This window comes from Medicago truncatula, chromosome 1 (genome assembly GCF_003473485.1).
Source record: "Medicago truncatula cultivar Jemalong A17 chromosome 1, MtrunA17r5.0-ANR, whole genome shotgun sequence".
Classification (NCBI taxonomy): Eukaryota; Viridiplantae; Streptophyta; class Magnoliopsida; order Fabales; family Fabaceae; genus Medicago; species Medicago truncatula.
The window spans coordinates 28,694,892-28,766,980 of record NC_053042.1 but is presented as its reverse complement, the minus strand read 5'-3'; the positions used below and the strand labels follow the sequence as shown (position 1 = coordinate 28,766,980).

General features: G+C 34.0%; 6 protein-coding genes across 7 annotated transcripts in view; 3 read left to right on the top strand and 3 right to left on the bottom strand.

The window, feature by feature from the left end:
• LOC25483684 (protein virilizer homolog) overlaps positions 1–7,460 on the bottom strand; it is a 16,648-nt gene extending 9,188 nt beyond the window's left edge. The window contains exons 1-14 of one of the 2 annotated variants that reach the window (XM_013612387.3): positions 7,224–7,460; positions 7,037–7,125; positions 5,412–5,535; positions 4,131–4,796; positions 3,622–3,990; positions 3,429–3,533; positions 3,139–3,321; positions 2,747–2,888; positions 2,468–2,649; positions 2,241–2,326; positions 2,094–2,142; positions 1,365–1,431; positions 797–1,269; positions 618–717 (exon numbers count right to left, since the gene is read on the bottom strand). In XM_013612387.3, coding sequence (XP_013467841.1) covers positions 618–717; positions 797–1,269; positions 1,365–1,431; positions 2,094–2,142; positions 2,241–2,326; positions 2,468–2,649; positions 2,747–2,888; positions 3,139–3,321; positions 3,429–3,533; positions 3,622–3,990; positions 4,131–4,796; positions 5,412–5,535; positions 7,037–7,125; positions 7,224–7,298 — 2,710 coding nt within the window. In that variant the 5' untranslated portion in view covers positions 7,299–7,460. Of the gene's footprint in view, positions 1–617; positions 718–796; positions 1,270–1,364; positions 1,432–2,093; positions 2,143–2,240; positions 2,327–2,467; positions 2,650–2,746; positions 2,889–3,138; positions 3,322–3,428; positions 3,534–3,621; positions 3,991–4,130; positions 4,797–5,411; positions 5,536–7,036; positions 7,126–7,223 lie in introns of those variants that run through there. The other variant, XM_024777471.2, reaches the window with a different exon arrangement.
• Positions 7,461–32,358: 24,898 nt separating this feature from the next.
• Positions 32,359–35,957, bottom strand: LOC25480262 (WAT1-related protein At4g08290). The gene is made up of 7 exons (XM_013587292.1): positions 35,746–35,957; positions 35,559–35,621; positions 35,314–35,430; positions 34,562–34,799; positions 33,879–34,040; positions 32,650–32,801; positions 32,359–32,506 (listed from the first exon to the last, which is right to left on the bottom strand). The coding sequence occupies exons 1-7, from the start codon at positions 35,955–35,957 to the stop codon at positions 32,359–32,361; spliced, it is 1,092 nt and encodes a 363-aa protein (XP_013442746.1).
• Positions 35,958–45,868: 9,911 nt separating this feature from the next.
• On the top strand, positions 45,869–47,743 carry LOC120578243 (serine racemase). The gene is made up of 7 exons (XM_039830724.1): positions 45,869–45,885; positions 46,105–46,287; positions 46,410–46,496; positions 46,587–46,817; positions 47,030–47,103; positions 47,207–47,393; positions 47,497–47,743. Exons 1-7 carry the CDS (start codon positions 45,869–45,871, stop codon positions 47,741–47,743), a joined length of 1,026 nt encoding a protein of 341 aa, XP_039686658.1.
• Positions 47,744–52,510: 4,767 nt separating this feature from the next.
• Positions 52,511–58,107, bottom strand: LOC25483681 (uncharacterized). Its single transcript, XM_039835039.1, has 14 exons — positions 57,888–58,107; positions 57,675–57,748; positions 57,496–57,588; positions 57,264–57,378; positions 56,996–57,033; positions 55,915–56,012; positions 55,701–55,756; positions 55,222–55,498; positions 54,617–54,741; positions 54,410–54,466; positions 53,828–53,893; positions 53,445–53,519; positions 52,916–53,005; positions 52,511–52,683 (listed from the first exon to the last, which is right to left on the bottom strand). The coding sequence occupies exons 1-13, from the start codon at positions 57,903–57,905 to the stop codon at positions 52,943–52,945; spliced, it is 1,155 nt and encodes a 384-aa protein (XP_039690973.1). The 5' UTR covers positions 57,906–58,107; the 3' UTR covers positions 52,511–52,683; positions 52,916–52,942.
• Positions 58,108–58,679: 572 nt separating this feature from the next.
• LOC120580844 (F-box/kelch-repeat protein At3g23880) lies at positions 58,680–61,411 on the top strand. The gene has a single exon (XM_039835012.1). The coding sequence runs from the start codon at positions 58,781–58,783 to the stop codon at positions 59,948–59,950; it is 1,170 nt and encodes a 389-aa protein (XP_039690946.1). The 5' UTR covers positions 58,680–58,780; the 3' UTR covers positions 59,951–61,411.
• LOC120578242 (serine racemase) lies at positions 60,922–64,848 on the top strand. The gene is made up of 5 exons (XM_039830722.1): positions 60,922–60,960; positions 61,063–61,250; positions 64,138–64,211; positions 64,315–64,501; positions 64,602–64,848. The coding sequence occupies exons 1-5, from the start codon at positions 60,922–60,924 to the stop codon at positions 64,846–64,848; spliced, it is 735 nt and encodes a 244-aa protein (XP_039686656.1).
• Positions 64,849–72,089: the final 7,241 nt, after the last annotated feature.

Genomic DNA, 72,089 nt, shown 5'->3' with positions numbered 1-72,089 from the left:
TACTAATTGAAGTTATATGGGAATAACACATTTGCGTCTCATGTTCAATCAAATTTCCATTAACCAAATTTCATCAAACCTTGCTCAAAACTTCTAGGAATATATGTTACTTACAGCTATGTTTACCATCAACCAAATTTCATCTAAGGCGGAGGAAACTACACCACATGAGATATGAACAGGGTAAAAGCCAAATTTATCAATTAAGCTAAAATTATAAAAACACGAAGAGTAATCAAATCTTTCAAAACAGAACAAAAATCTATGACATGCAGTTATTCTCTTTTTATTCCATTCATGTACCCTTGTCCATTATCTTTCATGAGATTCAGAATTTTCAAATGGACGATATATATTGGGAATTATCTTATATTGATAACTATAGTTAACAAATACCTTTAGCAAACAAAACTCACATTTAAATTCATAAATACAGGAAAACAAATACAAAAAATACAATATGTATTGTCTATCATGCAACTATCCTGTTGAAAGGGAAAGTAATGCATACCATTACCACATTTGAAGCGAAAGGGAAAGTCTCCCTATATTTGATGTGATAATCTAACCATATATGTGACATATAACAAGTAATAACAAGTATAATAATGACTTACCATAACTGTTTGAGGACCTCTCGAGCATAAATCTGCAGTTGACCAAAATGGCATAAATAACTGTAACAGCACCTTCATCGTAGAGAGACGCAGCAACAGCCTGCATAGACTAAAACTGTGTCATAAGAGAGAGGATTTACAATTATCAATCAACCAATTCAAAATTGACTATAACATACCGGGTCCTCAGAGATAAAAGACAAAATCCTTAATGATGTTGTCAACTGTGATAGAGAAGAATCACGAAGAGTAACACCATCAAAAGACTTGTCAGATATGAACTTTCCAAGATTCTCCATGACATTAATATCAGAGCCAGATTCTCCAACAACATTTTCAACATCAGTCAAATCTGAAACTAGAACACTTGTTGAAGTTAATTGGGCATCTCCTCCAGAAGCCAATAGAGCCGCATAACGTAGGAGACCGATACCGCCATGTTTGTGGTATACTACGCCAGCATCTATCCATTCCAACAGCCGTGAGGGAGCATCTTTTCTATTAGAACCTGGAGAGGAGAAATGCAGAGCCCTGTGAAGTTCTATAGCATGTCCAATCCAAGAGCCCAAAGATGCTGATGTGGAATCAGTAACAATGGCTTCAATGATCTCAGCAACTGAATGAAATATTGTAAGGTTTACTGGTGAAGACCCTGAAATTAGCAGAATAAGAACCAGGAGGTTAGATCACTGAAAAAGAAATTGTGCCACTGCTACGCATAAGAAGATAACAGAATGACTTGACTACCGCTGTTTTTCCCAGCAGATTCAGATTCCTTCGTAGAACTTAATGCTTCAATCAAGACAGAAACAGCCTACATAAAATGGAAGAGTCATAGTACCTTAAATATAAAAAGCAGTATATTCCTCAACTAAAAAAAAAAACAATATATTATATACTAAACAGTCTCAGTAAATATGTAAAACTCCTTTTAATTAACTTGATCTATAAAATAAAATTCACGCGCACACTCATACCGCAAACAAGGACAAAATAACCCTGTTGAGCATAACATAAATGAAATTGTGTGACCTATTTTATTCACGTAAATAGTGCGTTATTCCAGGTAAAATACAAAATTCAGATTTTTTTTTACAAAAATTGACCAAACATCACACCATTAATATATTAATTTTGCAAATTATTTCCATCAAGTGACCTAAAAAGCATGTAAAACTCCTTTTAATTAACTTGATCTATAAAATAAAATTCACGTGCATGCGCGCGCGCACATACCGCAAACAAGGACAAAATAACCCTGTTAAGCATAACATAAATGAAATTGTATGACCTATTTTATTCACGTAAATAGTGCGTTATTCCGGGTAAAATACAAAATTCAGATTTTTTTTTTACAAAAATTGACCAAACATCACACCATTAATATATTCATTTTGCAAATTCTTTCCATTAAGTGACCTAAAAAGCTATCCCACTGCAGTATTACGGTTTGTCAAAGTATATATTTGTGAATACCTCTGGAAAATTTCCGAAAGCAAACAATGCTTGGCGCCCACAGTCAGACCTATAAATCACCACCAGGTTTAATTCACAACTTAAACATTGTTCAAATATTTAAGCTTCAATTCTGTAAAGAAAAATAAAAAATAAGGCAGCATCCACCTTGAGAGAGCAGACAATTCCCACACAACCCATAAGAACTCTTCCGATTGTGGATTTGATGAAAGCAAACAATCAATCACATTAACCTAGACCAAGTATGAAAATAGTCACAATCATGTATAAACAAACATTAGATTCAAAAAAAAATTAAAAAATACAGCAACAGAAAGAGGAGGGAAAGAGAAAACCACTGCTTTGAGGACACTATTTTTAGGGGCATCACTAACCATTTTTAGATGCATCCCAATTATTGTTCCTATCTCCACTGGACTACAAAAGAAACCCTTTGTTATCAAAATGGAAGCATATCGAAGAGGAATACTATCTTCCTTGTTGCCGTGATGACCACCCCTTAAGGCACGGATTAAAGTACTAGAAAGTTCGGGATCTTGTAATAGGAATATCAAGCCTACAATGATTGGAGAAAAGTGATTCAAATAGTTACATTTCTTTTGCTATTTTCTGGTAAAAGATCAAACATTGTGTGTATGTTAATTGTAGCCAACCTGAACGACAAAAAAGAAATGATAGAATCACAGCCTCAATAGATGATATAACATCCATGAATATCTCCATGACATGACCCCTTTCCGCACGCAGTATAGATGATGACAAAAGCGCGGTTGATAATGAAAGAAATCCCCTATCCTGCATCCAAGATCATGTGATCATGAGTAAATATACACATTGGCCCAATAAACATTTATAATCATAGAAATCAGCCCCCCTGTACTCCCATTAAAACACTATCTTCTTTTACTGATATATACAGACGAGAAGGCACAAAAGACTGCATTTAAGAGGTACACACATGATGCTTATAAAACGTTCTCTCCCCACCTTGAGCGGATAAATTTTTTAGCAATAACATGTGACAGTAAAATGGTTAATCGTATACCTTTAACAGTCCCAATAAATGTGAATCAATATCCCAATCTGAAAAGCAACAATTTGAAGAGCTGATCAAGTTGGAAGTTGTTGTATATGACAACAATCCATCTGTTTGACCAGTAATCAGTGATCTACTTGCACAAGCCACTGGAGAAGGATCTTCAATTGGACCACGTGAATTTATCAATCTCTGCATTAGTACTTGTCAGCAAACATTAACAAAAAAACTGATAAAACTTAGCTCACGGCTCGTTTTTAAGTACTACAAAAGTTACAATCTATTGAAATAAAACTGACCAGGAGCTTTCTGAGCAGAACTTCTGCAGAACTGAGCATGTTCAAAGTAACGTCTGTTACCCTACCAAAAGTATTGGTGTTTCCCACCACAGACAGAACTGCAGACTGGCAAAAATTCAATTACCACATATAAAGATGAAGTCCTTAAAAGAAAATAAACATTCAACTCAAGAGCTTTCATTGAAAGCAATACCTCATATCTCGAAGCAACTTCATAAAATCGTAAGCGATGAAGCAAATAGGTTGCAAGAGAGGCAACATCATGCCGAGGTTTTGACAGTATCAACTTCAATAAATGGCTATAACCTTCACTGACACCAGAGGGGATGCTTTCATCTTCCCGAGGCCACCAACCTAAAAAGCCTTCACATCCAACAGCATACCTAGTAGCCCGCTCTACAACACCAAGAAGCAGAAGCGTAATAGTAGTAGAATTCTGGACATCCTTAGCAAAAAACATTTCAATCTGCTGCATTCCCCCACTATTAACAAACTGAAAACAGCTCTCCCTACCAGAACACAGTAAATAAGCCATGCTCAATCCTAATAGAGCATGCTCACTCTGCAGTAAGACATATGAAACATAAGCAGGCAAAAAAGACGAGTATAAGGAGAGGGGGGGGGGGGGATTAATTTGATTCTAACTTTCTCGACAAATAGGAAGATGCTGGTACAACGAGCACAAAGAAAACAATAGATTACCCGAGAAAGAAAGTGATCTCCTATAGATGAAGAGTGCCTTCTGAAATGATTAATCTGGTTAAACATATCCACCAGTGTTTTGGAATCTAATATTTCAGTCTCCAGATCAGAATAATCTGATGAACGTTCAGAGGATTCACTCCCAATCTTTTTACGAAAAACCCTGTAGACATCGGTGAGCTCTTTCCTTGCCCCGTTAACAACATTGTGCAACTCTTCAAACTTCTCAGTTCTCTTCCCTGTCTGATATCTCCCACTGATTGATTCACAGATGTCACCAGAAATATAGGAAGATATTGCCGATACTACAGTACTTACAACTTTATGTCCATCATCGCCAATATGTCCCTTACCCCCAGTCTCTGATAATTCTAAAATCTTTAACATCAACTGTAAAAAAAGTTTGACTTCAAGAGAAATATCTGCTACAGGAACTGGAATAGACAAGACATTCAAAGAACGTGAATCTTCAAAAGAAAAATTAGTAGAATGCAATGCAAGTGGCAAGTCTTCAAGCTTCCCCTCAGTAGAATCAACAAGATCAGTCAACGCATTGTCATCAAATTCAATGTTGAATTGACCCAAATCCTCAGCTGTGTTCCCATATACAAGCAAACTCAAACTGCGATAACTGCCCCTCACAACTACATGACTAGTGACAACGGCCTGAGAAAGAGAAGCAAGAATCGAAAAGTAAGTCACAACTACAGTAAATATTTTAAAAAGAAAAGTTATAACAGTTTAAGTTTGAGAGCAAGGGCAAATAACTATCAAGTCACAGGACAAGTCATCCACTGCGAATCTTTATCACATCAATCAATAATATTAATAAGTACATACATATATCATAAGCAAAAGAAGATATCATTGGGTACACGAAACTTTGATCATTTTTTCATTAATTTTAATCACCAAACTTATTAAATTTGTGTAATTCAGGTCAAAAAAATCATCAAAGCACCAATGTCTGCGTAGCAGAAATGTTAAGGACATACTAAGCAAGGATGCTAATGAAGAACATTGAGTAGTCGTCAAGATTTATCAAATGACAAAAATTTAAACTTAGAAATTTGTCATGCACATAAAATTTACTTTTGTGATATATATTTTTCACATCTGTGAAAAAAATCAAAAACTGAAAAACTGCATCATACATATAGCAGACCAAGTCCAACAGAAATAAAAACAAGATCAAAAATCCGCACAGTTAGAGGAACAAGGAACCAAAAATTGACAATAGCATGCACATTATTATTACAGCGCCATAAATGTCATATATACCTCCACTTCTAATACATTGGATGTAGATTGTGAATAGAGAAAAGGCTGACAAAGTCTTCTAAACCTCGTCTCTCCCTCACAATGAACAAACACCTCTATGGCAAAGGATGGAGGTGAAGTCGCCCTGAAAAGTTTGCCAACAACAAAATAATTGATTTCAAAATATTCAACAGGCACCAGACCAAATCATAAACACAGCAATCCCTTGGATGAAATAAAGTGTGAGAAACACCAAGCCAGTATATAAAGTGGTCTTATGCGTTACATGATATAATATGGTCATCTAAAACCAGCACAAGCTATTAACCACAAATTACACTAAACCAGTTTAATTAAATTACTCGATAAACAAACGTGGAAATAAAAAATCTTGTGATAACTATGAGATTTTTGAAAAATTGCTTCCTGTCAGTTGAAATTAGCTTCATTGCAAATTTTGCACATATTATGTCATTAACTTATGCTTAAAAAACAACCCACTTGGGTTGGCCTGGTGGTGTTGGCTAGGGACCTTGGAGTGGGCTTCTCTCAAGCTCTCAGGTTTGATTCTACCTGGTGCGAATTCGGTGGGCTAGTTTGGTTTCTTCAAAAAAACTTTTCATAAACACCGTTTCAAAAGAAAATTGCATAAACATGTATATATGCTTAAAAGACTTTTGTTTATATATTAAGGCCTTGTTTGGATGCACAGCTTAATTAAGTGCTTGTATCATAAGCACTAATCATATAAGTGTTTATGTATAAACTATTTCTATAACATACTAGCGTCAAAAGACAGGCATGTAAGTGCCTGTCTTTCCACTTTTCCATTGTGCTTAATTGTATATTTATTTTATCGCATATGGTTATAACTTTTTAGGAATATACCACAGTCAAATAAAGATTTACCTAATATTGTTCCTACTGTAGTTGAATAATTCATATTATAATGGACTTTAACTGATTTCTTTTAGTTGCAGACTTAAAATAATATTATAAAAATAAATAAAACTGTAATTACAATAGTTTAAATGATGAATATAACTGAAAGAATGAAAAAGGCAACCCAAAATCCCTTGACCCCTTTATATATTGTTATTTGTTATAGATAAAGTAAGTCTAATTCTTTTAATATAAACTACAAACTATTTTCATAAACTATCTACCCTAAAGAACTTGTTGAAATAAGTGAACTTGGTGGTGTCAGCTTGGGACCTAAGAGTGTGCTCCTCTCTAAGTCTCAGGTTTGAATTCTCCAGGTACCAACAATTCATGTGTTGGGCCAGTCCATATCAGGACTTGCTCGGCCTTCTAATGGCCCCCCGCTAGTGGCTAGTGAGATTGGTTCCTGATTAGTCAGTCCTTGGACCGGATAACGAGTTTCCGAAAAACTAATACTATCATATAAGTAGATAAGCTCATATAAGCAAGTCCTAACAGAGGCCCTAAAAACCTTAAAATTGTGAATTTAATTTAGTGGATAAGCTTTAGTAAGCTCTGTAGCAGCAGCGACACATCTGATTAAAGGCGGGTCGACATCTACTCAGTGTTGGTGTCGTGTAAGGTGTCAGTGCAATTTAATCCAAACTAACCTACATTACCAAACAATGCAACAACCAAGACAAAAAAAATTTAAAAAAAAATACCCAACAAGTGGTACTGCTTGTGCAACCGATGTTGTACTTTGTTCCAAAACCTCACAAGCGCTAACTACAACCGGTTCCGAGAAAACAACCTGCATAAAACAACATTGGAGAATTGATTTATTCAAATTTTTCAGAGACATTGAAAACGAGAGAATTGAATCGAAATCCGTGAGAATTGAATGAATACCTCGTCGACGTACTCATCGAGATGAGAATGAACGAAGGTGTGAGAGAAGAGAACACAAGGTTCTGGTCTACCCATTGAAGAAGATTGAAAATTAGGTTAGGTTTGAGAGAAGTAGAAGAGGAACGAACATTCGCAATTTGAATTTCTAGGGTTTAGAGTTGTGGAGCGATGTGTGTTTCTTTCTTTCTCCTTCGTGGATCGACGCCGACCTCTGTGAGAAAGACAAAGTAATTAAATTAAATTAAATTCGTAAATTCAATTATCCTTCACAGCTTCCGCTAAAGTTTGAAAAGTAATTTTGCTATTTTTGTTTTTTTGAGAAAAGTAATTTTGATCTTGATTAAAAGTATAAATATAAATAATTGTTGCTTTTAAATTATAATAAATTAAACTTTTTAAAAAAAATATATAACAAATCAAACTAACATTGTTTATCTATTTCAATGACATCAATAATATATCAAAAAGATATTATTTTTATTTTTATTTTTTAATTTCACCACAACAATCATTATTATAGTTTGTCAAGAAAAAAAAAATCGTTGTTGGGATATTGAAAAAGTCGGTCCAAAATCTTATATATATACTCGATCTAGTATAGTTACACTTTTTAAAGCATAAAGGAAAAAAAAAACCAACATATATTCATATTGTGTTTGTTACATTTTTTTTATTTTTGAATTCACTCTCATCAATTAACATTTTTAAAGAATAAAGGTTTAGGAAAAAAAATTTGATATATCATGGACGATAAAGATTGAATTTGTTATACTTTTTTAACATTTGAATAAACTCTTATCTATTTGTTATATGTGTTAATTGTGTTTAAAAGGGTTAATAGTGTTATACAAGATGTAATATAAGTCATTTTCAATTTACCCCTTGAAAAAAAATTGGTTTGGATTCCGTCCTCGTAAAAAAAAATTCCCAAATAACTCCTAACCCGCCTGACTATGCATATTCGCTGACATGGCACATGACTAATATATATTACCTCCGTCCCTAATTATAAGGCCATTTTGAAAAAATAACGGGAATTAAGATAGTGCATATTTGTATTAAATATGTTTGTAATTACTATTGTTTTTACAATTTTATCCTTTAAGAAAGAGGGTTGGCTTATGTTTTCAATATTCTATTTATTGCTGATTGAAGAAAAAGATGTATAATAAATAGGGGCATATATGTAAAGAAATAATTAATGTAGTTGAAAATAGAAAATGAGTCTTATAAAAAGGGACAAAAAAAATTCTCAAAATGGTCTTATAATTAGGGACGGATGTAGTAATTAAGTTTCTCATTTTTTTTAAGAGTTTAATAGTGGTAGGTTGACGGTCCAAAACAATTTTGCACATACAACCAATCAAAATATTCTAAATTGTCACATCAATTAATGATTTTAACTTATGTGGACCAACCATGGCAATTCAGAATGTTTTGATTGGTTGTGTGTGCAAAACTGTCTTGCACTGTCAACCCACCACAATTAAACTCTTTTTTTAATTATTTCACATGTGTAATTAGTTGACACCTAATTATATAATTAAAAAAAACATGAAAAATGATTTTCTATTAATTTAAATTAAAAAATTTGAAAATTAATATTTTTAAAGAATTTTAAAATTTTGAAAATTAAAAATAATTTTCCTCAATTTTTTAAAATAAAAAATTGAAAATAATTTTACAGAATTTATATAATATTTTTTGAAAATAAAAAAATCTGAATAATTGAAAAAATTTTAAAAAAATTTGATAATCTTTTTCCATAATTTTTTATATATAAAAATCTTCTTAATTTTGGGAGAAAAAAAAATCTAATTTTTAAGATTTTTGTATTTTTAAAAATTAATTTTCTGATTTTTTAAATAGTGTTTTATTTCTAAATTAATATAAATGAATTTATATTATTTTTTCTAAAAATCGGCACAAAAGCCACATGAACCCTTAAAAAAATGAAAAACAAAATTAATTATACATTTAACGCGTCACATAATTAGAAAAAGGTGACTTAGTAAGAAATGCTTGGTTTTCTTCCTTTGAAAAGCATATATGATGTTTTGTTCAAAATTGGTTTAATATAGATTTTGTTCTGAACATAACATGTTGTGTTTACCACTTTTATTCCTTCCCATTCATCTTGCTCTCTTCTAATCGATTCCCATATTATTCATCGTTATCATCATTCATACTATCTTTCATTACTAACTACACAACTCTTTATCTTCCTTTACATTATCATCAAAATTCGACTTCTATAATCTTTATTCATTTTTACACTTCATACGATCTTATCTAACGTTCATCTTGAGTTTTTTTTAACTACCTTGACTCGTTTACTCTTCAACTTAGTAATATTCCTAAACTCAGTATGGTTTAAGGAGTTTATGTTTAATTTCATCATTAATCCGGAAAGCACATACTTCATATCCCCTCTATCGTTGTCTTCGCTTCTTTACCTCTTTCATATTTTATACCCTCTTAATCGACTTACTACATTAGACCTTTAAAATATTGCAAGGGCTTACTCTCATCGTTACCACTCCGCCTGAACTACCCATCCATATTTCTTCTACTTCTCCTTCTACTACTTAAAATACTTTACCATTTTAAGCTCATCTCTAATTTGAGGGATCTATATTTACCTTAGTCGTCTATCTTAAATTTCTCCCTTGTTTCCCCTCCTATCATTTTATTTCACTCCCTACTAGCAGGTCATCTTTACAACATTAGGTGCTCGTAAGTTACTATCTTCGGTTCATACTTAGACTTGTTTTTATTTTGAGACAACCGATTCTATTTATGCTCAACCACACTCCCTCATCTATATATGTAGTTTAGGGATCCTTACATTTACTCTACACACTAATGACTTTCTTAAAATCACTATTACTTTTATAGATGTTCGTAAGTTACTATCTTCGGTTCATACTTAGACTTGTTTTTATTTTGAGACAACCGCTTCTATTTATGCTCAAACACACTCCCTCATCTATATATGTAGTTTAGGGATCCTTACATTTGTTCTACACACTAATGACTTTCTTAAAATCACTATTATCTTTATAGATGTTGAAGAGTTCACTAGAAGCATTGTACTGAAATTTCATTAACAACGCAACATGACCCATGTGTGATGTTTAAATAATAGCTCAAGTTCTAGAGGTGATAATGGATTCAAATTAATGGGAAATGAAAGCTAACACCCACATCTACAACTTTCATGAAGACATCCAGATCCAATTATGAACAAAAAGTGGTGGAGAAATTTATTTTCTTAAGGTTAGGAGAGATGCACAACTATGCTAACCCATGTGTGGTATTTTCATCATAATTCACGTTGTGGATGTCTAGTTGAGGTCAAACCAAAACCAATGGAAAGCTAACATTCATACCTACAATCTTTATGTTTACACCAATACCCAGTTCGAAATAGAAATGGGTGAAAACACTCATAAGTGGGTGTTAGGATCTAAGAACAGACACCTGAGGCGCCAAATCTCGGGTTGTGTGCGCTAGGAGCCCTTACTGCAGCGTAGCGTTGCGATGTTTTCAAGTTCTACATTTTTGAGCTACAAGAATACTTCTAAGTTGCCCAAAATTTCCACTTTCAGAGCCCTTATGATCCCAAATTGATATGAAACATTACGTAGGATTACTCTATCATTCCAAACACTACTTTCTCACACCATTTACCTAATTGCATCACTCTTCACATGATTAAAGGCTCTAAATCAATTATCCTAGCCTTTGTTTTTTGAATTTTAATCTTTCAACCACAAAAATAACCATCATCAGCATTTTCGGTAGCTCTCCTTCTGCATCATTTGTACAACCCCAAACAAAAAATCAAATCCTAAAGATGAAGAGATTCCCCCTTACCTCGAATCCGTCGAAATCTCTGGTTTGGCTTGTTGTTGTTACAACTAGGGTTTTCCTCTTCCTCTGCTTATTTCTTCTTTCTTTTCCACGTTCAACAATACTGGCTCTCTAACCTTTATATTTTTCTGTTTATATTCGGACTGGTCACTCGTTGTGATCATTTCTCTCCTTAGCCCACGATTCTTTTAATTCATCCCTCCCCCACTTATTTAAAACTTATATTCTACACCTCTGACTCTATTATTCTTATGTTGACTTCATCTCTTCATTTTATTTAATTCCTCATATTACTTCTCGGTCATCATCAATATTCTATTTTCTGAACAACAAAATAACACTAAAGCAAAAGTAATATCAATAATAATATTAACCAAAACTTCACTTATCCAACTTCATGAAATTAATTAAAAATAGAAATTGGGTGTTACATGGAGAGCATAAGATCCATGTAAGTGCATATTCACCACTTGGTGGACCAAGGAATGCATGGGGATCTACTGCTGTTGTCAATCAATCCATTATTCCAATCAATTGCCTTCAAACACAAAGCAACCCCAACACATGTAATCTGTGAAGTCCGGATACGAGATGCGATACGGATACGATACTACACTGATGCGGAAAAATTTTAAAAATCAAGATAAGATACGACTGGGATACGTTAATAAAAAAATTATATAATCTAATGTACAATATAATTATAACCATTTTTTTTAATATTTCTTTCAAAAAAAAAACATTTTTTTAATATGCAAATATATTAACAAACAAAAGAAACCAGTCATTGGCTCGTAGCACATCAACATAAATATAAATAATATTGACGATTAAGAGAGTGATGATTAGTCAATTACATACACAATATATCCCAAAAAGAGCACCATTTGTGCTATACTATATCCAAAACGAACATTGTTAGTGCTATACTATATCGATCCAAAAAAGAATCACTATATCAAAAAAAGAACACATCATTACTCAAGAGTTAAGTTATTTTAGTTAACATTAATTGGAAAATATCGGGGCAGGTATGGGTGATAATTATCGGATACTCTCCTGATGCGTATCGGGAAGTATCGGATAATTATTTTTTAAAAAAATAAAATTTAATCTTTGGATACTCTCTTGATATGTATTAGGAAGTATCAGACAGGTATCGGTGCAGTATATGTAACACCCTAGTCGTTATATTTAATTATTTTGATTTATGTGGAGTCTATATATATATATATATATATATATATATATATATATATATATATATTTATGATTTTTGGTGATTGATGTGGTGTGTTTATTTTATTATATAGTTTATTTTAATAATAATTAGAATAAGTGAGAAATATTAATTATTTTGGAGTTTGGGGAGTTATTTAATATTTATTAAAATTAATGGGGAGCTAATGGAAATAATAGGGAGTTAAGTAAGAGGGAAGTTAGGAAAATAGATGTCAGAAGCAATTTTTACGTGAAACCAACTTTTGGGAGAAGAAGGAGAGAAGAGCAAGTAGAACTCAAGAAATCACTTTTGCTGTGCATTTTTCTCTGCAATTTCTAAGGTAAGGGTGAGGTTTACTTCAATAGTGTAGTTACTAATTTCTGAATTTGAATTTAACAGAGTTTTAGTGAGAATTGGGATTTTGGGGTTTTATGATGAAATGTTGATTTTGGAGTTGTGAGTGGGAATTTGATGTCAGAAATAGGTTCTAAGTGCATACAGAAAGCTAATTTACATCTGTAAACTAATTTGGGGAGTGAATTGAAGAAAAATGGGATTTTGGGGAAAAACCTGTTTTCTGCCCGTACAGAAGTTCATCGCTCACCTCGCGAGTAGCTGTGCTCGCCATGGCGAGTGAGCAACTTCATAGCTCGCCTCGCGAGCAGACCAACTCGCCGTGGCGAGCAAGCCCGGACAAAACTTGATTTTTGAAATGTTGTTATAAGATGTTTTGGGGATGGTTTAAGGTACCTAGATGATTTTAATGATGACTGGAACAAGTTTTAGGTTAAAAAGATGAATAGGGAGCTTAGAATTGAGGTTTGAGTGAGAAAAATGTCATTTTCCCGAGAGCACCTAATTTTCATTCGCCTCGAGTTCACCTTGAACTCGCCATGGCGAGCATGTAGTTTTGTGAACTAGCCATAGCGAGCAGATGTGCTCGCGAGGCGAGCTGCACAGTTCCTGAGTGTTGAATTTCGTGCATGGGTGGTAGTGCTTGGTATTGTAATTTTGAGCATAGTTATATTTAATTGTGCATTATTCTGGATTGATTGGATCTCTAATTGATGTTGTTGCTGATGACTGAGATGTATGCTTTATTTATTAACCATACATGTTGTTTAAGTGGAGTCATATGGAGTTTGTATGCATGGTCAAGTTGTATGTAGATATACACAAGTAAGTCCATTGCATATGCATAAAACAGCGGAGAGGAATCATGTCCTGGAGCACTAGTTGCTCAACAGCGGTGAGGGCTTCGGTCCTGATGAATGCTTTAACCATTCAAAAGCGGTGAGGGCTTCGGTCCTGTTTGGTACCACATGCATATTTGCATCTATTGAGGAGTCTAAGGTGTTGTCTTAGCAGTGTTGTCATGTCATTGCATGAGTCTTGGTTGTTGGTTGTAGTTGTTACATTGTTGATAATGAGGTTGTTCATGAATATATATTTATATACATATTGTGATGGATGGATTTCGATGATGTTGTTGTGGCTTGTGAATTAATTATTTATAACTACAAGATGATGTATTTGATGTTAGAGTGTTAGATTCAATTGAAGATTTTATTATCTATATTTTATTGTTGTGAATCTCACCCCTTCTGCTTGAAAATGTTGTCCTTCCTATGGGTAACTTGCAGGTGATCCTGAGTAGTCGGTGGTGGTTCAAGAGTTGTGTTTAGGGCTCTGATACTTGGGATGAGAATTATTATTAGTCTTATTGTTGTTATTCCTTCCTATGTATCTTATTTTGGAACTTGTTGTTATGGCCCTATGTTGGTTGAAATTGTTGTTAGGTTTTATGCCAAGATATTATTTGGAGGTTTAAACCATTGCTGGTGTTGATGTTAGTTTTCCGCTGCATAATTTTTGAAGTTATGAATGATGTTGAATTAAATAGTTTTATCTTCTATTTAAGAAATTTTGAAATGTAGTGTAGCATGCCCGTTTGTTGAATTACTTTGATGAATATTTGTTATTTAATTACTTTTGGGTAACGGGGTGTTACAGTATACGCAGGGGATACGGTACGTCATCTATTTTGAAGTATCGGAGCTTCACATCATGTAATTAAAATTTAAGTTTAAATTTTTATCCCCAACCATCAAAGATTTTGGTAAACTAAAGTTTGATCGACAAGTAAATAAAACATACCTTTAATAAAATAAAAAAGTAAATACATATATTTAAAAATAATTAAAATTGTTTCAATAGTGCATTAGATGATAAATAAAAAAATCACACCAATGTTCAAAACATAATTTTTTTCTTTTATTTTTTTGAAAGATCGACACATTATTATTTAACATGTACAATAATATAAAAAGTTGATATCCAAAATAGTCGCATCTGTATATATAATTTAATTTAATAAGCTAATTTTGACTATAATTTTTTAAGGTTGGATTGAAATGGGGACTATCAAAGGGCTCAAGTGTGATTGTGAAAAACTTCAATGAAGAAAAAATGGAGGAAAATCTGGGATCATTTGATCTAAACTTGGGTGATGAAGATATCTTTGAGATTGAAAAATTAGAAGAAATGAAGATTATGAGAGGGGAATTTCATGTTAACGAACCCAAGTCCCTACAAAACAATTGACGAAGTTTGGGATGATGAAATTTGAAGCCATAATCATCGTTATAAATCATAAGTCTTTTCTATGACCAGGATTCTTCTATACCCAACTCTCAGAATCCGAAAGCTGATTGTTTAGACTTATTAGAGTGATAAAAAGCCCACTAAACCAACCTTTGTATTTTAATCATCAATATCAATAAATCAAAATATATATATATATATATATATATATATATATATATATATATTGACACCATGGTGCCAAACTAAATTTTGACACCAAATCTTAACCATCTATTGTAATTCAATCTAAGCCTAGAAATTATTTGGTTTATATGCTCTCTATTTCCTTTTTTGGAGAAGCAAAACAAGGTGGATTCTAGGGTGAGGGTTCTATTAAGTCCCTCACCGGTGTACCATTTAAATTGGCCGTTAGATGAAAAAAAATGTACATGATATCTTTAATCACAAACCACACAGGATTATGCTTTACAACCGCTCACTCTTTCTTCTCTTTTTTCTTTCGCTGGACACAGTCTGCATTTTTTTCTAATGGTCTTTTATGCCTCTTTCACCCTATTCCTCTCATAGTGAAAATGTTAGAAACAAATACTAAAAGTTGGCAGGGATTTTGATTGTCTTAGCACCATCAACATAATTTATTGTATCCATGGTCACAAAACTTCACATCAAAATCATTTTTAGATTGAAAATTTCACAAAATTTATTGTACCGATAACAAAATTTTAAACGAAATTTATTGAATCCAGTCTTCAATCATCATTTTTTAAGATTTCTAAAAGTCAATATCAGAACTGAGAATCATAAAACAACAATTTCAAGGGACATAAAATGAAAGAGAAGAAAGGATTAAATTTATGTGATATGGGAGAAGATGATGATTTGGAATCGGTGGTGGTTGTTTGGAGCATTAGAGAGAAGAAAAAACATATTCCTGTATGATTTGTGACTAAATATATCATGTACATTTTTTTCATCTAACGGTCAATTTAAATGGTACACCGGTGAGGGACTTAATAGAACCCTCACCCTAGAATCCACCGCAAAACAAAATCTTTTTTATTTATTACCAGATCACACATTTACATTACTATCTCTTTCTCTCAACTTGCCTTGCATCAATGTCTCAATGATGATGAAGAACAACAACTAGGTATTTGGATGGTTGCTAAATGTTTAAAACGTATCCCTGGAACACAGTCTTATGAATTGTAATCACTTTAAGGAGTTCCCTAAAAAAAATGACTTTAAGAAGTTGAAACAAGACCAAAATTAAATTAAATTGCTATCATTGGAATTTCAAATTAAATGTGATGTACTTGGCCCACAAAATTCCTGAGTATTTTGAAGGTGAAAAACACAAGAAGGGGGGGGGGGGGTTGAATTGTGTTTTCTTTTTCTCTTAAAAAAAATACTTCTTCTGATAAAACTTCAGAAGCAGTTTGATTGCTTCTGATGAAATGATCAGAGTCAGATTGCAGCGGAAAAGAACAGAGCAGAGAAAAGAAAGACAAAGACACAAGCAGTTATCCTGGTTCCTTCCACAACACGGAAGTAGTCCAGTCCCCCTTGCACTTCCAAGGAGATTTCACTATAATCACAAAGATTACAATTGCTCAATACTTTCAAAGTATGAGACTTCACAAAACAATGCTCAAGCACACAAGCAAGAGTCTTCCAATGCTCAAGCACTAAGCAAGAGGCTTCTAATGCTCAAGCACGCAGGCAAGAGACTTCTAATCAAACAAAAATACAGAGAATTGAGTTTGAATTGAACACTTGATATACAATCAGTGGTGTTCACAATACAATATAGAAAAGACTCTAGACTTTGAATTTCTAAGATGTATCAAATCAGTGCAGAAATTCAGTGTGCTTTGTAGAATCAATTTGACAGAGTTTTGGCGCTTTTGAACTTGTGTATCTCTGTCTTAAATCTTCAAGTCTTCACTCCTTTATATAGAGGTGTGAAAGAGACGTTGAGATAATCAGCACGTCTAAAGAGTCGTTTGAAATCCTTTGATTATCCACCAGTGATCCTTTGCCTGATTTGGGTGTAGTCCTTTGAAGAATAAACTTCAAATTCATTCCCATCTTGAGTGTACAAATTCTGCAGGCATGGCTGTTGTTTTGTCTTGTAGCGTAGACAGAAAACAGAGTAGTGGAGGTAGTGGTTGTACACTTGTACTTTGTCAACTCTATTAACGAGAGACAAGAGCTCAGTGCTATCCATATATCCGTTGATACCTCCCTTTCAATTCTTCGTTCTTCTTTGATAAGACTGAATTGAGAATCAGCAACTTTGAATCTTCAGTTTGATTAAAGGATCAAAAGTAGCTTCTGGTGAAGATATTGCTTCTGATGAAAACTTTTGCTTCTGATGACTTTCTACTTCTGATGACGTCATCTCTTCAGGAGCAGTTTAGCTTCAGGAGCAGTTTTCTTCAGATGCTCAGAATTTCTTTTTCTTTCCATTGTTCTTCCAAGACCTATTGAAATAACTTGAGTAGCCTTTGGTCCTGTACACTTGAACAATTATTAGTAATAACCAATTGACAATTTTTAATACCTTGTTATCATCAAAACTTAATAAGGTTCATTGTGAAACACATTTTGTTCCAACAATCTCCCCCTTTTTGATGATGACAAACAATAGTATTTAAAATGTTCAATTGTTGTTGATCTAATTAATAAGTTGACTACTGGGACAGAGGTTTGTAAGCTCCCCCTGAGTCTAATAGATCTTTAAGGTGAGGTTTGTAAGCTCCCCCTAAGTTCTATTCTTATTAATTAAATTTCAATAAAATACTTATAAAATCAAATCAGAAGTATTTAAAAGAAATTTAGAAGTGGTTATAGTAGGGCTCAGTGCCTTAACAAATACTATACATTTACTCCCCCTTTTGTCATCAACAAAAAGAATAGAAACAAAAGAAAGAGTATCAGAGCCAAAACAAAACAAAAGAATAAACATATAATCTTTCAGAGCAAGCAGCATTGAAAACAGTAAATATCATCAGAGTTAAAGCTTGTAAAACATATTGAAGGTGAAAAAGCACAAGATCCAGAAACAATGATAATATATATAAAGAAAGATTAAGATACAAAGACACAGCTACTAAGAACAAAAGTAAAAAACAAGCTAGAGTTGGGTGTGCAACTAAGGTTGGGCTTGCTTATACAACTGTTCCAAGAGATACTTGATCTGATCATCCTTCTTCTGAAGTAGCTCATCCTTTTCCCTCATTCTTCGTTTAAATCCAGCCTGAATTCTAGCAGCCCTAGTGATGTACTCTTCTTCTGGATAAAAAGGAGTGATGTCCAGCAGAGGCACAAAATTCAGCTCTTTCTCCTTAGCTGCTTCATGCATATCATCCAAAAGCTTTTTCAGCATAGCAGAGTGAGATGACACACATTTAGTTCTAAGCTGATCCAGCAGCTCATCAAAGCTCTTCTGTAGATCCATCCACTGATCATAATAGTGAATAGGAGGTGCAGGAACTGTTCTGCGAAGAATCAGTGTCTGAATCTCATCACTAAGTCTAATCAGCTGTTCCTCTATATACTCAGACTCCAGGATATGGTCAGGGATGGGTGAAGGTTCAGTTTGAGTTGTATGTGATGTGGAAGGTTTGTCAGAGGTTAAGTCTATTATAGTGGGTGAGTCTGGTTGTTGTTGTTGTTCTGTTGTTTGGTCAGAAGTTGTTTGGTCAGGAGCAACTTGTTCAGAAGCAGTTTGCTCCTGAACAGTTTGCTCAGGGATGGTTTGGGTTTCTGTTTGGGTTTCCAAAACAGTCTTTTCAGAAACTGTCTTAGAGGCCTTAGTGGGTGTTGGTTGCATTTCACCACCTAGATGTTTTTCTAAGTTGTGAAGGGTTGAGGATTCTTGGTGTTGGGGGGTTTCTGAAGTAGTTGCATCTGAAACTACTTCAGAGGCTTTTTGTGGAGTTTGGTTAGGTTCTTGGTTGGGTTCAGGTTGTTGTATACTAACAGGCTCTGGAATATCTGGATATAGTGGATGAGTAGTAGGCAAATTGAATTTCTCACAAAGTTTTATCCTATTTTTTGAAAATTCTATTTGAGTACTCTCATAGTCAAGTGTTCCAAATTCTGTTAGTTTGGTAGGTTTGGTTTTTAGAAGCTTGTCTATATGTTGGCTAAGGGGTTGGTCATCTGATTCTGTGGATGATGAAGAGGGTGAAGAGGGTAGAGATAGAGACTGAGTATTAGTTGGAGCTTTAGATGGATTACCTGAGGACTGAGCTTCTGGATGAATTGCTTCTGGAGCTGTTGAAACTGGATCTGATGAAGTTGCTCCTGAAGCTTGCTTATTCTTCAAGGCTTGAGAAAGCAGAGTTGCTCCATACTGAACTGTTTCTTGCTCTAACTCAGAAGCTAAAGCAGCAATGTCAGGAGTAGGCACATACCCTGCAGCCTTGAGACGCTCATCCCTTTCTTTCTCAAACACTTCCTTCAACCTTTTCTTTTCTGCTATCTTGGATGCAGAAACCTCTCTAGCGTACTGCCTCATTTCTTCAGTCATTTCAAAACTGGGCATGACTATGGGCTCAGAAGTTGCAGTCCTTTTTGCCTTCTTGAGGCTTGAGTCTTTATCCCAGTTCTCTTCCAGTTCTTTCAACATTTCTTCCCTTCTTCCTTCAGCTGTCTTCAGATTTCTTGTAAAATTAGACCTCTTCCTTTTGATGGTCTGAAGAGCAGCTTCTCTTTTATTTTTGGGACTTGAAGGCTTTTCAGAAGCAGCTTGATCAGAAGCAGCTTGTTCAGAACCAGCTTGTTCAGAAGCAGGCTGTTCTGCTGTTTCTTGAGTACTTCTTGTCCTTTTTCTGATAAGAGGGACATCATCCAAATCCTCCACTTCCTCAAGAATGGTGGACATAGCAGATTTTTCCTTCTTAGCTTTCTTATGCTTCTGAGCACCCACCTCAGTAGCATCTTCAGCAAGGTATTCTTCCTTGGTGATCTGCTTCTTTTTAGATTTTCTGCCTTTGGCCACAGGCAGATCACCACCATACATTTCTTCTGGGATATCTTTCAGGCTGATTTTCTTGTTGTAGCTCTTGTAGTAGTCCAAGATGTAGGCCCTCTGCACATCCAGGGGATCTTTCTTGCAGATAGGGATGTGATGAGTGACTAGATCAGATATGACATCAGATTCATGCATATCTGTATCTAGTTTCTTGCAAGTTGAAATCAGCCTCATCTTGACTAGAGTTGCCCCATTGATTATTTTTCCTGTGACTGCTCCCAGCTTCTGATTATCATAAATACCCACGTCTTTCAGGGCACTTAGGAGTCCTCCTTCTTGAAAGATTATGGAGAGCAGCCTTCCATAGGGAACAAACTTCCTGTTCTCCATCTGGCTCTTCTTGAGTTCCTTGATCATGTATTTAAACATATACTTGGGAACATTCATTGTTGTTTCCTGAGAGATGGTGTGATGCAGAAAGACTTTGTGACCAAGTGAAGGTTGATCATTTCCTCCACCTTTGGGAAAAATGTTTTCATTTTGGATCTTCAGCAGCATTTTCTTTTCCATGCTTAAGGTGCTGTAAGGCTTAGCATCCTTTGATCCGTAGATAGTGTTGTTTACTATCTCCTTCCATGGGCTTGTTCTGGGGTTAGGAATCTCTTCTCCATCGTATGTCCCAGAAGCATCCCTTCTCATGGCTTGAGCAATCACATGCTCATTGATTGTTACAGGAATCCCCATGACGTTTGATCTAATCTCAGTCCCAGTGAAGGCGAGTAGACCCATTTCTTCTCTGGTTTTTCCCTCCAAAGTAGGATCAACCAGAATCATCTGAGCTTCTTCCTGTTTAGCAGCAACTTTGTCAAACACTGAAGCTCTTACCCAGAATTGTCTGACAAGCACTTCATAAGTAGGACCGTTGAGAAGACTGAAGTAACTCATCAGCTTCTGCTTCTTGTAGAATCTTACCAAGTCGCATCCATGATGAGTTAGAGAAGTGAAATCCACTGGATTTTCCGCTTGAATGATTAGATCCCATTCCTCAATTGACATAGTTCTTCCTTTGATTTCATAAGCAGGAGTATCTATATCCATATTCGATGAAGAACCACCGGCAGAACTTGAAGATGCCATTGATATGAAGTGGTTTTAGGGTTCTAAAGAGTTTTTGAGAGGATGAGAGAATGCGTTTACTTTCGCAGAGGGTTAAGACGAAAAATAGAAAGTGTTTGTTGTGAAGTGAGTAGTGTGTGAAATGACTTAGTGTTTTTATTAAAACGTTTGTAATTCAGAAGGGACAAACAAACACAGCATTAATGACAAATTGGGGGCGCGTGTAAGTATGTTAAAAAGCGAATAAAAACATCATTGCCCTTTTTGTTATACTCCAATACAAATAGACCACGTCAGAGACTCTTCAGAAAACTACTTTTTGGGTAATGGGACAGCTGTTACATAAAGTAACTGCCAACGTTCCCACTAACCAAACTATTCAGAAGCAAAGAATAACACTTCTGAAGTTTTAGTGCTGACGTCATCTTCAGAAGCACATTTTCCTCAGAACCTAAGTTAAGAGCTTCTGATGAACCAAAATGCTCCTGAATAAACTTCAGAACCAAACTTCTTATTCAGAGGCAAGCAATTTTTCAATCAGACACAAAATGCATGTTCAAATTTTTCTTAATAAAATCAAATCTTTCAACAGACAAAGGTTTTGTAAATATATCAGCCCATTGATGTTCAGTATCAATGAATTGTATATCTAAAATTCCTTTTTGAACATAGTCTCTGATAAAATGGTGTTTGATTTCAATATGCTTGGCTCTTGAATGTAGAATTGGATTCTTTGACAAACAAATAGCAGCAGTATTATCACAATAAATGGGAATACTGTTAGCATTGATCTGATAGTCTTCCAACTGATGTTTCATCCAAAGTAGTTGTGTGCAACAACTTGCAGCTGAAATGTACTCTGCTTCTGCTGTAGACATAGCAATAGTTGCTTGTCTTTTGCTTGCCCAGGATATCAGATTCTCTCCCAGGAATTGACAATTTCCACTGGTTGATTTTCTTTCAATCCTATCACCAGCATAATCAGCATCACAGAATCCAATCAACTTATAATCTAGGGATTTCCTATACAGGAGTCCAAGATTAGTTGTTCCTTTCAGATACCTGAAGATTCTCTTAACTGCAGTTAAATGAGATTCTCTAGGATCTGATTGAAATCTTGCACACAAGCATACACTGAATAAAATATCAGGTCTAGATGCAGTGTGGTATAACAGAGAACCAATCATACCTCTGTATAGCTTCTGGTCTACTACTGTTCCAGTATCTTCTTTGCTTAAGGTGCAGGTTGGATGCATTGGAGTGTTCATCACTTTACAATCTTCTAGCTTGAACTTCTTCAGAAGCTCTTTTGTATATTTTGTTTGATGAACATATACTCCTTCTTTACTTTGGTTGATTTGAATTCCCAGAAAGAATTTCAATTCTCCCATCATACTCATTTCAAATTCATCCTGCATTAACTTAGAAAATTCTTTGCAAAGAGATGCATTAGTAGAACCAAATATTATATCATCAACATATATTTGCACAATCAAAATATCTTTCTTAAGAATCCTTCTGAAGAGTGTTGTGTCAACTTGTCCTCTTTCAAAATCATTTTTAATTAAGAAATTACTTAGTCTATCATACCAAGCTCTGGGAGCTTGTTTCAAGCCATATAGTGATTTCTTAAGTTTATAAACATGGTCAGGATGCTTAAGATCCTCAAACCCAGGAGGTTGTTTAACATACACTTCTTCTTCAATGACACCATTAAGAAAAGCACTTTTGACATCCATTTGATATAATATTATGCCATGATTAATTGCGTAGGATAGAAGTAACCTGATTGCTTCCAATCTTGCAACTGGAGCAAATGTTTCAGTGTAATCAATGCCTTCTTGTTGACTGTAGCCTTGAGCAACAAGTCTGGCTTTGTTTCTGGTTACTTCTCCTTGTTCATTCAGCTTGTTTCTGAATACCCATTTTGTTCCAATAATGTTCTTCTGAGAAGGTTTGGGTACCAGATCCCACACATCATTCCTTTGGAATTGATTTAGCTCTTCTTGCATAGCTAATATCCATCCATCATCTGAGAGAGCTTCTTCAACAGTTTTAGGCTCAATTATTGAAAGCAGTCCTATTAAAGACTCTTCTTGTCTAAAATGTGATCTTGTTCTTCTAGGACTATCTTTGCTTCCAATGATTAACTCCTCAGGATGTGAAGATTTGTGCTTGAATTTAGGTTGAATAACCTGCTGAGTGTTATCTTGAAAGTCCTCAGAAGCACTTTCATTCTGTACTTTTGGGCTAGGTTCTGCTTCTGAATTAGACTCAGCTTCTGGAGTGATTTCAGCTTCTGGACAAGATTCAACTTCTGTATACTTTTCAGAATCAGAAGGTTGATCAGATTCTGATGCATCTTCAGAATCAGTTGTACCTGCATTACTTTCACTTTGCTCTGAAGTTTTACTTCCAGGCTCTCTATCATCAAATTTTACATGCATAGATTCTTCAACACATTGTGTTTCTGAATTATACACTCTGTATGCCTTTGACCTTTCAGAGTAACCTAAAAAGATTCCTCTTTGAGCCTTGGCATCAAATTTCTTCAGATAGTCTTTAGTGTTTAAGATGTAACAAATACATCCAAACTGATGAAAGTAAGAGATATTGGGTCTTCTTCCTTTAAAGAGTTCATATGCTGTTTTCTCCAACATAGGTCTGATATAGATCCTATTTTGAATATAACATGAAGTATTGACTGCTTCTGCCCAAAAATGTTTAGCTAAGTTGTTTTCATGGATCATGGTTCTGGCCATTTCTTGTAAGGTTCTGTTCTTTCTCTCTACAACCCCATTTTGTTGTGGAGTTCTAGGAGAAGAAAACTCATGGAGAATCCCATGTTTTTCACAAAAAAGTTCGAATGGCTCATTTTCAAATTCTCCACCATGATCACTTCTGACTTTCAAAATTTTCAATTCTTTTTCAGATTGTATTTGAGTGCAGAAGCTGCTAAACACTTCACATGCATAGTCTTTACTTTTAATGAATTTTACCCAAGTCCATCTGCTGTAATCATCAACAATGACTAATCCATATTTACTTCCATATAAGGATGCAGTATTAACTGGACCAAAAAGATCAATATGGAGTAATTCTAAGGGTCTGGAGGTTGATACAATGTCTTTAGATTTGAACGAACTTTTCACAATTTTCCCTTTCTGACATGCACCACAAAGTGCATCTGAATGATAATCAATGTTAGGCAATCCTTTGACCAGTTGTAACTTGCTAATTTTAGAAATTAATCTCCAATTAGCATGTCCCAACCTTTTATGCCATACCCATTTTTTATCATTCATTGACAGAAGGCAAACTACCTTCTGATCAGCCAGATCAGAGAAATTTATTTTATAGACATTCTCAACTCTCTTTCCCTTGAATGTAATGGATTTGTCATCCTTGTTGACTAGTGTGCAGTTGGTCTTACTGAACGTTACATCATACCCATTGTCACAAAATTGACTAATGCTCAATAGGTTATGCTTCAGACCATCTACTAGCCACACATTATTAATTGAGATGGAGGAATTACCAATAGTACCTGTACCAATGATCTTTCCAGTTTGGTTGCCACCAAACTTCACTTCTCCTCCATCTTTCATTGTAAGGGTAAGGAACAAAGCTTTTTCTCCAGTCATGTGCCTTGAACATCCGCTGTCTAGGTACCATGACCTTTGTTTCTCTCTTGCCCTTAAGCACACCTGCATTTTTGGCCAATTCAGATTTAGGTACCCATATCTTCATGGGTCCTTTTGGGTTAGTTTTGGAGGTTTTACTTTTCCTCCCTTGTACCTTAGGGTGAATGCTGAGTGGCTTCTGATCATTCAATACTTTAGGTTTGACACCTTTTGGTATTGTTTTCTCAGAAGCAGTAGCTGCTTTGTTCTTCTGATCCTTTTGTTTTGGAATTTTAGATTCTGGTTTAATCAGATTCTGATGAACAGGTTCTGATCTTTTCAGAATTTTAATCTTTTGACTCTTAGGATCAGATTTTGTCATTACCTTGATCTTAAGATTCTCTGGCTTTGATGTGATCTTAGCCTGTGAACCTGAAGCTTCAGGTTTTGACTGAACAGCAGTTATAGCATTTGTACCTTCAGGCACAAAGGTGGATTTCAATCCATCCTTGATACAATCACAGTAGCTCTTGAGACTGTATTCTTTGGATTTCTCCTCAGAATATCCAATCCCTTTGCCTTTGTTCTTGTATGTGCTGTAGATCATAGAAGCAACTTTGCTTCTGTCTATTCCAGCCATAATAAAATCATCCAAGGCAATCTCATGTTTATTGCCTGAACCTTTATCACATTTTTCTTGTAGCTTCTGACAAAGACTCTTGAGTCTATCTTCATATGTTGTTGATATGAGGTTAAACCCTTTGAGTTCTTCTTCAGAAGCTTTCAGTTCCAATAGAGTTGACTTTTGTTGTTTCATCAAATCAACATATTTTTCTTTTAAATCTGTCAACTCATTGGTTCTGTGTTCAAACAGTGATAAAAGTTCTTTTAGAGAATCAACAAGTTCTTGTCTAGGGATTTTGGAATATACCTCATTTTCATCTTCTGAATCTGATTCAGCTTCTGATACTGCTTCTGATGATACTGTTGCCACTAACCCAACGGCTGCCTTAGCATCATCATCAGCTTCTTCTTTATCAGAACCAGATTCACTATCCAAATCTTCTCAGGTCGCCATCAAGCTCTTTTTGATTTGCTTTCTGAATTTACTGGAGTTGAAGCTTGATTTCTTGGATTTGCCTTTAAACTTCTCCTTCTGAAGATCAGGGCAATCAGCAATGAAATGACCAGGCTTCTTACAATTGAAGCATCCCTTCTGATCTTCTTTCTTGAAGTTCTTGTAGCTACCTCTCTTGCTCAAAAATTTCTTCTGCTTCCTTGCCAGATACTCAAGTTTGTTGGACAGCATAGCCATCTTTACAGATTGATCTTCATCAGAATCTCCATCAGGTGATTCTTCTTCAGATTCACTGGCTTTGTAGGCTTTGGAAGACTTTGAGGTCTTTCCTTTAGATGGTAAAGCAATGGATTTACTCTTCTTAGAGGTTTCATGCTCATTTAAACTCATTTCATGCACTTTGAGTGAGCTAACAAGATCTTCAACACTTAAAGTATTTAGATCCTTAGCTTCCTCAATAGCAGTTACTTTGGGTCTCCATCTTGAAGGTAAGCTTCTCAAAATCTTACTAACATGATCAGAGGCAACATAGCTTTTCTTCAGTATTTGCAATCCAGAAACTAAAGTTTGAAATCTTGAGTACATTTCTTCTATACTCTCATCATCCTTCATTCTGAAAAGTTCATACTGATGAACTAGCATCAAAGCTTTAGCCTCTTTTACTTTCTTGCTGCCTTCAAAGTTTGCACATAGAGAAGCAAACATAGCCTTCGCAGTAGATTTGTCACTCATTTTCATGTATTCGGTGCGAGGTATAGAAGCCACAATGATTCCTCTTATCTTGTGATGTTTCTTATAAAGCTTCTTTTGAGCAGGAGTATGTATTCTTCTGTCTATAGCAGCTCCTTCTTCATCCAAATCCAGATCATCAACTCCATCTTCCAGTATATCCCATAGCTCTTCATCCAATCCCATGATAAAGCTGTACATATTAGTTTTCCACCATGAAAACTCTTCTGGATCTCCATTAAACTTTGGAGCTTTTCCAGAGTCTGTTTTCTTGTCAGCAGTATCATAGTCATGCTTGACACTTGTGTATTTTGGAGTAACTGATTCCTCATCTCCAGACATGTTTTTCTAAAAGATCTTGAACTGTAACACGGTTAAGTGCTGTGATAACAGAGCAAGCTCTGATACCAATTGAAGGTGAAAAACACAAGAAGGGGGGGGGGGGGGGTTGAATTGTGTTTTCTTTTTCTCTTAAAAAAAATACTTCTTCTGATAAAACTTCAGAAGCAGTTTGATTGCTTCTGATGAAATGATCAGAGTCAGATTGCAGCGGAAAAGAACAGAGCAGAGAAAAGAAAGACAAAGACACAAGCAGTTATCCTGGTTCCTTCCACAACACGGAAGTAGTCCAGTCCCCCTTGCACTTCCAAGGAGATTTCACTATAATCACAAAGATTACAATTGCTCAATACTTTCAAAGTATGAGACTTCACAAAACAATGCTCAAGCACACAAGCAAGAGTCTTCCAATGCTCAAGCACTAAGCAAGAGGCTTCTAATGCTCAAGCACGCAGGCAAGAGACTTCTAATCAAACAAAAATACAGAGAATTGAGTTTGAATTGAACACTTGATATACAATCAGTGGTGTTCACAATACAATATAGAAAAGACTCTAGACTTTGAATTTCTAAGATGTATCAAATCAGTGCAGAAATTCAGTGTGCTTTGTAGAATCAATTTGACAGAGTTTTGGCGCTTTTGAACTTGTGTATCTCTGTCTTAAATCTTCAAGTCTTCACTCCTTTATATAGAGGTGTGAAAGAGACGTTGAGATAATCAGCACGTCTAAAGAGTCGTTTGAAATCCTTTGATTATCCACCAGTGATCCTTTGCCTGATTTGGGTGTAGTCCTTTGAAGAATAAACTTCAAATTCATTCCCATCTTGAGTGTACAAATTCTGCAGGCATGGCTGTTGTTTTGTCTTGTAGCGTAGACAGAAAACAGAGTAGTGGAGGTAGTGGTTGTACACTTGTACTTTGTCAACTCTATTAACGAGAGACAAGAGCTCAGTGCTATCCATATATCCGTTGATACCTCCCTTTCAATTCTTCGTTCTTCTTTGATAAGACTGAATTGAGAATCAGCAACTTTGAATCTTCAGTTTGATTAAAGGATCAAAAGTAGCTTCTGGTGAAGATATTGCTTCTGATGAAAACTTTTGCTTCTGATGACTTTCTGCTTCTGATGACGTCATCTCTTCAGGAGCAGTTTAGCTTCAGGAGCAGTTTTCTTCAGATGCTCAGAATTTCTTTTTCTTTCCATTGTTCTTCCAAGACCTATTGAAATAACTTGAGTAGCCTTTGGTCCTGTACACTTGAACAATTATTAGTAATAACCAATTGACAATTTTTAATACCTTGTTATCATCAAAACTTAATAAGGTTCATTGTGAAACACATTTTGTTCCAACATATTTTAATCGGACCATTTTCTAAATGAATTGAGTGGATGGAAATCCTATTTTCTTAAGTGATGCTAAGTGGTTAAAACTTTATTAATTTTTCATCATCGTAAAACAATAGAAAGCAATATATTCAAAAGAAAGAAGAAAGAAATAAATGATCTCGTAATGAATGAAAAAGATTTGTTTTGCTTCTCAAAAAAAGGAAATAGAGAGCATATTGACCAAGTAATTTCTAACCTTAGATTTAATTAAAATAGATGGTTAAGATTTGGTGTCAAATTTAGTTTGACACGGTGATGTCATTTGATCCTATCCCTATATATATATGAGTCAGAATCCGTTGACACCAGGTGTCAACGGATTCGTTGACACCAAATATTAATCGTTGATTTCGTTTGATCTAATGGTTTACATTTGTTCAATTAAAAGTATCATGTGACCATATCTTTTGGAGATTTTCATCCCATAAATATTCATAATTTCTTTTTGGAATAATAAATATTTCTAATTCGTTCTAACGGTTTCTCTCTTTCTCCTCTTGGTCATCTTGTTATGAAAATGGCTGCAAACAACAACTAGCGATGTTATTTTCCACCAAACACTCATCCATGAATTCCACGATCAGTTCTTTCTTTCTTTTTTTTTTTTGATAAAAAGAAGTATACATAATTTGTTGTTGCAAAGAAATCATGGTTCGGTGGTAGTATAGTGGTTTTCGTTAATCAACATTTCGTGGGAATAAGTATTATCCTTTGGATTAACATAACATAGATCAAATATAGCCACTTGTTTTTAATTAAAAGATATGTTTTTGTTTATTGCTTTGTTAATTTTTTACTACTCATGATTGTCTCGTACTGTAAAAAGAAGAAGATGAACACCATGAAAATAGTTTTGAAAGTTAGAGCATGGAAAATGACTAATGGGAGAAGATAGGGAAACTGATAAAATTAATTAGGAATATGTATTATTTTCGAAAAAATATTATGAATATTTATGGCATGGAAATCTCAAAAGATATGGTCATATGATACTTTTATTTGAACAAATGTCAACATTTAGATCAAACGAAATCAACGGTTAATATTATTTGGAGTCAACGGATCCTATCTCTCTCTCTCTCTCTCTCTCTCTATATATATATATATATATGGGGGCTGCTAACTTACACCTACCTAAAAACACTAAGGTACAAGTTAGCAAGCTACACGCATTAGTTATTTACCAAAAGACCAATCCTATCCATTAAAAGTTTGTTTTAAACAAAGGATCAATTGGCAAATTTCATTCTTAGACAAAACATGAGAAACATGTTTCCTTAAATTTTTCTAAACAACATTGAATGTTAAATATTTTTTTCCCTAATGAGACTACTAAAGTTTTTTTTGTTTGAAATTGTACACTAGTATTGTCGCAAAATAAATACAATAACCAGTAAAAAAAAAGAGCAATGCTATATATCAAGAAAGATTTTATCAAAAAAATTTCAAGAATGACATGGCAGAATAATCACCCTTAGATTTTATCAAGAAATAGTCTTGAAATTAATGTTAGCCAATAAAATCTCAGCCTGGCCGGAAATCATGGGGTGGTGGGTGTTATGTATTTTTTTTTATGAAAGATTAATAAATGAGACTGAAATCTAAAGGTGATTATTGTACCATATCATTCTTGGATCTTTCTTATAAAATCATTCTTGATATCTAGCATTTTCCAAAAAAAAATAAGCAGTTCAGATTTTTCTTCTTTTGTTTAGGAATTGAAGGTTTTTTTTACGTAAAAAGTTGGCTCAGGAAAAATTAGTTATTCACTGAAGAAATTGAAAAAACCAAAATAAAAAATTCACATTTAATACGGTGGCTTTGCTTTATTATCATTATCAAGAAAAAAGAAAGAAAGAAAAACGCAAGCTTTGCGGCGGAGAATTAGCAAACAGTTATGCGTGCATACATATTCTTTTAGGAAAATAAAGTAAACTTTACCAAACTATCCTCCAATATTTAGTGACACACAACAATAACATTTGGTTTTTTTGTCAAAATCAAGTGGGTGCAACTTGCTAACTTGCACCTTAGTGTTTTTAGGTAGGTGTAAGTTAGCAACCACATATATATAAGGCTAATGTACAATCTATATGAAACAAAAGAACCATCAATCAAATGTAGTATATTGTGTGTATTCTTGTAGACAGGGCAAAAAAAAAACCAGCCACTTACTTGATGTCTAGCTTGCCAACTGGTAGACGGTTCCTCTTAGACTCTAAACTCATACCAGGGCGGGCAGGGAAAGCATTACTGAAGGCTTGACCGTGGGTATTAATGTTTCAAGCTTAAAGCGTTACAGACGGCTTAGGTAATGTTACTGACGGCTAAGCCGTGGATAATATATGACCAATAATTTGTTGTTGAAACCACAATTACCCACAAATTATCCATGGTGTGGCCGACGGTAAGTACAGAGGGCTTTTATGGCCGTGGGTAACGTTACCGACAAGCCATTTTCCCACGGCCTTGTGACCCTCGGTAAGTCGTAGGTAACTAAGATTACCCACGGCTTTTTGCACCTACAGACGGATTTTGTCCGTTGGTAATGACATATTTTCTTGTTGTGGAGAGTGCTCCAATGATCGGTAACGGCTTCCGGTGCGGCGGCGAAGCGTCTGTTGCGGTGAAACGAAAGGTGGCTGCAGGCACATTAGCACTTCGACGATCAAGTCAATAATGGAACTGATAGAAAAGTATTATAAGTGTTGTGAAAAGTGTTGTGTACCTTGAGGGTGAAGCAAGTTCACCCTTATATAGGCCCGCTCTTGGCATAACCGTCTCTGAGTTATGCGGTGTATGATTAGGAGTTAGAGCGGACACGTGTAGCGTAATCATGGCAGGGAGGCGTACTCCAGTGTGGCACGACACAGGCGAGTTAGCGTGTTCCTTTGAGTGTGAAGCCTTAAGGTCGTACACGTGTAACTGTGTGAGTGGTCCAGAACACATATGCTTATAGTAAATTGGTCTCAAAGATATCCTTCAAATTCTGATTACAGTTACATCCATGTGATATTTTCCTATCAATTCTATTATTTATTTTTACTTAGAGTTAGTAAATAGATAGATTTGAAATGCTTTTGGCTGGACATGTAATTATTTATTGCCAGTATGCAACACATGTTATTATGTTATATTTCATATTCTTTATTGAAGTTATGTTTCAATTAAGTTGTTTGCAGAAATATATGTTTCTAGTTTTCATAATTAATAGTTTAATACATCATATATAGAAGAGTCGTGTTACAAATGCATCCCTTTCTATCAACTTTGGTTTCTTCTTTCAAAAAAAAATAAAATCAATTGTCAACATCAAAGTATATAATATGCAAAAATATATATTTTTTTTAAAGAAAATATGCTTATAGCATTTCATTAGTAATAACAGAGTCAATACAATCGGGTGCATTGAAATGAATTACAGGTATAGCTGAGAATATGGCCTCGCCCACAAGAATATGAGTTGTCACATTCGCTTGTCGCCGACTAAACTCTACCTTTGAGTTTGCAAAAATATATATTTATTCTTATATTTAAATGTTGTTTAATAAAAAAAACTTATATCTAAATTTCTACATGCAACTTGATTAATCAATTAATTCCCCCTCCCTCTTTTTTCCAGATCTTCCATCTTAGTTAATTTTTTCTTTTTCTAGTTCAATTTGTTCAAACAATTGAAGGTATTGAGCACAGGTTGAAAATTACATATATAATGACACATTCTTTAACATAACCGTTACGACTCTCTTTTATTTATTTTTGTTAAAGTCAGCAATGTAATACGATACAAAGATATTTTTTGATACACACAATACAATAGGAAGCTATCCATTTCATATTTTGTTAAATGCAAAATTAAAACTAATGTCATATATATATTCCAACAAGGTGACCATGATACTACCCAATTCGAGTAGGAATTAAACTCCAGAATTTAGAGAGAAATCAAAAAAGAAACTTGATTATTTTTCATTTTTTTTCTAATCATGAGTGGTACAATGCGAATATAAGCTGATGCATACTCATAACTATAACAACTGCAAAATAACAATGATAGTTAATGTTATAGTAGAATTCCTAAATAACTTGTTACTAAAAGGTAAAGCAGAATTAATATAATATCCTGAACTTATATCATTTTAATTTATTCTAAAACTAACAATCCCTAATAATTTATCCAGAACTGACATCAATTCTGGGGACAATGATTGGTAATTGTTGTTGTCCTTGTGACTCATCTGACGCCATTGCTCTTTGCTCTTTTGATTTTCCCCAAACAACCAGGTATAGTCCTATAACCACGACCAGTCCTCCAACAATGCTAATGTACATAAAACAAATCAAAGTGAAAAATATGAGTTTGACATTCTTAACAAAAAATGTTTGATTTTAATGAATGAAACTTTAGAAAAGAAACAAGTTGTGAAAAGCATAATATACTCTAGCTAGGTTGCTATAATATACCTTCCTAGGTGGAGTTTCTCTTTGAGAAAAATACAAGCCAAAGCTGTGACTGCAATCATCCGCAAAGGAGTAAAAGCAGTCACAAAAACAGGCCCCGTAGCTTTAATGACGTAGCCTTGCACATAATATTGAATTGACGATGTTACTATTCCCTATGTAAAACATTAGAAGAAAAAATGTCACAAACAAAACTTGAATACTTGCTTAATGTTGTAACTTGGACCTAACTTCTTAAAAATAAAAAATAAAAATTGAGTTGGGTCTGTTAGTTCAGATGGGCTCATTGGCCCATTATTGATAAGTCATTGCTTTTTAGACACATAACAATTGTTCCTAACGAGCAATGTCCTTATTGAAAATCTTACTTACTTAAAATCAAAGAAAGTCTGATTTCCCTAAATCCCTAACCCTAATGCAGCCCTAACACCCTAAAATGACAAATTTAACCTTGAATATGAAGTAATTTCCCTCCTAAATCATCACATTAATGAGCAACTAACTACTACTTAACATTGTCTTCACCAATTTAATTATGCACGTTTTTTGCTACTTAAAGCCATGCCAATAATAAATGCAAACATGAAAAAACGTGCAAGACGCGGGGCTCTAGAAGTGTTTAGTTGCTCAAAGTGTTTAGTTGCACACCTTTGGAACCTACAACTAGGAGACATCATTTAATTCTTGGTTTTTTTGTGTTTCTGAATGTTATGTTCACGCCAACTAAGAACCTCATGTCATTCCTATAAATTGGTGATACCATTTGGTTTGTTTGGCCATTGTCTCAAGTTAGCTCACCGGCATACAAAAGCTTAGTAGAAAACATTTGATATCTTGAGCTCTTTTTAAGTGCATCCATGGCAACCAAAGGTATGTATTTGCCTCAACCAATTTTTTGACATGGGTAGCTATATGTTGCATTGTCAAGAGTTACATTAAGGAAAAACTTTAAGATATTGATTATTGATGATGAAGTGGAAGATAGCTATGTCACATCATCTAATGTAGTTTACAAAAAAAAAAAAATTCAAAATGTACTTTGATTTTTTGTTTAACTGTTTGACTTTCTTATAAAAAAAATTCATGTATGTCACATTGATCAATGATACATGATATCCTAAAATGACTTAATTTTCAGTTTGCTTGAGTTGATTGTAATCAAAATATATTGCTTAATAGTCTATAACAGACTCGCGCGACATCGCGGGGTCAAGAGTCTAGTTGTTACTAACCGCATATACTGGAGCAAAGAGTCTAGAGTCCAGGCCCAAAGACCAAGTTTCAGGGTGTTTGCGCTCCATTACAATAGTTACAACAGTGCTTTGAAGTGCACCAACAAAGCAAACCCATGTGGCTAATGACATATTTGCTGGATACTTTCTCAATGATGTGGCCTGCAATTGATAAGAGATTGTTTATTCAGGGTCGAAACTGTATTTGAAAATTGTTCGAAACTTTAACAACAATAGACATCATTTGTTAAAAGTAGAAGTTAGGGATTATCCTCGTCTTCTTACCTGAGACATGATTTTATTGGTGTCAACTTAACAAAAATAAGAAAATACAAACGTGTATGTCTCAAAAATCAACACATTATTTATCCTTGTTTTTGTCAAATCGACATCAATTATGTCACTAACTTAGTATATTGATTTTCGGTCTAGAGTACAATTTATTTTAAAAGTGAAATATTGTAGTTTATTTTCTGAATATGCCTAATATCTAAAATTAAAGTATGAGGTTCAACTACTTAAGTTTGATCATCTTCGCCTGGTTTTATGGTATTGTCAAACCGTAGAATATTAGATTTAGAGAATGAGTATTATTTATCTTTATTAATCTAACGGTCTAAAACCAGCTCCACTATAAAGTCGACAATAGAGGATTTGGGTTCAAGTATGTATATGTGACTTACTTGTAAAATGTAGAAGGCAGAGATTCCAACACAACCAATTACGAGAAACAATGCTCCAAGGAGCCAGTGTGCACCAGTGGGATCGTTCACATTTTCAGGTTGATGCATCTGAGTAGCTGCTGATGACCCAAGAACAGGACCTTTGTATAGTACCATTAGTAGAGCACCACCAAGACTCACCATTGTGCCAATCACTTTGCCTTGACATGCTATCTCCTTAATTTTCATACCTTCCAATCTGCTCAAACATGATAAAAAATATTTCTTATATTTATGAAAATAGGGACCAATTTGCCAAATTTAAAATTACAGTGACCAATTTGCAATTTTTTTTTTTAAAATACACATGGACCAATTTGAAAATTTTGGAAAAATTATAAGTGCCAATTTGAGATTTACATTGTATAGTGTGACAAAGAATTTTCAAATTCTTAATACTTAGGTGGTATTTGAAATTTCTTATATATAGCTTTGACAAATACTTCATGAAATCTCTTCATATTGAAAATTCTCTAAATTTTTCATGAAAACAATAAAATGTATATAAAAGAATTTAAATCACTTATTAAAATCTCAATTATCTAAAGACACTTTTAGTCGGATCCTCCTCACAATTTCTCATAAGAAAATGATATATATACGTGCTTGTTTCTATTATTATTACGACCTACTAAGTTCGTCAGCAATATGCATAACTAGTTATTATTTAATTAAATAATATGATATGAATTGAATTAGAATAACTGTCTTACTGAAAAATTAATGCAAGTAGAAAGGTGATGGAAGGTACGGAATTCATCACAGCAGATGCAAAAGATGCTGATGTTAGCTTCATCCCCAAGAAAGAGAAGCATTGACCAAGTGTTACCCTATAAATAAATAAATTACAAAAGTTTAAATGAGTGAAATTACAATATGATGATCTACAACTCTACAAAAAATCAAAATTAAATAAACATTAATTTACTCAATATGTGAATAAAATGATATTACGTACTCGACAAATGCTAGTGCCATGATTTCTGAAAATACCCGAACTGTCATCTTGGGCCTAATGTTCCTGAACAAAGATGAAGAAATTATTACACAAATTTGGTTAATGAAAAGAGTCCACAAGTAACCTTATTGATTTGTTAGCACTCAATCTAACAAGATTTCATGAAGAAGAGAATATGGAATGGTACCTTTCTAGGAAATAGGCTAAGGGAGCGAGAGCAATTGTGGCAATGGTATTACGATATACCACAAAAACGTAATGACTCATGCCCTTGTTAAAGGCAGTCATGGTGATGACAAACATGCCAGCAGAACCAAGTTGGATTCCGAACATAAGGAAGTATGATTTATAAAATTTGCAGCACGCATTAACTTTCTGGCAAAATGTTAACTCAGCCATCTTATCTTAATAGGAAGAGAAACTTTGTATACTTGATTATGTTTGCGTAGGATGAGTGCAAGAGTAAGGTTATACATCTCTATATTTTTATAGCCAAAGTTTAGCATAATTCCAAATGATTTTAATTATTATAATAATATAATATATATGAATTGATATTACTTATTAGAAAATCCACTAATGACACAAGATGCGCATTGCATGTAGCAAAAAAAGGGAGGTTTGGGGGGCTAGCTGCGCTGCCTGCTTAATCTTTAATCTTAACAAGGCAGTAAAAAATTGTCACTTTAGGTTAAAGTTTTAGTGTGTTCATTTTTGTCCATTAGTCAGAGGATAAAATTGAATGAAAAAAAATAAGAATTCTAAGTTGAAAAGTAAAAATAATATTCATTTTAAAATATAGGTCAAATGCATCTAAAGGACTTTTAAGTTTTTCGTTTTTTTTAAAGTGGTCCTTTAAGTTTCAAAAGTTTCAAACAAATCCTTTAAGTTTCAAAAGTCCCAAACAAATCCTTTTAGTTTTTGAGTCATTTCAAACAAGTTCTTTTAGAGGATGATGGTGATGATTCAGATGATAGCAACAAAAAATATTATCCACCATTTGTCATGCCTAAAAAGATGACTAATTTTAAGTGGGTGTTAGGAACCAGATTTGGTACCAAAGGTGAGTTCAAGGAAGCAATTACCAACTATGTGATATACAATCGGACTTGTTTAAAACGATTCAAAAACTAAAAGGACTTGTTTTGGACTTTTGAAACTTAAATGACCACTTTAAGAAAAACGAAAAACTTAAAGGACACCTAAAATATATTATTATTTGCTAAAGATTAAAGGGGGGAATATAAACTAGAGTTACCCTGCCTAGATTTATGTAATATGTAAAAAAATAAAAAAATAAATTGTGTAATATTGTAATGTAATGAGAAGTATGAAAGAAGCCATGTGATAACAACACTTAACATTCCTATTAAGGGATCGGACCTGTTGAGAAAATATTCATAAATCCCTATTTTAGTTTTAAAGATGAAAAAATATATTTCAATTTTATTTTATAAATGGATTCTGATATTATTGTATTTAACATCTTTGTATGAGTATTTTTTAGCTGCAGGAACTCAAGCTCAAAAAGGTTGATATAACTAGTTCCCTAAAATTATTTGAGTATCTCATACAATAGACAAAGCAAGAAATTAATGGATAAAAATACAATGGACAAAATTGGATATACTTGCTCAAAAATTGAGCAACACGTTGGCACACATACTGCAAGTGATTTTATGCTGCTAGTCTCTTTTATTGTCTCCAATACCACTACACTTCCAATCAAATGGTAAAAGCAAGTACAAACAAATATCTTCTTTTGGCTATAAGAGGAACAAGGAACAAAATGGATGCAAGCTGTAAGTTTCCATATATGTACCTTCCTCATCAAAATGCTTACACGTGGGACACAAAGAAAGCAAGATCAAATAAGTGGCTTTGATTTCAAAAGGGATTAAATGGATAAAATTTGAGCATACACGTGGATATACAAGAAAAGCAATATGTGTTTTGGTTGGTTCATTTGCAACATGTGGGACCATGGCCTTGAAGAACAAGTTATCTCCACACATGTGAGATTGCATGACTCATACGCTCCTCACGTGGGAGAAGAGAAGGAGCAATTGGTTTGAGAAATTTTGTGCCTATAAATATCAAGCCATCAGCTGAAGGAAAGACACCGAATTTTTTGAGAAAGCAAGCAATATACTCACAAGCAAAAATTCACAAAGCTCTCTCTTTTTATTTCAAGTGAACTAAATTGCTCTTTTGTTCTTTGAGCTCTTTTTAGTTTCTTTACTACAAATATTGTATTTTGGTCCAAATAAGATTTTATTTCTTATTGGATTGTAAAAGCTTGTAGGTAACAAGTGTGTAAAAAAAGGGTAAAATTACTCGGTTGCAGAAAAGATCAGGAAGATCTAGCAAGGGGTAATTGTTACTCGTCTTTTTTGGTTGTAAAAACAAAGGTGGATTTACTCATTGCAGGAAAGATCAGTCGGATCTAGCAAGAGTAAAGGTTACTCATTTGTGAAAAAGGAAAAGAGGAGTTGTGGTTAACGTTACTTAACACAACTACCTAGTGGATAATCTCACACTTGCGTGGGGAGTGGAAGTAGCCGGCGTTTGGCGAACCACGATAACTTTTGTGTGTCATTTCTCTCTCCCTACTTACTTTTAATTTATTGTTCAAAATCACACACCTCACGATTATTATTGTCATTATTTACTAACAAACTAATTGTGATTGTTAATTTAAAAGAAAATTTTTATTAGACAAATTTTAAACAGGTCACAATTCAAACCCCCCCTTTCTTGTGAAAATATTTTACTTCAGGACCTACATGAAGTATTAGATGAATTATTAGAGGAATCCTACCATTTTAACAATACATAGAATTAGTTTTTCTAAAAAAAACAAAACAATATATAGAATAGTGGGACTCTAAAGAATTGTGGTAGGCCTTTTATTCTTATTATCATTTAATGTTGTGTAAATGATATTGCAAAAAAATAAAAAAATAAATAAATTGTGTAACATTGTAATGTAACTAGATCCCCCACCCGTGCTGACGCACGGGCATTTACAATGTGGATTTAAACATAGTAGAATATAACACATAATATATGTACATGTTGATAAATGTTGAAGAAAAAAAGCCAACTTTTCAGTTAGACCAAACAATAATAAAACATATTCCAAAAATATTGGAAATATAATCCAAATACTATCTATAACCTTTCCATTCCATTTCTAAACACAAACAATAGTATCCTTACTATCTATAACCTTTCCATTCCATTTCTAAACACAAACAATAGTATCCTTGCTACAAAGGTTAGATGATCGTAGGAAGAGTGTTGTCTTTAAATAATCCTAGCAACTATAACAATATGATTTTTAGGTACTTTAACATCACTTGATATCAAATTTACAAAACTTAGAAAGATATACTTTTTAAACAGTGGGAATAAAACTAATTATTGAGAGGAACTGTCTTATTTTGCCATTAAAGTGTCTAACAACAATAAATTACTCCTGCTTTCTAAGGACTATCTCCGAGTTTGTTAAACTATACTATTTTGTGTGAAATATAATCACATGTAACTTGAAATCTGTTGAAAGATCTGGTTCAAAGTTGTCAAATTTCAATACAGTTACATGCTACATGTGTTAGAGAATTTAATGGCAAAAATAATTTTACTACTATGTTATGTATCCCTCCTCTGCCAGTTTCTTTTCCTCTACTGCTGCTAGAAATGAACCAAAAGAAGAATAAACTGGAACGTGAATTTCTGCTGCAAAAGAAGAACATCCTTGTAACTAATAATCACTCTATGACAGTTTCTGCTGCAATCAACAACAAGAACTTGATGAAGAAGATCATCAAGATCAAATCATTCTTCTCACCAGAAAACTTCAGAGAATGATTCAAAGAAGAGATCAAAACAAAAGAAATTTCCCAGCCAGAAAAGAAAACGCAAAGACTGAGCTTGACAAAAGTCAAGTTACGTGCTACGGGTGCTACAAACTGGGACACTACAAAAATGAATGTCCTCTAAACAAAAGAAAATCAAGCAACCTTCAAACAAATCAAAAATCTTTCATGACTACGTGGGATGAACCAGAAGAACAAACAAATGAAGATGAACAAGCAGATCTTTGCTTAATGGCTAAATCAGATAATGAAGAGGTAAATCTTGATCCTTGCTCATCATGCGAAAAAACTGAACATTTGTTTGATAATCTTTTTTACAGTTCTCAAATGTTGGAACAAGAATGTGAAAGATTAAGAAATGAAAATCTTGAACTAAGAAAGGAAAAGGAAATCTTGGAAAAAGAAAACAAAGATCTGATTAAAAATATTCAACATTCTGAATCAAAAGAAGTCTCTGAAAACAAAAATAACTCTCAAAAGGAAAACATCATTTTAAAAGAAAATGTTTTAAAATTAAAAAATGATATCTCAAACTTTGTTAAATCTACTGAAACATTTCAAAAAATTATGGGATCACAAGTAAGTGTTTTTGATAAAGCATGTATAGGTTTCAAAACTAATCAAAAACAAAAACTTTATGAGAACTTCTTCATTCCAAAAAAAAATAAAAACACATGTGAAAGATACAAATGTACATATTATGAAAAATATGGACACCTTGAACCTTTTTGTTTCAGAAAAAGAAAGAGATTAGCGTCACAAAAATTTAAAAATAATTACACTAATTTTCATAAAAAGGAAACTCTTAATAACACTAACCACCAAGGACCCAAAAAAATATGGGTACCCAAAGCATTACTAACTTCTACTGCAGGAACGTCTCATAACAGTCAAGAAAAAGCCCTGGTACTTGGACAGTGGATGCTCAAGACATATGACTGGAGATAAACAAAGCTTTCTTTCCTTCACCAAAAAGGAAGGAGGATTGGTAACCTTCGGAAATAATGAAAAATCTCGGATTAAAGGTATAGGTGTTATTGGTAAGATAAATTCTGCTAAAATTGAAAATGTTCAATATGTAGAAGGATTAAAACATAACCTAATTAGCATCAGTCAATTGTGTGATAGTGGTTTTGAAGTAATATTCAAACCTCACACATGCGAAGTCAGACAAATATCTTCAGGAAAAATCCTATTTACCGGATCAAGAAATAAAAATGTCTACACTCTATACTTAGATGAACTCCCTGTCGAATCATGCTTTATATCCCTTGAAAAGGATAAATGGATTTGGCATAAAAGGGCAGGCCATATAAGTATGGAAACAATTTCCAGAATATCAAAACTTGATTTAGTAAGAGGACTTCCTAAGATTAACTATGAGAAGGATAAAATATGTGAAGCATGCGTCAGAGGAAAACAAGTCAAAAGTAGTTTTCCTCCAAAAGAATTCATTTCAACAAAAAGACCTCTTGAATTACTTCACATAGATTTATTTGGACCTATCTCAATAGAAAGTCTTGGTGGCAAAAAATATGGCTTTGTAATCGTTGATGATTTTTCCAGATTCACTTGGGTTTTATTTTTGAAACATAAAAATGATTCTTTTGAAGCTTTTCAAACCTTTTGCAAAAAAGTTCAAAATGAGAAAGAAATGAACATTATCGCAGTAAGAAGTGATCATGGAGGAGAATTTGAAAATGCCTCTTTTGAACAATTCTTTAGTGATAATGGAATATCTCATAATTTTTCCTGTCCTAGAACTCCTCAACAAAATGGAGTTGTTGAAAGAAAAAATAGGACTTTGCAAGAAATGGCAAGAACTATTTTAAATGAATCAAATGTTGAGAAATATTTTTGGGCAGAAGGCATAAATACATCTTGCTACATTTTAAACAGAGTTTCAATAAGAAAAGTTTTAAACAAAACCCCGTATGAACTCTGGAAAGAAAGAAAGCCAGACATTTCTTATTTTCATATTTTTGGATGTTATTGTTATATTTTAAACAACAAAGATAACCTAGGAAAATTTGATTCAAAATCAGACAAAGCTATATTTCTTGGTTACTCTGCTACTTCAAAAGCTTATAGGGTGTATAACTTGAGAACAAAAGTTCTAGAAGAAAGTATGCACATAAAATTTGATGAATTTGAGGAACTTGAGGCTCAAGAAAGAATTTTGGAAGAAGATGAGGAAGCAAGTCAGATCAACCCCGACATCGAAAAAATTCAACAACAATCATTAAATGAAGAAGTTTCTCTAAGTCCTCCAAAATCATGGAGAATCGTAGATCATCACCCTCAAGAACAAATTATTGGTGAAACCACAGATGGAGTAAGAACAAGAAGATCCTTTCAAACAAATGACTTCGCAATGATCTCACAAATTGAACCAAAATCAATAAAGGAAGCAATTATTGATGAATCATGGGTCGAAGCAATGAAAGAAGAACTATATCAATTTGAAAAAAATCAAGTTTGGACTCTTGTACCTAATCCTCAAACTCAATCTATCATTGGTACAAGATGGGTATTTAGAAACAAATTAGATGAAGAAGGAAATGTAACACGCAACAAGGCCAGATTGGTAGCTCAAGGTTACAATCAACAAGAAGGCATTGACTACGATGAAACCTATGCTCCTGTGGCTAGACTTGAAGCCATAAGAATTCTTCTTGCATATGCATCTCATAAGTGCATCAAACTTTTTCAAATGGACGTAAAAAGTGCTTTCTTAAATGGTTTTTTAAATGAAGAGGTTTATGTTCATCAACCTCCTGGTTTTGAAAATTTAGAAAAACCAAATCACGTGTTCAAACTAACCAAAGCTCTATATGGACTAAAACAAGCTCCAAGAGCCTGGTATGAAAGATTGAGCATTTTTTTGATTAAAAATGGGTTTTCACGAGGAAAAATTGACACCACACTTTTTAGAAAAATTGACAAAAATGATTTATTAATCGTACAAGTGTACGTCGATGATATCATTTTTGGAGCTACAAATGAAAAAATGTGTGATGATTTTTCAAAACTCATGGAAAGTGAATTTGAAATGAGTATGATGGGGGAACTTAAATTCTTTTTGGGATTACAAGTCAAACAACACAAAGATGGTATTTTCATTTGTCAAGAAAAATATATCAAAGATCTTCTTAAAAAATATAAAATGAATGAAGCCAAAATTATGACTACTCCTATGCACCCTTCATCAAATCTTGACAAAGATGAAAATGGAAAAGATTTTTCTGAAAAAGAATATAGAGGAATGATAGGTTCTCTTTTATATTTAACTGCCAGTAGACCTGACATTGTTTTTGCAGTTGGTCTATGTGCTAGATTTCAAACTGCTCCAAAAGAGTCACACTACACCGCAGTTAAAAGAATTTTCAGATACCTTGTAGGCACTCCAAGTGTCGGTCTATGGTATAAAAAGGGAACACATTTTGATCTTATGGCATATTGTGATGCTGACTACGCCGGAGATAAAATAGAAAGAAAAAGTACAAGTGGCGCATGTCAACTACTTGGAGAAGCTTTAGTCAGCTGGTGTTGTCGAAAACAAAGCACTATAGCACTATCCACCACAGAAGCTGAATATATTTCCGCTGCAAACTGCTGCTCTCAGGTATTATGGATTAGAAATCAATTAGAAGATTTTTCTCTAAGGTACGCAAATATTCAAATATTATGCGATAATACTAGTGCTATAAATTTATCAAAAAATCCTATTCAACATTCCAGATCAAAACACATCGAAATTAAGCATCACTTTATTCGTGACCATGTGAGTAAAAAGGAAGTTGAACTTGTTTTTATTAATACAAACGATCAATTAGCTGATATTTTTACAAAACCATTAGTAGAGGATCGTTTTCTTCTCTTAAAAGATAAACTAAAAATAATTAACAATCCTTTTAAATATTAATTTTTTTTCGGCTGACACAAGAAAAGAAATACATTTTTATTAGTATCATTATTTCTTTCTCTCTTGTTAATTGATTTTCAAATTAACCGTTCCACTTCTCCACAAAATATTCCAATTAATTGATTTTCTTCCTTGTTTCTCTCAACTCACACGCCTTTCCTTTCTGCTTTGTAACACTAATCAAAAAAGATCCTTTTCTCATAAGCTAATCACGGCCGTTCATCTCCTTGATCTCAACTTGATAAAAAGGCTAACCTAAAAATTTCATCATTTTCTTTTCTGATTACGTAGACATAACTATGCTATTAACATCAACTCAAAGCCATCACTCTTGTCCACTCCAATATTTTCTTCCTCACCATAAAACTTCATTCTTCCATAGTCATTCATTCTATCCTCAAATCAAAAATGGAAAAATCAAAACAAACCTTCTCTGAACTCCTCTCCTTTGTCGATCAACAAAACCTTCCCTCAGCAAGCCATTCACCCCCACAAACTCCTCCTGCTGCATTTACATGTTCTCCACAAAACATCACCACTACCTCAAGTCTAAATCCTCTCTCAAAAATCGAACCTTACTCTTGCTCCCCTCCTAATAGCTCATTTACCTCTCATTGTTGGTGTCAAAGTGCTTCATTGGTGATTCTTCCTTCCACATATCATTTATGATGGTACTGATAGCAAGCATAGGGAAAACAAATCTTCCTTCCACATAGTTAATAATGAACATGTTGAAGACAAAAAAGTTATATTTGAGGGTGAGATTTGGGCTACTCCAATACACTTGAACCTGTCAAAATCACAACCAATGAAGCTCCTATGCTATGCTTTAGCCTTATTTCAACCAATATAAATTTAAAAATTTGAGAGAAAAAAATATGATTTATGCCAACAGAGACAAAAGGATCACATATAGTTTCAATCACACAACTTACAAACAATTAAACCCAATAGAAACCATGCAATTTTGCCAAGCATCACTTCAAAAAATATTAAACCATGTAAATCACCGACTTGTCAAAATTTAAGAAAGAGATTAGAATACACGCATATGACAGAAACTCACATATGTATAACTTGAAATTTGAAACCTATAGAAGGAGACACCCACACTATCAAAGACTTTACTCATTTTAAAAGAAAATTAGTAGTACCCATTAAAATCTAACTCTATGACATTAAATCTCGTTATAGTACAGTCTTGTGCATTCATGTTCAATTTCCAAGATGATAATTTTAGTAAAGAAAATGGAACCAAGACTAAAAATAAATCAATTACTTTTCAGAATAGAACCAAAACTAAAAATGAACAGAAAAAAAAAGGAGAATTAGTGAAGAAAATCATGTTGAAAGTATAATCTAGCATCACGTAGAATCTGACAGAACCTTTGCTCTAAACACTTCAAAAATTATCTAAAATCTGCTTGAAACATAAAAAGAGACAGATAACCAAAACTCACAAAACCTAATTGATGATTCCAAGATTATGATTAGGGTTAAACTAAAGCTTAACCTAATAAGCTTAACCAAAGAGTTAATTAAGATTGTGTTAAGAGCTAAAAACAAACCACCAACAACATCTATTTGCAGAAACAAAGCATGAATCCAACAACATACATTTTGTCTAAAAAAATTAAAAACAATTGATGAACAATTTAATACTAATTTGATCAAACAAATATTTGGTATCTGCAAATAAATTCTCAATGGCTCGGATTAAAATATTTAAGACAAAACTGGAGCGTTGAATATAAGAATAATACCTCGCAGCAGATTCCTAAACTTCTTGAGCGGATTTAAAAAGGGACATTTTCCGTTGATCAATTTTCCGTTGATCAAAACTCAGCGAAAGGGTCAAGGAGAAACCTTAGAAAAATAGGGTGGAAGGATGAGGGAAGATGCGATAGAGTGAGAGGAAAAAGAGAAAATAATGTGGAGACTGAACATATTACGATGGAGCGTTGAATTAAAATTGAATAGAGAGGAAAAGAATAGCAAGCTCTATAAATTCTTGGTAACATGAGTTAACATTGGAAACTGATAAAATTAAGCCTGACAGTCAAAATACACGTTGGTATCAGCACATAGGAAATTGGAATTACAAAGTGGAATGTTTGGTGGATTACCAGTTACCACTTAGAAGAATTGAATGCTTTCAAAGTGAAGGGAAAAATTAGGGTTAGTAATAGCTTGACCAAACAAGCTTTGGTAAGTAAGATTAGATAAGTATGATATATGAATGCAAGGATTGACCGATGATCATCTTTTAATGGTAAATTAAATGGGGGCACTGATGAGTGGTTCTATTTTCCCTATATATATATGTAACACTCTAAAGTGAAAAGGCACACATTTTTGCCTATTTCTTCATCCGTTGTTTGCTATCAAGGTGTGTGTTTAGCTTCTGTCGACTCCTTTATTTATCAATATGTTTCTTTTGTACATTTAGTGTTTTTGTTGTCATAAGTACGTTTAATTATATATTCGGTATTTTGTTTACGGAAATGGTAATTCTTACAATGTAAGAATAACATTTTCTTGGTTTTCCTTGAAAAATAAAAGAGAACTTTTTTCCTCTTAAAATGATAATAAGCCATCACACGGCTTATTATACATAGAAGACAAATCATGTAAAGTAATCATACTTTCAAATAGACAGGGATAATATTTATTTATTTTATCATTGGACGGACCCCTATAAAAAGATTGATTTTTGTATCTTAATATTTTTATTTTCTAGATCAATTACTAGCATTGAAATGGAGGGTGAAACGACAAAATATGCCGCTGACATATCCTCAGTAAAAGAAGCATACGATAGGATTAAATCATTGGTCCATAGAACTCCAGTTCTCTCCTCCACCTCTCTAGATGACATATCTGGAAGAAAACTATATTTTAAGTGTGAAAATTTCCAAAAAAGGTGAGTGATAATAACTTTTTGATGAACATAAATAAATACTATATCTAACTCGTACACTTTTAAGAAAAGAATAAAGAAGAAAATAATATATAATATTTCCTTTTGTATTCTATGACCATTAGCGGAGCTTTTAAATTTAGGGGTGCATGCAACGCTGTTCTCTCTCTGACCGATGAAGAGGCTTCTAAAGGAGTAACTACACACAGCAGGTGTGTTTATGCCGTAATTATATTTGAACAACCATTTGGTGAAGTATATTTATTTGATGAAGTATATTTATTTCTGTTTTCTACAATCAGTGGGAACCATGCTGCTGCATTATCTTTGGCAGCAAAGATAAGGGGGATCCCTGCATTTATTGTGGTTCCGAAAAGTGCACCATCTTGTAAAGTTGAAAATATTAAGAGGTACGATGGAAACGTTAATTTGGCTGAGGATAATATGCAGTCAAGAGAAGAAGTTATGAACAAAGTGAGGCAAGAAACAAGTGCTATCTATATACCTTCTTCAAATGATGGCCGCATAATGAGGTAGAATATCGTGTTTTAACATTTTTGTGCTAATAGCTTGTCAACAACGCCGATTATCACAAGGTGGACTTATTCTTTACATAATAGTTCACCATGTAGGACTTATTTAGATAAACAACTTAACTTAGTGTTTGTAACATAAACACTTATTATACAACTTATTTATATACTTCTCTTTTGCTCTTTGACATGTTTGCTGGTTGATCTTATAGTGGCCAAGGTACCATATCCTTGGAGTTTCTTGAACAAATCCCTCAAATCGATACACTTGTAGTACCAATAAGTGGTTTGTTCTCTCTTTTTTACGTCAATCCATCATCAAAATGTTTCACAATTTGCATATAATTTAGTATCCTCTTATCGATTTTGTTACAAAATGATACTTGCAGGCGGCGGTATGATAGCAGGAATAGCAATAGCTGCCAAGGCGATTAATCCGGCTATTCGTATTTTGGCTGCTGAGCCTAAAGGAGCTGATGATGCAGCTCAATCCAAAGCAGCCGGAAGGATAATAAAATTGCAAGAGATAAATACTATCGCAGACGGTCTTCGAGCATTTCTCGGAGACCACACATGGTAAAAACCAATCCTTAGCAATCATATAAGGGAATTGGCCTTAGCAATCACATGGTCTTCGAGCATTTCTTTCGATTAATTTGTCGAGTTTTCTGTGGCACAGGCCAGTTGTACGAGATCTTGTTGACGATATAATCACAGTGGAAGACTTTGAAATCATCAAAGCAATGAAACTATGTTTTAAAATTCTGAAGATTGTTATCGAACCAAGTGGAGCTATTGGCCTTGCTGCTGTGCTATCTGAAACTTTTCAAAAGAATCCTGCTTGGAAGGATTGCAAACATATAGGAATCGTAGTTTCAGGGGGAAATGTTGATATGGATGTGTTTTGGGAGTCTTTGAACAAATGAATATGAGGGAATTGGGCAGATTTCGCAACTGTTCCGCAAAATAACAAGAGGGCGCACAAAGTAACAAAAAAAAGATTCACCTCATTCTTATAAATTAAGTTGTTGAATATTTGAAATAAATCCCGAAATTCCAAACTACCCGTTATCCAATAAAAACCTAAAATTCCTAGTAATAAACCAAAATCCCCCACACGATTAGTTACAAACGCTTTTTGACAAGCATTTGCCACAATCAATTGCACATGAATATTATTATTCAATTAATAATGTAACATTTTGTGTGAATTATCTCAATAATAACTAGTAGACTTTTGGATTGAAGCTGTTATATTAGTTATTTAATCAACATTTTCATAGCCTCAAATGATAGAGCATTTGTTTTGCATGTGTGAGGCACGTGGTTTGATCTCTTACATCTCCATTTATTTTATATAATTTTATGTTGTTTTTATAAACATGTTTAAACACACAATTTTACGAGAAAAAAATTACGGTAAAAATTTAATAGTAATCAAAATTGCAATCAAAATTTAAAAAGTTAATGATCATGAAAAAGTATTGATATTAAAGTTAATTACAAAGATTAATATAAGGAAAATGATTAAATGCACGACACAACTGTCGTGTGAGTCCCGCGACTGACCTGGCATCTTGATGGGGCCACTCTCTTAAATTCTATTTCATACAAATGTCCAATTTGACCTTAGATCTTTTTGGCTGCAACTATGTGAATCGGTGCAAAGGCAAGGAGAGTAAATCAATCATGTAACTGCTTGTTTACTTTTTTTTATATAAAAATCAAGTGTGATTTGATGATTTCAATCTTATAATGAAATGAAACTTGCTGCAAAGTTCATATATGAATGAGGTTATGGAGTAGTGGTTGCATGACGTCTCTCTGTTCGTTAGATTTGAAGACAAACAACTGCGGCAATGAAAACAAGGAATAAAGCAAGATCGGTGGAAGTAACAGCAGAGATGAGTTGCAAGATGTCGATTAGAATCTACAAAGTTCATACAAAATATGTGATCATGACAGCAAATGTGTTATTTTCTCTTCTGCACTGATATTTCACTTTTTTTATTGTTTATTTTAAATAACTGAATTTAATAAAAAATAATTAAATGACCAATAGAAATTGAGAGTGCACGTGAGGGAGGTGACGTCGTGCGTTTCGTCGCTGCTATATGTCGCACCATATAGCAGTTCTCTTAATATAACATTTGAGAGGTGAGAATAGAAAGAGTTTAAATAAAAGTATGAAGGATTTTGATAATTATAAATAAAGTTTATTATTTTAAAAGTATTCCTCATATGGTCTCGGTCACAAAATATGAACTTCCATTCCATTTCACCCCACATTAATATTAATCACTATGTCTTGTGATATCAGTGTCCTTTGCGATATTAATAATAACAACTTGAATGATATAAACGATATTTTCTATATCATACATTTTCCTCATAATATAAATATCTTAAACTAACCAACAATCATTAATCATTTGATTCAGGCTCTTTGTAAGTCTATAACTTATTAACAACTTCCATTCCTATCCCAAGATCAACTCACAACATGGGTTAAATACTCTTAAACACCTTAATTGAACTCATATTACTTCTAGTTTTGAGCCTTAGAATTATCCCATAAGTTTTGGATTAACTTGGAAACGGTTTTGCTGAATTTTCATAAAATTTCACTAAGACCTCCTTGGAGTATTTTCATCATATCTCAAAAACTAAAAATCATTTTCAAGTCAAACCAAAGCCATTGGAAAGCTAACAAAATTATCTACAACTTTCATGTTTACAACAAAACCTAGTTCAAAACGAAAACGGGTGAAAAATGTGAATGTTTCCAGATTTGCCTGACAGAAAAATGTGAATGTATGATATAGAAAATATCGTTGTTTAAATTGATCATTTTACCCCTATTTAGATTTTATAATCTGAAATATTTTTTATGGTTTTTAGATTATCAAATCCATATTAAATATGTTTTTTGTCTATATAAATATTTAAACTTTTTGTTTTAGTCCCCTAAAAGTTTTCAGTTCACATAATTTTTTTTAGAAAGAGATTCTAATAATATATTAAATACTTTTGCAAAAACTTATTCAAAATTTAGAATGATACACATGAGTTGACTGAAAAGAGGGACCAAAAGTGATTATGGAAAATTTTTGGAGGATTAAATGTCTAAGCAAAATTTTAGGGGCACTAAAACGAAAAGTTGAAATAGTTATAAGGATCAAAAAATTATTTAACCCTTATTAAAAAGATATAATTTAAAACTGACAACAAAATTTAATAATTTATCACATTTTATTGATTGAACATGATTCCATAATGCATTTACATTAACATAACACTAAGTAGTATAAAATATTGGTAGCCAAAATCACACCTCTAGCACAAAAATATGGAGGTGGAAGAAAGGAGAAGGCATGTCACTATGCCCTCATAAGAATTTGGGAGCACAAGATGATGGAACAAAAAAAGGTGAGAATTGAATCGAAAATTCCCAATTCCAGAAAAATACATACAAGTTGATGTTGGACGTCAAACCTTGACCATTCACAACATCCCCAAAACTATATCTACGAAGATTTATGTTTAACATTTTGTATGAAAGGCCAACAGTGAAACCATGACATCCTATCCTTGCCCTCTAATACAAAAGAAAGAAAGAAAAAAGGAGATAATTTGAGGTTGAATGGGATATTGGGAAGAATGAGTAGACATTTATAGGCAAAAGGCAAACATAAACCGTAACAAAAGTCAATGAAAGTTTGAACATGTTGTCGAACCATGGAGTAAACTAAAAAAAAACACATGAAAAATTAATGGAACCATCCAATCTTTGTGAGTAAGCTACCATCCAAATTTTGGACCGTTTAAGATTATATAATCCAAAAACTGCTCAGTATTGGTTAATATTATATTATCTGGAACAATCTAAAATGTGTAATAACTTGTGGTTTAGAGAGCTCGATACATTTTAAATTATGTATTTCGAACTAGTCAAATACATGATTTTTCCATGGTCCATATTGCACCGATAGTTTTTGTGGTCCATAACGCACAATCTTCTATAAATTGGCATGTTTGGTTCATTTGCAAACCATATATACCATAGAAAAATGAACACTTATCTAGTAGAGATAAACACCAAACTAGTTGTAGTTTACCACAACAAGGGAAACTTAATCTGTTTTGAGTTCACATTGATGTCATGTTGTTTGGACTGAAGTAACCTCAACCGCAGAGACATAAAGGTGGACAATGATGAGTAGCGTCATGTTCACCCAAATGACGCTCTAAAACAACGACGATGTTGGAACTAAATTCTCTATATTTGATCAGCGCAATTCGAAAGGGAATGCTCGAGTTAGGTTTTTCCTTGGCAACCAGTTTTATAACTGGATCGAGGGATAAATATGGTTTTTTATTTGAAATCCACTCCAAAGAAATTGTTAACAAATGGATATGGATGGATTTTTTTTAAGGAATGCTAACCGGTGCCCCTAAGATATTAGTTAAGAAATTAAATATAGTAGATATTATGTTGAAAAATGTGTAGTTTATAAGTACCCATATTATTATTAGAGGTGTGATATTTGTACACCCTAAAATAGTCGTCAATACCACACTGTATTCAATCAAGGTGAATTTCAGTGCACATGCAAATCAAGGTGAACAAATAAAAAAATTAAAAAAATTGAAAAAGTAAGTTAGTTGTCCTCACTGCTGTTGTTTACTGCTTCAATGCTATATGGTATTCAAGAAACCAAAAGAGATTCTTAAACATAAATATTCTTCTAAATTCAGCTCTTAACCTCACTCTAACTGGCATGACGTTAGCCGGAAACAACTCTAATCTTCATTGATGGTGCTTGCAAAGGCAATCATGGTCCTTCTAGTCGTGGAGGCATCTTTAGAAATTCTGAAGCTAACTTTTTGGGAGCTTTTACGTGCAACCTAGGGATATCCAACTCTTTAATTGCTGAATTAAATGGTGCTATGCTTGCAATTGAAATTGCTTCTAAAAAAGGTTGGAACCAACTTTGGTTAGAAACTGATTCGGTTTTGGTGACTCAAGATTGTTCCTTGGCCCTTAAGAAACAGGTGGCTTAATTGCTTACACATTTGCTCCTCAATGTCGTTTTTTGTTACTCATGTTTTTAGGGAAGGAAACCATTGTGCTGACAAGCTTGCAGACATTGGTTTTTCCTTACAATCTCAATGTTTGGTGGGATAGTATTCCTAGGAAATCTGTTGGGATTTTGCTAGAAATAGAACTGGTTTACCCTTCTTTAGATTTTGCTAACTTATGAGGGTCAGGTTGATGCCCCCCCTCTTTTTTGTTGTATCTCTTTTCTCTTTTATATATTATATGGGGCTTGCCTTCCAGCAAGTTTCCTTTTCTTAAAAAAAAAAAAAGAAGCTACCGAGCTATTCTATTATAGAAGTTTGCTGACAATAGTCAATTAGTCATTAGACAGTACTACTTTGATATCAAATACAAGAAAGAAAAAAAAATTAAACAAAGTTGATGTATTTGGTTAAAAAATTAAACCATATATATCTACGATGTTTGACTTTTTTTAGGTTATATTCAACTGGAGCGAGTAGTTGATAACATGTACTAAAAAGTAAAGAGAGAATAACTACAAAATAACCATGGAAAAGACAAAAAAAATTAGACAAATAATAAATACATAATTAATTAATTAATCCAGTTAAAATGTTGATAATGATGGATTTTTTCCTTTTGGTGTCATATAATGAATTAATGATGGATTTTATAATTACAAGTTTTACAAGGGAATGCTGATTTTTTTTTTCTTCCAAGTCATGAATGAGAGAGCAACTAGTTTCCTTTCCCTTTTGATTTGAAAGTAATTTATTCTCCAGCATCATCCACTTCCAACTGAATCTAGAAACCATCAAAGGATTATGTGAGAAGTATAGCATAAACTCCATTGATAGAGGAAGAAAACTTTATTCTCATTGATGAAAAGGGTCCTATGATTGAAATAATGATATTACTTGAATACCTAAACCAATGTTAACCATTTATCCTTTTAGTCAACTACATGCAAAGTGCACCAAATACTTTAGAGAAGACTAAAAACAGAAGTAAAACTTAATGGCTGCTAATTTCATACCTGTCAGAAATGGAATCATCATAAAATCTATTTTGCAGCCACAGGTGTAAGATTTTCATGCAACCCAAATGAAGTACCTTGCTCGATGCACTGAAAGAAATTACATCGAAAATCATTCGGAAGAATAGGAACATTGGAGTAATTCATGCTGTCAATGATATGCTTCCAGAAGCATGTCAAAAAGTACCAACCTGTAACTGTAACTGATGCAACTACTTTTAAGGGAATGACGAATTTTGGAAAGTAAAAAAATAATGCTACGCATTTTCAGTAGGACAAGATGAGTTAAATTCAGGCCAGGTTTTGTTCCTTATAGACTACCATTATCATATTAGAATGTCTAAGATTTCATTCTTCCAAAACGTACCCTCCATTTCTAAATGATTGTCGTTTAAGTTTTGTGCTCAGGAATCAAGAAAAACAATAAATAAATAAATTGGTTGACTGAAATAACTTTGACCTAATTTATTAGATTAGGGAAGATTAATACCAAAGATGACATATATAATCAATTTTTTGCAATTAATACCTGAAGAATATAACCATGAAGCCAATCCAATGTCTGAGGAAATGTTTTTGCTGACACAATTACCACGGCCAACCCCTGTAGCATCATATGGTAAAAGTTGTTGAAGTATATGATAAGAAGTGCAGACGAATAAAATTAAAATCACAAATTTATAAGGGCTTAATGTAATACTATAATCAGAAATAAGAATTCATACTAAATGTTTCTCATTTGTTAATAAATAAATAAAAGCAATCTAGCAAATAGATAAAAATGTCTAAATAAAAGGTAGATATGGAACAATTTGAATTGTGACAACATGCGGGAGTTGTCTTGGTAGTTATCAAAAAAATGATATCCAAAAATTCTAGCAATCAATGTAATGTTATATTTTTGTGACACACCTGCGATGTGAACGAGCACAGATAATCCTGTATGGTTTTCAAGTTGGCTATGAGCTTATCAAGATCCTGCAAATTGATTAACAACATTCAGAAAACAGATGAACTGAACAAAATTCCAACATTTATTAGTTTATTCATGTGGCCTTTTTACAGTTCCTGATCTGGTTCAGTGTTCGAATTAGATTGTTAGAATATAAGAAAATATCTAATAATAGTTGCGAGTGGAGGAGACCTTATTCAGATTTACGAAAGAAAAAATGAATCCGAGTTCAGAAATAGGAAGACTGAGGCTTGTTTGGTTTGACATTTTTAGTTGCATGATAAATTGGAGCAGATTGTTTGAATGTTTTTAAAATTAATAACTAAAATTGGTTTATTCATAAGCACTGTTCTTATTGATGTTTTACAAGATTATTTCTTTGGCATCATTCTGATTCTGTAGTTTCTATCATTTAAAAATTAAAAGGATTTTCAAAGAACAAATCACCAATTGAGTTCTTTTGCGTGCCTCTCAACATACTAAAATGAAATACTCGTCAGTGTTTAAATACAGGAATAATAAAAGTTTATAATTTATTGTACCTTATCTGGGCACTTCTCGATAAATGTATGAGAGGAGATCCACTCTTCAAGTAATGCCTACAAATATGGTTAGAGAAGTAACACTAGATTATTTGACTTTTAAAAGCTACAAGTAAACGGTGCTATTGATTGTGCCTGTAAATAAAAACAAAAACCATTTATGCGTGTAATCGTTACTTCCATGGAAATAATGGACAATGAGACAACCTTATGATCGAATTCAGCCATCTTCAAAACAATAGGCACGATTATTGGTTTGGGGCCTGACTTCTCCTTACTAACAATTATTTTGTCCAACGCCAGTTCCGCAAGAGAAACATCTTCATGACAAACTAATTTGACATCAAAACATTAAATTGAAACCAGTGTTATAATAGTAGAACGCTAAATATCCACGATGTGAAATTGCAAATAGAGTTGCGAAAAAATAGCGGAAGCCACATTAGCACTTGAGTTAATTATATATGTAAAGAGGCACGCTGCATAAATCAAGTGCACGGACGCAGAGCATAGCTTATATAGGAGTAATACTCGGACTTTTCAGTTTTTCTATTTTAAAAATAACTCATGTTCGGCACACATGCAGGTTATGAAGTTTTATTATTTTTAAAAACCCTGAATTTCTTTTTACCGCTATTGTCGCTACATCAGTGTCCAGAAACTGGAATAGCGAAAAGAGGATTCAACAAATTCCATTATGGTATACTGGTACCACCGCTACTTGACAACATTGATTGAAAAAAGTGTCATATCATGGTTTATTTCTTAGTATGGAACTAAACAACATTAGAATATGAATAATAATAGATAACCTTTATGTTCAGTAATGTTTCCATTTAGGCTCAAGGATGGCATGGAACTTGATACTGCATCCACCGTTTCATCATTTACTCCCTCATTGGAGCTCAAAATCTTGGATTCACTCTTCGTCTCATCACCACTACCCACATTAATATTTTGTGTGTTTATTGCAGTATTACCATCCAATTGCGCAGACACCGGATCTATTTCTTTGTTTCGTGCATATGCACTGGAAGGCGTTTTGTTTTCATCATCCACTAAATATATGCTAGGATCCAGATGTATTCCCTGTCATTATGAAGAGGAAAAGAAAGAAATACATAAAGCGTTACAAAAATTGCAAGCAAATGTTTTTCTATCAATAAGTTTATGAAGAATTTGCGGGTGTGGTCATCAACCTACTCATAGTTGGTATTATAAGAAATAAACAAATCGAAATACAGATTTACAAGACTAAAAACTGAAAGGAAATACATGTCCATACACATACCTCGATTATAATTGGTTTTCCATCTTTCATTGCCTTTTTCAAATCACCACCCAAACCTACAAACCAAATGTAAAATTAACAGATGAAACCAAGCAACTATAAAGAAAATAAACTAATCATAGCACTCTGGCAAAAAAAATGATGGCTGTGATGATTAGCCAAATACACTTTATAAAATGATAAAAGATCTCAAGCTAGAAAGAACTGTGAAAACCTTTACGAACAACCCTACATTCTCTGCAAAATTCAGTTATTAACTCTTCTGATGAATTGAAGTCTCGGGCCCATACTGGAGTTGAAGCCAATGGTACACTATACAAGACACAAGAAGATAATCAGTCATTCGTCAAAAAATAAAAAATAAAAGATAATCACTCAGATTTTGTGTGTAAATGTATGAGTAATACTACTAAGTACTCTAGTGATCAAAGAGCTGAAAATCATCAGGCCTAAAATTTAAACGCCAACAGAAAGTTTAATTTTGTCAAAGGTTTTCACATGTATGGTTATGCAGTATGTTCATACATACTAACAAATGCAATGCGCAATGTCAAAGTAAAAACCCTAAAACATAAACATACTTAATATTGAGTTATATAATTAACCAGTCTTGTCAATCAAAGATCACGGAAAACAGTGGTTTGTTCAAATTCTGCTATGCTACAGTGCTTTAGCACTGCTATGACCATTATTTGACAACACTTTGAACTAAATACCATATCGCGGAATAATAGTAATTTGTTCAAATTCTGCAATGGTATAGTGTTATAGTGCCTCTGTAGTCTCTATTTGACGATGTTGAAATTAACACGTAAATAACAATATATATCAAAAGAAGTACACAATTTTAATACATAGTGGAAGCGACAGAACCACTACCAACATTGGCTTACTATACGAATCCAATATCAATATTGAATTAACAAACATGGTATTTCCTATGCAATAACATATAACATATATAGACAAACAGACAGGCAGACAATCCGGTACATGCCGATGGATATAATTTCAGGCCAAAAGTATCCTAATCATGGTTTGTTATGATTTTCTTGAATAAATACACCCTCTGGTCGCTATTGCAAGAAAAAGTCCACTTTTTAGATTCATTCAATAAATGATGTATGCAGTCTATTATGTAGACCACATACATCATATATTGAATGAAGTTAAAAAAGTGGGTTTTTGCTTATAATAGCGACCGGAGGGTGTACTTATTTTGTCAAATAGATTCTTTCAATCAACGCGAAAATATAAGTCAACTTGAGAATGAAATAAAGAAGTTCAGGACATACTCTGTTGATGTGCGTAACAATTCGTAAACCATATCTGTCTGTCAGAATCAAAAAACCAAAATGTTAGAATCATTTCCATATAGAACATCAAAATAAAGTATAGAGATAACTCCTATTAGGTGCATGTTAATTAACTAGAAGAAAGAAGAAAAAGCAAAAACATTTCGGTCTGGTTAGATAGATCGAAGTTTTTGTTACCTAATTTAACTAGTATTTACTTTATATGATAGGGGAAGATGCAGATATAATAGAAACATTCAATGCCTACCTGTAACACATTTGGCAAATTTAGCCTTTGTGCAAGCTGGGTTGCAACAGTAGACTTCCCAACACAAGCAGTTCCACAGACAAGGATTACTAATGGAACTCTTTGATGGTGAAACCTATGCAGGAAAAGGGAAATGAAGCATAATCATACACACACAGAACATTTACATACGAAACGTCTATTCATACATGCATTGTATAGATTGAATAAAGAGATTACAAATGTATGAAACCTTGTCATCATCTTATAGCGATTTACGTACTCTTCTCCATATCCTCGCCGCTCCATAAGCTTAAATAGGTTGGCTTCCAAGTCGGACTGAGAGCTGCAGCATAAAAGCACAATGAAAGATAATATTTAACTAATTTTACTTAAAACCAGCATCGCAAAAAGATGATAGGAATAGCATACACATCTAGAAGGCTGTTGTCTATGAGAAGCTTCTTCAATTCGAGAGCAATTTTGATAGCTACATGATTTGGAATCTGAAAAAACAAGCTATGATTTGTTATGCACTTTATTGCACCTACAGACACTTGTGATTCCATGAATTTTGAATTATGTTATTTTCTCAAAATTTTATCCATGTTGACGTGTCCGTGCTTGATAGAAAAGGAGCATTACCTTGGTTACAGTTAACATTCTACATAGCAAAAATCGGGATAGAACGTAGTAATGATCTGCATTATCAACCAACCACACTTTGACCTAGACGAAATCGTATTTGGAAGAAGCGTTACGACAAGAGAATCTGACGGAGGGGAATTGCTGTTTATCATCACTTTCTTCACTGCAGACGGGGCTTGCCACACTGATTGATTTCCCTTTCTCCTTCTTCATTCTATGGATATGAATATGATCAAATCAATCCCTTTTTCTCTTCTATTTCTTATTGATTTCTCTTATGTTTTTGTTTTGTTCTTACATGTTTTTCTTAATTGTAAATGGAATGAGAAAAAGTTGAAAATGATAATTGAATTGGAAAGAAAGAGGTATTAAATGGTACCTTAGGAGAGAGATAGAGAACGATGAAGCAAAGGAGAGGGCAAAGTGCAGAATGAGAATGATAAAGTGTGACTGAGGATTGGTGGCAATACCTTACCTGCTACTATACACTGTTTAATACAATAAATAAATATTACAAGGAATAAAAGGAAAATGATCATCATAAAATTAATACTAATAATCAGAAATAAACCATAACAATATTGAGGGTCCAAACTTTTGTCCAAAAAAAATAAGAGAAATGATATTTGAATAACCACTTTTTGACAACTTTTGTGACAACTTTCTCTCTCATACTCATATTATCATTTTACTTTATCTCGTTTGCTTTGATTTTTGTGTCACTGTCTAAATTTCTTTATATAATTTAGTTATCTAAAAGGTTGTCAGATTGTTCATATAACATTGCTCAAAAAATAATATTGCGTTTGAGTTGAAGCTTAAAGGACACAGCAAAACCCTAAAATTCAATCTCTACTTTTAACTAACCTCAATCAACATTCGTTTAACCGATGGAAGAAACCACCGCCACCACAAGGCAGCCGAGACCAACCACCTCCACCGCAACCCTAACACTTCCAGTCAAGAGGCAGCAGCCACCGGTAACTGAACTCCCCTTTGATCTCATGGTCGAAATCCTCTGCAGACTCCCCGTCAAATCTCTCCTCCGATTCCGCTCTGTCTGCAAATCCTGGAATTCTCTCATCTCAAACAATCCCAAATTCACCTACAAGCACCTTCACATCTCAACCACCAAACCCAAACTCGTCATCTTCACACACACCGAAACCAGACCCAGAAAAATCATTGATGTAACATCTATTGAACTCGACTTTATTTTCACCTCGACTCCCACGCAAATCGAATTTTCTTTTATCAATCAATTAATTGCTTCTTGTGACGGTCTCATTTGTTTTCAGGTTAATAAAAGTCGTGCACTTCTTTGGAACCCTTCAACTACAAAATCCAAATTATTACCCTTGTTAGATATTCCATTACAAGCAAATGATGGTAGAACTATATTTACTTTTGGCTATGATCCTTTTATTCATAATTACAAAGTTTTTTCTGTTTTTTGCTATGATTTTAAATATGATGGCTTTCACACAATTAATGGTTGCAAAACTGAAGTTAAAGTTCACACTTTGGGCACTCATTCATGGAGAAGGATTCAAGATTTCCCTTCTATGGTTCATGATGATGAACCAGGAACCATAGTAAATGGAAAGGTTTATTGGTTTGCATATTCTTATGTGTCTGGTTGTTACACACGTCACATTGTTTCTCTTGATTTGGGGAAAGAGTCTTACAAAGAGATTTCACTGCCTGACATGATGCTTGTTCCATTGACAATGGGTTGCTTAAGGGATTCCTTGAGCTTAGTTTTTCATTCCAACACATTTAATGATGTTTGGCTTTTCAAGGAATGCGGAAATGAAGACTCTTGGATTAAACTCATACGTCTTCCTAGATTTGGTAGAGATGAAGATCGCTTTTTTAGCTATTCCAATGTAATTTATATCTCTGAAGACAACAACCATGTGCTTCTCAACTTCAAAGATGATGATAAATTGAAATGGGCTGTTTATGATTCCAAAAATGATACTTCAAGGAATATCAAGACTCAAGACTGGAGTTTGGTAGATTCAAAAGTTTATGTTGAGAGTTTGGTATCACTTTAATTTTAATACTAGGGTTTAGATTTTGTGCTATGTGATTTCTGTATGAGACTCAATCCCAACTATTATGTTAATTTTTTTTTTGTTTTTCTTGATGCTCATTTTGATTGCCAATGACTTCATGGTTCGTTTTTAAATTGGGTGATGGAATTCATACCTTGAGAAATTGTTGTTTCATTTTCATCTCTCTGTTAGTTGGAGTTGTTTGATCTTCACAATGCATGAAATTTTACACTGTTCACAATCACATATTGCATTAGATGGTTTAGGGTTTGATTGTCTAAGATTGGAGACAGGATTTAGAAGTTATGCCAAGTCACTTGTATGTTTCTTGATACATATGCTAACCGCTAACTATTTAGGACTTATATGTTTGTTTAGTTCTTTATTTTGTTTAGTTCTTTATTTTGCTGAGAATGGATATAAATTAATATGTCAATACCGACTTCAATTGTTGTAATGTTTCCCACTTTATCACTTATTACTCCACATCTGAACATAACAAGATATTCTTTTAATAGTCAGCAAGCTGCAACATATTTTAATTAACTAATATGCAAGACTTCTTACTTCTGATTTAGCTTTCTCGCATGTTCTTTTTAAACTGTTCTTGTTTTGGCAGCTAAACTTGAAGTCATTGTCGTAGAGATGCCCTGTAACTGAAATCAGTATACAGCCCTCCGATTTTTATTTGCCTATTTTATTGCTTGTGTTTTTTTCTCTCTTTCTGCATCAATGGATTTTCATTGACGTTACTGTCTCTTCTATTTTCACTTGTCACTCCTTTTCTTAATTAGAGTGTTATTGTTTGAGTTATGACTGTTGGTTGGATTTTGTATTAGAATCCCTCACCTGACACGCTTTTTGATGATGAAGATGATAGTAGTGAAACGAGTACGTCTACAAATTCTACTTTTAATCCTTAAGAATTTAATAATCGCCACAATTCTAATTAATTTACGGAGAATTTAATAATGGCTATAATAGTAATATATGATCCATGGTTTTATTCCGTAGTTCGATAGAGGAAAATTGTTAATAAAAATTTAAAAACATAATGTCCAAGCAAATAAATATGTTCTCTTATTTACTATTTCCAAATTGTTGGCTTGTAGTGTACTGAATGTTTATCACTTGTTAGCAAGCCTCAGATGGTGTGGCGGTTAGATGTGACATTGCATTGGTTTCAGCTAGAGGATTGGAGTACTTGCATAATGGATGTTAAAGCTAGTAACATATTGCTGGATAAGGAATGGAAGCCAAGGATATTACTTGCCAAGATTGTGCAGGGAGGATTGGACCTGTTAGCATAAACCTGTAATTAAATCCAGTGATTAATTTTTGTATTTTGAAGAGAGATTAAAAAATGCATAGTAATAATTTGCCTTTTATCTTTGTCAGTGGGTGTTCACAATCTTGCTGAAACCTAATGAAGCCTATTTAGTGTAACCTATGAGATGTGAGACCTGAACTTGTGATTTCTTCTGTTTCTATTCATCTTGTTATTTAGTGCTCCTTGATGTTGTCGTGAGGGTGCAATGTTCTTATTCTTTCATTAGTGTCTGTTAAATTGGAGAAAATACGAGCAATGTTTCCGTGCTATGTTGTGCTGTCCATCTTCTCTTACATATTCTAGTTTCCCCCTTCTGGTTGCTATTTAATTGTTTATGGAATACATTATGGGAAGAGTTTCCTGACAAATAACTTGCAGAGCAGCAGAAGCAAGTTGTATCATATCTTTAGTGTTGTTGACATACATTATGGGAATCCGTGCTTAATGAAAAGTTTCCTGTCAATGTTCAGTAAATAGGAAATTTGGTAGAGACAAATAACTTGAAGAGCAGTAGAAGCAAGTTGTATACGATATGATTTCACATCTTTAATGGTGTTGACATACCAAGTAAATTAGCTACTTTTACTCTGTAAAACAGGTTTGTGACTTGTCATTTGCTCACTCTCTAGTTTCTTCTCTTCCTTCATCAATCAGAAGCCAATTGAGCACGAAGCAAGGAAATCAAGTCAAACTGGTATGCTTGTAGAATCCTCCAATGCTTGTAAGCTTGTAGAAGAGGAGGACTACTTTTGTGACTATTTTTCTGTTTTAATTTCTCCGTTTTTATCCCATTGTCTTGGAAGTTTCCTTTTGACCCTTAAAAACCTTCTTTCATAGTCATAGGAAATAGCTATCTGCAGCAACAGCTAGAGATTTACCTTAGTGGGATTAGGATGAGATCCCTCAAGATTTTGCACTTTCCATTCAATTGCTTTCGTCTTTGTTTCTCAGTTGCAAAATGTTCGGTAGCTTTTCCTCCTCTTCCTTTGCCAACAGAAGCAGTGACCCTGTTGAATTCCAGCACTCTCGTTCCTTGAGTTTTTTGGCATGCCATCTGCTCGAGGAATTGATTGAAACGGTTCCCTAAGAGCTGGAGGTTGTGGACGAAAGTTCAAGGAAATAGAGGATCATACAAAAACGATGATCCGCTTGTGTTGTATGAAGCTCCTATTGGTGATTGACACATGGTCCATATCCTGAACACTAGGATCCTAACTGAGCACCTCTTGAACCAAATGGTTATACAGGTTGCTGTTGTAGGAGCACCAATTTGTTCTTGGAGATTTTGTTGTTGTTCAATGTCTAGCGGAGACATCTTCAAGGTGTTGTGGATTGTAATTAGAGAGTTCCGCCACAAAAGGTTTAAAATTCTCTTAAAGGCTATTATGGTTGTTTGTGTTTGGATCAACGCGACTTGTTTATTGAATGCATAATTTGCTTGTCACCTAAACCTGATAACAAGGAAACAAAACATACAATGTGGATGCATATATAATTATCATAAAGGAAAACACTAAAAGAAAGCAAACAAAAAATTAAATAAAAGACAGAATAAACTATAAAAGTTCAACGTAACGAAAAGACAATTTTTGTTTCCTAATAAAAAAGACATCTTTTGTGACACATTCATTGAATAATTATATTTAAGATTTGAGTTTTGTTTTTTTAACGACAAATGTTAGTAGTTAGTTTATTAGATTAATTTTTGACTCTTTTGTTCGGGTTTGAATTTAAGACCTTAAACTCATTATCCCTTACCTCACATTAGTCGAGCTACCTAACCCTCAAGATTTCATAAAATTAGAATCTTGTTTTAGTGAAAGATGTTGTTCAGCAAATTAAAAAAAATTGAAACCTTAAAGAAGAAAGTAATTACTTGTATTGTTTGTAGTTGTGAGTTACCTATATTTAAGTAAAAAAGAACACTAGAAAACGGTTTTAATTGGAGAATGTGAGACTGGGGGATTTGTTCTTCTCACCCTTTTCTCTCTTAAAAAGAGTTTTAGGAGACTAATCTCTTGAGTCTTGTGGGACTCAAATGGACGGTAAACTCTCCCTAAGAGTTTTAACAGTGCTGCATGCCTAAGGCTGGATTCGAACCAAGGACTTTAGTTAATCTATAAGAAATCCGTGTCATCTCATCTAAGCGTTTTTATGTTCAATTAAATATACCCAGTTCAATTTTTATTTATACTATTATTTTCCCAGGGTAGTGTACTATTAGGGCATGTATTGAAATTAATTTCTAAGGGTAAGGAGGGTATTAGGGTTGATGTAAAGTTACAATTGCAAGAGTGAAAATAAATAGGCTCCAATGAATTGATTTCTCATAAACCATTATTATGGCATACATGCTCGTCTCCGTAAAGATTGTGAAGTTTTTACGTAACGACTGCAAATGTGATTAGAATTACCCTACTTGATTTCAAGACATTTGAGCAACATAGCTAGGCCAATAATTAGGTTGCTAGAATTATTTTTCAGTTACCAGCCCTAATATCTTAGGTGAGCATGTAACCTTTGAAGGTCTAAAATACATAGCACCAAACTATTGTCACTTTGCCGCAATAAAATATTTCTACCCTACCACAAATTGAACAATTATAACAAAGTCAAATCCCACAATTAGGTGTAATTGACAGTGAGATTGAATCATTTTATGAACATTCGTAAACGCACAAAAAACATTAACAACAAGTTATAATTGAATAAAACTAAATAGAATAATTGCATTCAAATGTATGTATTCAACATATTACATGGTTCAAATTGTTTACAAAGAGGGTCATCTACATGGTTCAACTTATTTATATACTTCTCTTTTGCTCTTTGACATGTTTGCTGGTTGATCTTATAGTGGCCAAGGTACCATATCCTTGGAGTTTCTTGAACAAATCCCTCAAATCGATACACTTGTAGTACCAATAAGTGGTTTGTTCTCTCTTTTTTACGTCAATCCATCATCAAAATGTTTCACAATTTGCATATAATTTAGTATCCTCTTATCGATTTTGTTACAAAATGATACTTGCAGGTGGCGGTATGATAGCAGGAATAGCAATAGCTGCCAAGGCGATTAATCCGGCTATTCGTATTTTGGCTGCTGAGCCTAAAGGAGCTGATGATGCAGCTCAATCCAAAGCAGCCGGAAGGATAATAAAATTGCATGAGATAAATACTATCGCAGACGGTCTTCAAGCATTTCTCGGAGACCACACATGGTAAAAACCAATCCTTAGCAATCATATATATTATGAACTAAAATAAAGTTTTTTTTGGTCTCTTTAATTCGATTAATTTGTCGAGTTTTCTGTGGCACAGGCCAGTTGTACGAGATCTTGTTGACGATAAAATCACAGTGGAAGACTTTGAAATCATCAAAGCAATGAAACTATGTTTTAAAATTCTGAAGATTGTTATCGAACCAAGTGGAGCTATTGGCCTTGCTGCTGTGTTATCTGAAACTTTTCAAAAGAATCCTACTTGGAAGGATTGCAAACATATAGGAATCGTAGTTTCAGGGGGAAATGTTGATATGGATGTGTTTTGGGAGTCTTTGAACAAATGAATATGAGGGAATTGGGCAGATTTCGCAACTGTTCCGCAAAATAACAAGAGGGCGCACAAAGTAACAAAAAAAAGATTCACCTCATTCTTATAAATTAAGTTGTTGAATATTTGAAATAAATCCCGAAATTCCAAACTACCCGTTATCCAATAAAAACCTAAAATTCCTAATAATAAACCAAAATCCCCCACACGATTAGTTACAAACGCTTTTTGACAAGCATTTGCCGCAATCAATTGCACATGAATATTATTATTCAATTAATAATGTAACATTTTGTGTGAATTATCTCAATAATAACTAGTAGACTTTTGGATTGAAGCTGTTATATTAGTTATTTAATCAACATTTTCATAGCCTCAAATGATAGAGCATTTGCTTTGCATGTGTGAGGCACGTGGTTTGATCTCTTACATCTCCATTTATTTTATATAATTTTATGTTGTTTTTATAAACATGTTTAAACACACAATTTTATGAGAAAAAAATTACGGTAAAAATTTAACAGTAATCAAAATTGCAATCAAAATTTAAAAAGTTAATGATCATGAAAAAAGTTATTGATATTAAGTTAATTACAAAGATTAATATAAGGAAAATGATTAAATGCACGACACAAATGTTGTGTGAATCCCGCGACTGACCTGGCATCTTGATGGGGCCACTCTCTTAAATTCTATTTCATGCAAATGTCCAATTTGACCTTAGATCTTTTTGGCTGCAACTATGTGAATCGGTGCAAAGGCAAGGGGAGTAAATCAATCCTGTAACTGCTTGTTTACTTTTTTTTATATAAAAATCAAGTGTGATTTGATGATTTCAATCTTATAATGAAATGAAACTTGCTGCAAAGTTCATATATGAATGAGGTTATGGAGTAGTGGTTGTATGACGTCTCTCTGTTCGTTAGATTTGAAGACAAACAACTGCGGCAATGAAAACAAGGAATAAAGCAAGATCGGTGGAAGTAACGGCGGAAATGATTTGCAAGATGTCGATTAGAATCTACAAAGTTCATACAAAATATGTGATCATGACAGCAAATGTGTTATTTTCTCTTCTGCACTGATATTTCACTTTTTTATTGTTTATTTTAAATAACTGAATTTAATAAAAAATAAATAAATGACCAATAGAAATTGAGAGTGCACGTGAGGGAGGTGACGTCGTGCGTTTCGTCGCTGCTATATGTCGCACCATATAGCAGTTCTCTTAATATAACATTTGAGAGGTGAGAATAGAAAGAGTTTAAATAAAAGTATGAAAAATAAGGGTTTTTTTCTTCTTCACGAAACCCCACCGAAACTGCTTCAAGACTAGAATGTAACTTGCAACAGTACCTCATCAGTAAACTATTTTAGATGCTCCCTGGACCTTTGTAACCCTTGTACAATAACTTGTCCTTAATGATATCTGTTGTTTCAAAAAAGAAGTTGTTATATAGTATTATTCTTTATGATAGCAATGTTATACTGCAATCTGTTGTTTCAAAAAAGTTGTTATGATAGCAATGTTATAGTGCAAGTTGGAATTAATTTTGTAATAACATCATAAGTAATAATGTTTCCAAATACTTAAAGAAAAAAACAATGCTTCTAAATAAAATAAAATAAATTAGATTGAGTTAAATAAAATAAAAAAAAGAGTATTACATAGGAACACAAATTTTATTTTGAAAAGTCAAAGACATTTGTACCAAAACAAAAGTAAAAAAATCACAAGATTTTTTTTTCATTCTTTACAAGGCAACAAAATGATCGGTTGACAGCAAGAGAGAGAAAAGGGATGTGTGTATGTGATGAAATGTCTTTAAGAGCCATATGCATTCAATCAGAGAAATGGTTTTTTTGTCTTTTACAACTAGGTGTGGTATACTAATGAACACCTTCTCATATATATATATATATATATAGGGATTTGCTACAATAGACCCACTTCATTTTATGAAGGTCTATTTTAGAAAGCAACACTTTTTCACTTGGACACAAAAACCCCTATTTTTGTTTTTTGGGCAAATTAAATCTAAAGGACACAATAAATGTCAGGGTGTGCCACTAAAATTAACCATTGAAAAATTGTTTAAAGTCTCGCAAATTTGACCTATAATTGAATTATTTAAATTTTTCGCTTGAGCCACTACACCAATTTGCGGGAATTTGGATCAACCCAAAACGTAAAACCGACATAAAATTGTATAAAATCTCGCAAAATAGACCTATAATTGAATTATTTAAATTTTCGGGTGGACCACTACACCACTTTGCAGGAATTTGGATCAACCAAAACATAAAACCGACACAAAATTGCATAAAATCTCGCAAAACAGACTTATAGTCGTTGATTTTTTTATTTTTCTGGGTGGGTCGTGGCCCACTCCAGCCCATGAAGGGCTCCACCACTGGCTATGACGCTGAATTCAAAAGTAAAAACTCCAAGATTTCAGTCTCATAGTTATGCCTATTTAGTCCCATTAAGTGCAAAAAGAGTAGCGATAACAACACTTAACATTCCTATTAAGGGGTGGGACCTACATGAAGTATTAGATGATGTATTATAAGAGTAGTAACTTGTATATGCTTGTAATAGATATAGTGGATAACAGTTGGCACTTGACAGCTATGAACAACTGTCAAGTGACTGCCACCTGCCTGTAGTATATCAGGTTAACCTGCTATATCAGGTAACCCTCAGTCTCCTATATAAGACTGATTGTAACAGTTTTCACAATTAATGAAAAATCAGAAATTCAGATTGAAAAGTTAGTTAGAGAATGAGTTTAGTTTCTCTGAGATTTTACATGGTATCAGATTATCCTCTAGATCCATGGTGTCTCAACCACCGTCTCCGCCACCGGAGACACCTATTCCGACGGCGATTCCGATCAATTCTATACCGCTCGACTCGTTTCTTGAAGATAATGACTCGGATCGTTCCAAATTTGCCTTCGCACTCAAGATCTTTGAGAAATTGACGGAAAAGAATTTTCTGCTATGGCGTCAACAGGTTGAACCGTACATCAACGCTCACAACCTTGACGGTTTCATCGTTGCGCCGATTATTCCTCCTCGTTTTCTCAATGCGCAAGATCGCGCTACTGGTACGCTCAATCCTGCTTTTCGCAAATGGCGTTTAACTGATCAGATGCTCTTATCGTGGCTTCAATCCACTCTTTCCAGTGCAATTTTGGCTCGGTTCATTGGTTGCTCTCATGCGTATGAACTTTGGGATAAACTTGTGGCATATTTTCACAAACAGATGCGTGCGAAGGCGCGTCAACTTCGTGTTGAACGGCGTTCTACTTCTCTTGCAAATCTTACGGTACAGGATTATCTTCTTCGTATTCATGATCTTGTTGATAATCTAGCCTATGTAGGAGATCAAGTTCCTGTTAATCAACATTTGGATGTGATTTTAGAAGGTTTACCACAAGATTTTAGTCCTATTATATTTGTAGTGGAAAGCAAATTTGATGTTATTGACGTTGACGAAGTTGAGTCTCTTCTTCTTACTCATGAAACACGTCTTGATAAATTCAAGAAAAAGGTTCTTGAAGATGTGGCTTCAATCAACCTTACTTCATCTTTTGCATCTCAGACTTCATCTGCCTCTGAATCCTCTCAGTCACAAGCCTCTGTTAATGTTACTACTGGTTCAGATCACTCCACCTTCAACCCTAATTTTACTCCCAATTTTGGTTCAAATCGTGGTAGAGGAGGTAGATCTGGCAGAGGTCGTGGTAGAGGAGGCAGACTTTCCAATTTCCAGTGCCAAGTCTGTTTTAGGTTTGGACATCCAGCTTCTACATGCTGGCACAGGTTTAACCAACAGTTTCAGCCACAAATTCCACCTAATTTCCAAGGTTTTCAGAGATTCAATAATGCTCCTATTGATCCTTATCATCTTGCATCTCCTAGTATGATGCCTTATGGTGCTCCTTATGGTGGATACAATCAGCACTCTCTGGGATATGGCTCTTTCAACAACTGGCCTCGTCCTTCTGCTCAACAAAGGCCTCCCTCTGTGAAGTTCTCTCAACCAAGTGCCATGATGATTAATGCTCCATCTACAAGTGGATCTTCCACTTGGTTTCCTGACTCTGCTGCCTCTTTTCATGTGACTGGTGATGCTAGAAACATTCAGGAGTAGTCCTTTTTTGAAGGTCCTGACCAGCTCTTCGTAGGAAATGGTCAAGGTGTGCCAATACATTCTTATGGTTCCAGTGTTTTTCCCTCACCCCTTAAACCACGTAAAACCTTAAGCCTTAATAAATTACTTCGTGTACCAGACATTACCAAAAACCTTCTCAGTGTCAGTCAGTTTGCTAAAGATAACACTGTATTTTTTGAATTTCATGCTGACTATTGTGTTGTTAAATCTCAGGACACTAAAGAAGTTCTCCTTCGTGGCAGTGTTGGTCCTGATGGCCTTTACACCTTTCCCTGTCTCTCCATGGACACTGCTAAGTGCTCATCCCCTTCTATTTTCTTTACTTCTCCTGATTCCACTATTAATACCATATTTCCTTCTTGTAATAATCAGATGCCATCTAAATCTCACAATTTGTGGCATCAAAGACTAGGACACCCTAATAATCATACTCTTAAACTTGTTTTACAACATTGTAATATTTCCACAATCAATAAAGAAAAAGATATTTCCACTTTTTGCAATGCTTGTTGTATAGGTAAAGCTCACAGGTTACATTCACCCACTTCACACACTATATACACTCACCCTCTTCAACTTGTGTTTAGTGATTTATGGGGTCCTTCACCAACTGTTTCCTCTCTTGGTTACCACTATTATATAACCTTTGTTGATGCTTTTTCTAGATTCACCTGGATTTATTTGCTTAAAAACAAGTTTGATGCTCTTACTGTTTTCAAGCAATTTAAATCTATGGTTGAACTTCAGCTAGGTCATTCCATTAAATCTATTCAAACTGATTGAAGGGGGTGAATTCAGATCTTTTACTCAATATCTTACTAGTTTAGGAATCACTCACAGACTCATTTGTCCTCACACTCACCATCAAAATGGTGTCATAGAAAGAAAACATAGACATATTGTGGATTTGGGTCTAACTCTTCTTAGCCATGCTTCCCTTCCTTTGACTTATTGGGATCATGCTTTTCTAGCTGCTGTTTACCTTATAAACAGACTACCTACTGCCTCTTTACAGTTTCAAATTCCTTTTCAAACTCTATTGAAAACAAAGATGTGTGGAGCAAGAGATAGTGGTAATAAATGAGCAAAATGGTTTCCAAGCAACAACAACAACAAAAAACAGCCCTAGACTTATGTAGAGCAAAACCACACAAAGAGATAACAAAGCAAACAAGATAAGCAAGAAAAGGAAGAACAAAACACCAAGAAGATTGTTGACCCAGTTCAGCCAATATGGCCTAATCTGGGGGGGAGAGCAGCTCTCCAATCCAATATGAGAAAGTGTTACAAAGGGTTACAAGAAACAATAGCCTTCAAGCATTACACAAGAACAAATCCTAGATTCTACCCTTTGGTGTTTCCCAACTCTCACAATATGAACCCTAAAAGAGAAGACACTAGAGGAAGCTTTAGATCCTTCCAACTAATGAACTCCTCACTGCCCAAGGTGATTATAATGTTTTTCCCAACCCAAGAGACACTCTCAACAAAGACACTCAACCCTTTGGTTCCCTCCTTTGTTATCCAAGTTCTCTCTCTAAGCTCTTCCAAGCTCTCCTTCAAAAAAGCACAAGAACACAATATATACTAGTCTTCCTCTGAAGCAATCGTGCCACGATTTCCAGATCGTGTCACGATTTGCGTCTGACCCAAGGTTTGACCAGTCCTTATCAAGGATACTTAACGAGCAAGTTTCTGAATCGTGTCACGATTTCCCAAGATCGTGCCACGATTTGGCGTCCTGCAAACTAGCTCACGGCACCTCGAAATCGTGTCACGATTTCTCTGTTCTTCCAGACCACAAATTTGAAGCCAATATCAACACAACGTTTTCCTACTCAAGGCATCCGCAACAACATTAGCTTTACCTAGATGATAATTCAAACCAAAGTCATAATCTTTCAACAATTCTAGCCACCTTCGTTGTCTCATGTTCAATTCGTTCTGATCGAACAGATACTTCAAACTCTTGTGATCACTAAACACCTCAAACCTCGAACCATACAAGTAATGTCTCCATATCTTCAATACAAAGACTACGGCCACCAACTCTAAATCATGCGTCGGGTAATTCTTCTCATGAATTCTCAACTGTCTTGAGGCATAAGCTACCACTTTATCATCTTGCATAAGTACACCACCTAAACTCAACTTGGACGCATCACAATACACCACAAAAGGCTCATCGGACTTTGGCAAAATCAAAAACCGGAGCAGTCGTCAAACGCTTCTTCAATTCACTGAAACTGTTCTCACATTGAACATCTCACACAAAAGCTTTACCTTTACAAGTCAACTGCATTAGCGGGAGTGCTAACTTGGAAAATCCTTCGATAAATCTTCTGTAGTAACCAGCTAAATCCAAGAAACTTCTAATCTCAGTAACTGAGTTAGGAGTCTCCCACTGCGATACCGCTTCAACTTTAGACGAATCTACTGCAATACCATCACCAGAAATAACATGGCCAAGAAAACTTACTTCTTTCAACCAGAACTCACACTTAGATAATTTAGCATAAAGTTTCTTTTCTTTCAACACTTGCAAGACAATCTTCAGATGCTCAACATGTTCTTCTTCAGTCTTGGAGTAAATCAAAATATCATCAATAAAAACAACCACGAACCGATCCAAAAATGCATGGAAGATGCGATTCATATACTCCATAAACACTCCAGGTGCATTGGTCACACCAAAAGGCATACCTTTATATTCATAGTGACCATACCGCGTTCTGAAAGCTGTCTTCTGCATATCTTCATCTTTCACTTTAATCTGGTGATAACCTGACCTCAAATCAATCTTGCTGAAAACACGTGCACCCACTAACTGATCCATCAAATCATCAATTCTCGGAAGTGGATACCTATTCTTGATAGTTACTTTGTTCAACTGACGATAGTCAATACACAATCTCATGCTACCATCTTTCTTCTTCACTAGCAAAACTAGCACTCCCCAAGGTGAAACACTTGGTCTAACGAATTTCTTCTCAAGCAAATCTTCTAACTGTTTCTTCAACTCAGCTAACTCGGAGGCAGACATACGATAAGGTGCCATTGACACCGGCTTCGTT

What these genes read in the sequence shown, in the direction of transcription:
- LOC25480262 (XM_013587292.1), bottom strand. Translation starts at nt 35,957, where the DNA reads ATGGCTGAGTTAACATTTTGCCAGAAAGTTAATGCGTGCTGCAAATTT. An exon ending in TTAGCCTATTTCCTAGAAAG is followed by an intron (nt 35,622 to 35,745) that starts GTACCATTCCAT and finishes ATCTTTGTTCAG; the next exon opens with GAACATTAGGCCCAAGATGA. An exon ending in TCTTTGCTCCAGTATATGCG is followed by an intron (nt 32,802 to 33,878) that starts GTTAGTAACAAC and finishes TGTTTTACATAG; the next exon opens with GGAATAGTAACATCGTCAAT.
- LOC120578243 (XM_039830724.1), top strand. An exon ending in GGAGTAACTACACACAGCAG is followed by an intron (nt 46,497 to 46,586) that starts GTGTGTTTATGC and finishes TTCTACAATCAG; the next exon opens with TGGGAACCATGCTGCTGCAT. An exon ending in TTTCTCGGAGACCACACATG is followed by an intron (nt 47,394 to 47,496) that starts GTAAAAACCAAT and finishes TCTGTGGCACAG; the next exon opens with GCCAGTTGTACGAGATCTTG.
- LOC25483681 (XM_039835039.1), bottom strand. An exon ending in GACAACAGCCTTCTAGATGT is followed by an intron (nt 57,589 to 57,674) that starts GTATGCTATTCC and finishes TTTATGCTGCAG; the next exon opens with CTCTCAGTCCGACTTGGAAG. An exon ending in TTGTTACGCACATCAACAGA is followed by an intron (nt 56,013 to 56,995) that starts GTATGTCCTGAA and finishes TGTCTTGTATAG; the next exon opens with TGTACCATTGGCTTCAACTC.
- LOC120580844 (XM_039835012.1), top strand. Translation starts at nt 58,781, where the DNA reads ATGGAAGAAACCACCGCCACCACAAGGCAGCCGAGACCAACCACCTCC.
- LOC120578242 (XM_039830722.1), top strand. Translation starts at nt 60,922, where the DNA reads ATGGCTATAATAGTAATATATGATCCATGGTTTTATTCC. An exon ending in ATGATCCATGGTTTTATTCC is followed by an intron (nt 60,961 to 61,062) that starts GTAGTTCGATAG and finishes GTTGGCTTGTAG; the next exon opens with TGTACTGAATGTTTATCACT. An exon ending in TTTCTCGGAGACCACACATG is followed by an intron (nt 64,502 to 64,601) that starts GTAAAAACCAAT and finishes TCTGTGGCACAG; the next exon opens with GCCAGTTGTACGAGATCTTG.